The sequence below is a fragment of the Lampetra planeri genome, chromosome 43, assembly GCF_965212315.1.
Source record: "Lampetra planeri chromosome 43, kcLamPlan1.2.h2, whole genome shotgun sequence".
NCBI classification, from domain to species: domain Eukaryota; kingdom Metazoa; phylum Chordata; class Hyperoartia; order Petromyzontiformes; family Petromyzontidae; genus Lampetra; species Lampetra planeri.
The window spans coordinates 4328870-4400958 of record NC_136149.1 but is presented as its reverse complement, the minus strand read 5'-3'; the positions used below and the strand labels follow the sequence as shown (position 1 = coordinate 4400958).

The window sequence follows — 72089 nt, the reverse complement described above, 5'->3', positions numbered from 1 at the left end:
AATAATCTGGATAATACGGAGCTGCATTTTAGATTTCCCAACCTCAAAAGCCTTTTAGCACGACTACAGTGTGAGACTCGGGGCTCGTTTTAAATGATTTCGCCGACTTCCTGAATGTCATTGCCATCTGCAGTCTGCACTATATTGATTTACACGCAAATAAAAAAAATCGAGCCTTAAAGGCATTTGGTCATACATCCCAATAATGGGACCCTCCGAAAAACATAATGTGAACGCGGATTTTGTTTGTATCAGTGCATGTTTCAAAATTACGTCGCATTTGCCGGGATGCATGAATCAGTTATTTATCTTCTTGGTTCTTTCGGTAAAGTCACTTAGAATAGAAATAATAAAGTAATACAATTTAAACATAATAAAATAATTCTCACGACGTTTCGGCCACAACGCAAGCAGTCGTCCTCAGGTGAAGACCAGGTCTGTCGGGGAGACAGCGTCTTCAGACGCTTGCGTTGTGGCCGAAACGTCGTGATAATTATTTTATTATGTTTTATTTTTATTATTTTATTATTTCCATTCTACGTGACTTTACCGAAAGAACCAAGAAGATGAATCCCTGCAGTCACGAAAGCTTTAAATCGAAATTCGGTTATTTATGTTTACACATCCTCTGAATCGTGACTCCTGAATAAGTACGTTGAACCTCTTTGGCACCGTACGTAGCCGACCGTGCTAATCGCAGGTGCAAGGGAAGTAAGGACAATAAACTAAATACAAAGAGCAGTTCCAGAGAAATTAGTTTTCATTCTAGATGTAGAAGTGCTTAGCTCGAGTGCCTTCTTAATATCGGAGGGACGCGCGTTTCAGATGCCCGCAGAATCGCATCTGATACAGTGACCGTCTTTGTTCTATATAACAGGCAGACCCACCATAGCCACAGGGCACATCGACACAATATCAGAAAGCCGAGTAGATGGCGTCGCTACATACCTTCCACTGCGTTCGTCCACCTTGTCCGATGTGCGGGAGTTGGTCCGTAATGTGATCCGTCTCTGATTACGCCAACCCTCCACGCAGCTGGCTTCGAGTATATTCACGCAAAACTCCAGGGTGTCCGGGTCGGAGGGGGAGAGAGGGGAGGGGGGTTAAGAAGAATGCTCGCTTTGGGTGCTAAAAATGATCAAATCCCTTTTTTTTTTAAACATGTTTTTTTCGCCTCCTATTTAGAAGCACGGGCGTGACCAAAACGCGAAGGCGAGCAGCTGGCTGCATGAATTCTGCTCCGCAGCTTCCTATTTCGAGGGCACTGGTCAAAAGCTGAACTCGGGTGCGCAAATGTGACGGCCGGGGCGACGAAAAAAAAATTCCGGTTCATTACTCACTGCCCGCCGAATGACGTCCGCGTCAAGACGGGGAAGTTGGTCGCAAAGCGGTGCGTGCATCCAAATTCCTCCGCAAAAACCGTGGGAGCTCGCGTTTGAAGCCGAACATTTTTTAAACTCACTTCTTTAGAACTGCTTTTTGCGTTCAGTGTGTTGTCCTTCCCCCGTACCTCCGAAAAGCACGGTTGGCTATATACGGTGCGAAAGAAGTTCACCATACATGTGTACTGCATCGCGCGCTTTCAGATGCAATTCTGCGGAGGTCTGGAACGCTCTTCCGATGTTAGGAAGCCCCCCTGGAACAATGCACTTTAAAATCTAGATTGAAAACTCATTTCTTTAGAACTGCTTCTTGTGTTTCATTTGTTATCCTTCCTCCGCACCTCCGAGTAGCACGGTTGACTGCGTACGGCGTGAAAGAAGTTCAGCACACACGGTACAAACAAAACAAGCACGATTTTGCACGCAACAAGTGCACCGGACCGTGAATGCGAAACAGAAGCAGCCGCAAGCCGTTGCCATCAAATGGCTCACAAACTTTAACCTGGACGTACAGTCTACAGACGCACTGCCCCACAAGCTAGAAGAAGAAGATTGTGTTCAGAGACGATGATCAGGAATGCTTAGAAAATCCAGCATTCCATAAATGTACACAGCACGTGCCTATGAACTGGTCAAATCCCTTCCAATATAATGACTCACTGGTGGCTTAATACTTTTCACGAATGAATGCAACGTCAGCGCGAGGACGTTTGGGTCAAAGTCCTCTGTGCTTTCCTCAGGCAATGACTTCGATGTCCCTGCGTGGTTGGTGACGTGGGCCATCCCCTCTGCAAAGACGGCTGGCTCCCTTCTCTTTTGCTGACCGCTCTCTCTCTCTCTCTCTGTGGGTGAAATCGAGTTCGCTGCCCCCATCGCGGATGCTCCAATGCGGCTTGGGAGCCCGCAGCGGCGTCGTGCGTTGGCGTCGAAACTCGGCGGTGAAAAGTTGCAGGCCGCTGGTGTGGACGAGGAGCTTTCACGGTTAGAGTTACGACCGACGTCCACGTTGGCCACGCGTAATCATCACGTGGAAAGTTGCCCACTTTTAGCTCCCCACGCTCTGGGAAGCCTTGAACGCGCGGTGTCTGCGTTGTCTGCTGGACGCAGCCACCGCGGGTGCAGGGCTGCCCAGAGGTTGCCGAATGACGACATGAACAGGTCGCGCTTATGGCACGCAAAGTGCTTGTCACAAATGAACCACGATACCTTGGCGATCTCGTCAATGAGCAGGAACCATCACACGAACTCGGGGCACCCTAGCAGCAGCAGCAGCGGCTTCTGGCTGGGCCATCGAACGAAGACGGGCACCACACGTGCGCTTTCAGATGCGCTTCTGCGGCCGTGTGGAACGCTCTTCCTTCCCATATTAGGAAGCCGGTGGAGCCATGCACTTTTAATTCATCTAGATTAAAAGCTAATTTATTTGGAGATGTTTTTTTTGCGTGCATGTGTTTAGTTCGTTGTCCTTCCCCCGTCCCTCCGATTAGCGCGGTTGACTACGTACGGCGCGAAAGAAGTTCAACACACATACGTACAACGAAATACAGCGGCATTTTTTATGCCATGTCAGCATTTATATTTTTGGGCAGCTTTTACATGTGGCCGTTGCGGGTTTTTTAGCGTGAGCTTGACACTTCCTCCCCTGTTTCTGCAGCAGCAGCATGTTCTTTGCATGCACGCGATATCGTCTACAGTAAACCCGTGGTCAGTTATTCCCCCCCCCTTCCCCGAAAAATTAGGTAAGAGTACGTGCACCATTGATGAATTACGAGCAAAAATTATACAACGCAGAACGTACGTACACGTGCGCAGATCCGTCGAGATACGCCAGACTATTTTCTGGCTAAACGGTGGCTCAAAAGTGCACGAGGAAGCATGGCAGAGGTGCATGCTGGGACATCACTTTGAGAGGGAGAGAGAATGATCGTGTGGATGACAGAACGCACGCAACGTAGATACGTCACATCGACTGTTAGGGAACGCAATTGGGGATTTGGACGGCGGATGAGAGTGGTATAGAAACACGTTGTTTCAATGATTTCGAATAGTATACGTGTTCTTTGGTTCTTTCGGTAAAGTGACGTAGAAAGAGAAAATACATTAAATAATAGCATACGACGTTTCGATTGCAACACGAGCAATCATCATCATGAGGTACAAATGAAAGAGAAAACAAACATAGTAAACTTAGAAATATAATGCAATACAGTACAACACACCCTAACTGTCATGTTGTATTGCATTATATTCTAAGTTTACTAGGTATTTAAATCGAAATGTTGCAGGGAGTGGCTGGGTGGCTCAGAGGTCAGAGGTTAGAGTGTTGAACTTGCAGAACCATAATCATAATTTGTATTTATCCTGGCGAAATCGATGAGCTATGAAGCTTTTTTCAGAGATGCCCAGTGGGGACGGGTCAGAAGGTTACAACAACAAACAATACAGAAACACGATAGGAGTACAAAGTCTAGGAACGGTAATGAAATCACTAAATATAAGCAAATAGACTAAAATATATATTTTACCAGGTAAAGCCCACTGAGCTATTAGTTATTTTACAGAAGCGACCTGGCTACAAATGATAGCTCAACGAAGTTGTCTACTACGTGGAAATTTATAATGCCATGACTAAACCTTAGTTTTTAAAGGTAGACAGTTGTTGTTGGTTTCAACCCGGTCAATGATGACTGTTGAACTTTACTTTGCAATTTCCAACTCTGAAAATGAAACACATGGGTTCCACTGGCACGTGCTTACGATGTTGTCTGTGTGGTAGAGCGCTCGCGAAAGCAACGCACCTAACTGAGGTGCCGGTGACGATAGCCGAACGTTAGAGGAGGTTTGCAGTTCGAGCCCCGCGGCACAACCCTGATATATTACCCATAACAAAATGTGCCATCTGCTTCGTAGTGGATGTAAAAAAAACAGTGACATTAGAAAAAAAGTTTAGACCGCGCACGCTGGCGTTATCGTCCAAATTTGCCAAATAAAAAAAATAGCTGATAAAAAGTTTGATGTTTAATGTGTATTTTGTTTAACCAATTGAGAACTCAAAGAGATCAGGAAAGTCTAATTTGCAAGAGTGACCTGGCGCTTTAGTCTACCAGTAGGGGGCGTAGATTGTTATGCACAAGTTGTGTATACTCCCAGTTGAGTTAGGGGCCGTCCATAAATGACGTCACGCACCTAGGGGGGGGGGTTCAGGCATTTTTGACGATGTGTGACGAGGGGGGGGGGGTGAGAAATGTGACGTCACATCAAAATGCGCAACTTTAAATAAACATAGACAACACGTTCTACTTAATTAAATATACTTTTTAATACATATTTTCTCCTACAACATCAGAGTGCAGCGCCACATTAAATACGCGCTGCAATTACAATCGTTTAAAGCGATTTGAAGAATGGTTTTTTTTGGGTGGGGAGCAGAGCTTTGTGACGTCATTTTTTAGGAGAGGGGTCTGACTTTTGGTGATGCCGTGTGACGAAGGGGGGGGGAGGTAAAAAATCGTCCAAAATCGCGTGACGTCATTTATGGACGGCCCCTTATTTAAAACGCAGTTTAAGTTATTTTAATGACACTGCTTAATTTACGTTCCAACTTTTTTATTTATTTAATTCGAGCGGTCGCTGCATTTTGCGAATACGGAGCGCGCCACAACGGCGTGAAATGTTCGAAACCGTGAGCGTAACGACGACATGATTAGGCGCGATGAGCCGCGATATACAATAAGCCTGGGTGCGACCGTGCGAGACACATCAAATCATTGTTGGGCCCCCACGTGACCGATTACCGCACCCAAATAAGGCAGGGCGTCTGCTGGATACGAAACCCCGTGAATCAATTACAGAAGGACACAGAGATCGCTCTTCTGCCCGGCCGCATCACGGACCAGTGTAATTCATACGGCAACATCGCCCCCTACTGCAAAACTTCGACGGGCGGCTCGTGAAAAAAGAGTTACGATGGCCTAGACCAGGGGTCGGCAACCTGCGGCTCCGGAGCCGCATGCGGCTCTTTTGAACCTTGACCGCGGCTCCGGGGCGGATGCTAGCGAGGGGAGGAGGCGCACTGTGACACCTGCTCTGGCGTTGCCGCTGCTGACAGGTCGCCGCTCCGCTCCACACTGCCCGCCCGGTGACAGGCAATAACGTTGCCGTTGCTTTGTCACATGTTTGGAAGAAGTAAAAACCTTCCTGGGCAGCAAAGAGCTCACCTTTGCTGAGCTGGAACAGCCAGAGTGGCTGGAAAAATTACATTTTATGGTAGACATGACAGCACATCTAAACACGCTAAATACAACCCTTCAGGGGAAAGGAGGCACAGCCCTGCACATGCTGGAGGAGGTTTTGGCATTCGAGCGCAAGTTGACAGTGTTTGTCAAAGATTTACAGAGAGGTACACTGTCTCACTTTCCCTCTTTGAGAGAGTTCAAACAAAGTCATGATACGATAAATTTGGAATATTTTAAGTCTGCAATCACCACAATGCAAAGTTCGTTTGGGAAACGATTCTGTGAGTTCAGAGAGGAAAAAACGACATTATCCTTCCCTGTCACTCCCCTGGCGATCGATCCATCCCTATTGAATATGACTGCATTTGCAGGTGTAAGTCAACCTGATCTTGAGATGGAACTGGCCGATATAGCCGACAAAGATATATGGGTGTCCAAGTTCAAATGCTTGACCGCTACTCTTGAGGATGTTGCCCGTCAGAAGGCCATTCTGGCTCAGAATCATAAATGGAGTGATATTGAAAACCTTCCCAAACAGGACAAACTTGTATTCGAAACATGGAATGCCATCCCCAACACTTATATAAACATGAAAAAGTATGCATTTGGAGTCCTGTCGATCTTCGGCTCCACATATGTATGTGAGCAGGTCTTCTCCAACATGAACTATATTAAAAACAAACATCGATCACGCCTCACAGATGACAGCTTGCAAGCCTGTGTGAAAATGAAGGTGACGTCTTACAGCCCTGATGTGCAGACACTGTGCACTGAGGTTCAGGAGCAAAAATCCCATTAACCAGGTAATTTAGCTATTAATTTGCAAAAATATATTTTACATTGTTAAGTGAAAAAGTCCTTTTTTTATTCAGATTGACAGCTGACTGCACGATCCTGTATATAGCAATAAGGTAAGAAACAATATATGCAGTGTTCTATTTGTTTTAAATGTTGCAATGGTTTTGCGGCTCCCAGTTTATTTTTTCCTTCGGAAACGGGTCCAAGTGGCTCTTTATGTCTTAAAGGTTGCAGACCCCTGGCCTAGACTGTCCTTGGTAATTCTTAGGTTTTTTCGGTAAAGTCACGTAGGTAAAAAATTTAAATTAATAAAAGTAAAATAAAAATCACAACGTTTCGGAGATATTTTTATTTTTATTTTACTTTGATTAATTTTAATTTTTTACCTACGTGACTTTACCGAAAAAAACTAAGAATATGAATCCTTGCAGTCACGAAAGCTTCAAATCTAGAATGAATGTCCTTGGTAAGTTACCCAGTCAATATACCAACGGTGGGTCAACGTTGGTACGCGATTGCAACCGTTAGGGCCGTTGGCACCAACGTTGGAGAAACGTTTCATGGTTACTGGGTGAATCTATATATATAAAATCGCAAATCTGTCTGTCTGTGTGTGTGTCTGTCTGTGTGTCGCCGGACCATACGCAGTTTCATTGGACGAAATGTGAGGGATTTGCGAGACACGATTGGTCCGTTCTGCCCGGCCGCATCACGGGGGGGGGGGGGGGGGGTAACGGCCCCAGTACCCAGCCTCAGCTGGGTGGGCAATTTAGGCGAGGCCGGAGGCTCTGCACGGTACTAGGCCTCGACACCCCACCACACTATAGGCCGTACATATTACTGCACAGCGGCCGAGGAGATCGTGGCTGGGGGGGGGGGGGCAGGGGTAGCAGCCCATCTGTGTATATATGTGTAGTGGTGGTATTGACGTGCGCCGACTGTGACAGTGATGGATCACGGGGCGGCGCGGGGTGCGGGGTTGGGCACGCGTTGTGGGCGTGGTGTGGACGCGCGCGCCGGGAGTGACAGATGACGGGGCGGCGCGGCGTGAGTGGTGAGGCACGATGAGATGTGGGAAAAGAGGATCGTAGCCAGCGCCCGGCGATTGGTCGAATAAGTGGGTGCTCGCAGCGACGTCCGCAGGTGGGGTATAAAGGGGGACGCGCGAGAGCACTCGGGGAGAGTTACCCAGTTGAAGACCCGAAGACGGAGCTGAAGACCTAGTGCCACGAGACCCCTAGTCCCGCCGTCCTTGTGGGGACCGGGGCCCTGTGTGGCTCGGAGGCGAGGCTGTGGGACCCGGGGTCCGACGCCCCCGTGGGTCGGGCTGGGGACCCACAGTCGAGACGGATACCCCGGGCAGGGAGTGTCCCGAGTAGCTCAGGGGCGTTAGTCGCCGAGTAGCTAAGTGGATGTTGGTCATCCGAGTAGCTCAGTGGCGTTAGTCGCCGAGTAGCTAAGTGGGTGTTTGTCACCCGAGATACTAAGTGGATGTTGGTCATCCGAGTAGCTCAGTGGGCGTTAGTCGCCAAGTAGCTAAGTGGGTGTTTGTCACCCGAGATACTAAGTGGGTGTTTGTCACCCGAGATACTAAGTGGGTGTTTGTCACCCGAGATACTAAGTGGGTGTTTGTCACCCGAGATACTAAGTGGGTGTTTGTCACCCGAGATACAAAGTAGGTGTTAGTCACCTGTGAACGAGTTTGATAAAATAAAGAGTGTGTTACCCGTGAAGTCGTCTCCCGCCGAGTTACTACATTACAACTGGCGTCAGAAGTAAACCTGTCTTCAAGAAGTATGGACACAAGGAAGACTACCCGTACCCACGAGCGAGGTCGGGATGACGACGGCGTACCGGGGACACCGACCTCGGGAGTAGAGGACGAGGAGTTGCCGCCGATGCAGCACTTCGCGGTGATGGCCGACGCTCCGCTTGCCTCCGACACCAGCCTCCAGGACGCGCACTCCTGGTTGGCGGAGTTGCTACTCGCCGCCGCCGCTGTCTTGGCCGACATCTCCGTTCCGGCGAGCGGAAAAACGGCTGCGGGGGTCGTGGAGGAAGCGACGTTGGAGGATTCCCGCCAAAAGGCGCTTCGCGCCAAAAGTCTGGAAGTTGCCGCCGTTTTTGGGGGGCCGCCACCGATTGGCGGGAAAGACGGACGCCACGTGGCCGGACACCTCCGCGCAGCGCAGCGCACGTCATCAGCGCGCGCCGGAGCCCTCCATTTTGCGCCTGACAACCGAGCCGACATTTTACACAGCTCCAGCGGAGCGCGGGAAAATCTCTCCGACGTCGACGACGATCGGGTCCTCCAGCAAAGATTGCCCGCGCTGTCGGCGTTCAAGGCGGATGGGGGCGACTGGGGAGCCTTCCAACGAAGGTTCCTCGCTCATCAGGAGATGTCGGGGTGGTCCGACACCACTGCCCTGCGTGCGTTGCCAGCGATGCTTGACGACGACGCGCTTGCAGCCTTCACATCTGCTGCAAGGTCGTCCCGCTCTACGCTCCAGGCCGCACTACACCTGATGGCGAAGGTGTTCGGGCCGCCCTCCACGTGTCGCCACCAGTTCTACGATTGGCGGAAGGTGGCTGGGGAAACGACGCTAGCCTACCGCACGGCACTACTCGCCTTGGCGGACGCAGCTTTTCCCCGCATGGATAAGGAGGGGAAGGACGCCATGGTGACGGAGCAGCTGCTGGTGTTGGCCCACGAGTTGGGGGTCCCCATCAACGTGGCAGACGAGATGGATATCTGCTCCCTGGCGATCGCCACGAGCATTCACGCGTACGAGGTCCTCAAACGCAAGCCGGGGGTCGTCTGCAAATGGGCGGGGAACGCGGCACTGGCCGCCACGATCGCCGAACCTCAGCCAGCTGCGGTGCAGGAGCAGGCCTTCGCTGCATCGCGTCCGGGGGAGTGGAGAACGGGAGGTCGTTCGCCCACACGTTCGCCCCGCAAGCTGGAGCAACCGAAACCTACGACGTCCGTCGTCTGCTACAACTGCGGCCTTCGGGGTCACGTCGCAGCCGGGTGCCGGGCCCCGCGTCAGCGCGCCACAGGACCACGTCGGGACGACGACCAGGGCCACAAGTCATCCCAACAAAACCCGGTGCCTCGGGCTTGACGGCTGCTGACCGTCGAGAGCCTGAACCCCGGGGCACGCACGAGTCCTCGATGCCTGGCCGATGTCTTCCTGAACCGCCGGCACCACCGGACGTTCAACCGCGTCTGGTGCCGTACGACGGACCGGCAAGGCGGACTCGGGCTAGGTCTCAACAATTTTCATGAAGACGTTTTTTCTCTACACCGAGCTCGCCCGGTGTTCCCCTCTGCCGGGGTAATGTCCCGTTGTAGGGACGCTCGGAAGAAAAAGGGGACACTGCACGAGTCGAAAGAAAAAAAAAAATTTTCCATTTATTTTCCTTTTTGCATACACATTGCTATTGTCACTCGCCGGTTTGTATATATTCTTCTATTGTCGCGGTGGCATTGGTTGAGGGTTGCGGATGGTAGTGTTCGCGTCGTGTTGTGTTGTTAGGTTAGTTGTTGTTCTTGTTGTTGTGTTGTGTTACGGGGCACACAGGGCGGTTTGTATATTTTTATAGCAGCCGGGGCGGCTGCGAGCTATGTGGTAGGGGGTGATGTAGTGGTGGTATTGACGTGCGCCGACTGTGACAGTGATGGATCACGGGGCGGCGCGGGGTGCGGGGTTGGGCACGCGTTGTGGGCGTGGTGTGGACGCGCGCGCCGGGAGTGACAGATGACGGGGCGGCGCGGCGTGAGTGGTGAGGCACGATGAGATGTGGGAAAAGAGGATCGTAGCCAGCGCCCGGCGATTGGTCGAATAAGTGGGTGCTCGCAGCGACGTCCGCAGGTGGGGTATAAAGGGGGACGCGCGAGAGCACTCGGGGAGAGTTACCCAGTTGAAGACCCGAAGACGGAGCTGAAGACCTAGTGCCACGAGACCCCTAGTCCCGCCGTCCTTGTGGGGACCGGGGCCCTGTGTGGCTCGGAGGCGAGGCTGTGGGACCCGGGGTCCGACGCCCCCGTGGGTCGGGCTGGGGACCCACAGTCGAGACGGATACCCCGGGCAGGGAGTGTCCCGAGTAGCTCAGGGGCGTTAGTCGCCGAGTAGCTAAGTGGATGTTGGTCATCCGAGTAGCTCAGTGGCGTTAGTCGCCGAGTAGCTAAGTGGGTGTTTGTCACCCGAGATACTAAGTGGATGTTGGTCATCCGAGTAGCTCAGTGGGCGTTAGTCGCCAAGTAGCTAAGTGGGTGTTTGTCACCCGAGATACTAAGTGGGTGTTTGTCACCCGAGATACTAAGTGGGTGTTTGTCACCCGAGATACTAAGTGGGTGTTTGTCACCCGAGATACTAAGTGGGTGTTTGTCACCCGAGATACAAAGTAGGTGTTAGTCACCTGTGAACGAGTTTGATAAAATAAAGAGTGTGTTACCCGTGAAGTCGTCTCCCGCCGAGTTACTACATTACATATGTAAGGTTATTAAGAAATATATTTTTCACCCGGGCAACGCCGGGTACTTCTGCTAGTGTTTATTTAAAGCTTTCGTGACTGCAGGGATTCATCTTCTTGGTTATTTTGGTAAAGTCTACGTGACTTTACCGAAAGAACCAAGAAGATGGGTGAATGTTGTACAGTAATAGAAATGGTATTAATGTGGATGAGCGGCCACTGGAGATTTCCCCAGCAATTCTGTGATACCATTTCTGCATTTCTACCTGTGAGAGTTCCGACTGGATTCTTAGTCTCAAGATGCCGATTACACATCGAGGATAGAGTTGTGGAAATATGCAAAGAATGCTTTGGCTGCACAATTATACAAAGTTGATGCCAGAGGCATTGGATATTTATTGATTTATTTTGCCCTTGGTTAGTCTAATTTATCAGAAATATAATTTATGAAAACTGCAAGCCAATGGAAATTTAGTGCAGAACAGCCGACCCAATTGTTTACGTGATGTTATTCTATTTGGGTCCTGTGTGAGTCTAATTCTAATGGAAGATTATTGGAGCAAGCTTGATAGAAACAATCTCCATCGCCAACATTGGCCGAATACGTTGGTGAGTGGGACTGACAGAAGACATATGAGCCACCATCGTTTTACGGTGTGACCGTTTCAGCAAGGTAAACAACTGTAATGTCAACGTCAGGCTTTGGAAGGTACCCAGGTGTCTTAGCTGTTAGAGCAATGCAGAGGTACCATATCCATGATTGAAGAGGTACGGTACCCAGTGATCTCAGCAGTCAGAGTGCTGAGGAGGTTCCGTATCCAGGATTTAAGAGGTACGGTACCCAGGGGTCTCAGTGGTCAGAGCGTTGAGGAGGTACCGTATCCAGGATTTAAGAGGTACCTTACCCAGGTGTCTCAGCGGTCGGAGCGCTGAGGAGGTTCCGTATCCAGGATTTGAGAGGTACCTTACCCAGGGATCTCAGCGGTCAGAGCGCTGAGGAACCGTATCCAGGATTTAAGAGGTAAATTACCCAGGGGTCTCAGTGGTCAGAGCGTTGAGGAGGTTCCGTATTCAGGATTTGAGTCGTACCTTACCCAGGTGTCTCAGCAGTCAGAGTGCTGAGGAGGTACCGTATTCAGGATTTAAGAGGAACCTTACCCAGGGATCTCAGCGGTCAGAGCGCTGAGGAACCGTATCCAGGATTTAAGAGGTACCTTATCCAGGTGTCTCAGCGGTAGGAGCGCTGAGGAGGTTCCGTATCCAGGATTTGAGAGGTACCTTACCTAGGGGTCTCAGCGGTCAGAGCGCTGAGGAACCGTATCCAGGATTTAAGAGGTACCTTACCCAGGGGTCTCAGCGGTCAGAGCGTTGAGGAGGTTCCGTATTCAGGATTTGAGAGGAACCTTACCCAGGTGTCTCAGTGGTCAAAGCGCTGAGGAGGTACCGTATTCAGGATTTAAGAGGTACCTTACCCAGGAGTCTCAGTGGTCAGAACGTTGAGGAGGTACCGTATTCAGGATTTAAGAGGTACCTTACCCAGGGGTCTCAGTGGTCAGAGCGTTGAGGAGGTACCGTATTCAGGATTTGAGAGGTACCTTACCCAGGTGTATCAGTGATCAGAGCACTGAGCCGGAGCGGCTGACATCATAGGGTTGAATGGAGTCTTAAGAAACCAGTGATAAAACTGGGTTCTCAAGTTTGGTGAATTTATGGTCCCAGCCTGGCCATCAACGACTGCTTTATAAAACATTGCAGTTAAATTATTGTTTATTTCACCGACTATATTGAGTTTTTTTCCAGCTCTGTGATGGGTTTTTCATAATTGTCATGTGAAAAAATACATTTTGTGCAGGCTATTTAAAAAAGCGTGTCTCCAGAATTGATTTCTTAACTTATACGCATGATTTATTTAAATATTTCAACAGCAAAATGCCTTGAAATGGCGCACCCTGGGCATCGAAGGTGGAAAATGGCACACAAATAGCAAACACTTAATGACATGTATATATACACACCAATTTGAAATCTACTAATTATGGAGTATGTCTGTGATGCAGTCTTCCGTTCTCGAATACAGGATGAGACAACAAAGGCTACCTCGGAGTGTTTTGTCTCTGGTGACGTGTGCAGGTAAACTAATTCCGAAACATAATCTTTATTTATACTGGAGAAATCCGATGAGCTATAAAGCTCTTTTTCACAGATGTCTAGTAGGGGCGGGTAAGAATGTTACAACAACAAACAATACAATCACGTGATAGTAGTGCGAAGTACAAGAAAGATAAAAAAATCACCCAAACACATACAAATGAAACTAAACCATCCCCATCCTACCAGGCAAAGTCCACTGAGGGATTAACTTATTTTTCAGATGCAACCTGGCCACAAATGATAGCTCAACAAAGTGGCCCATTATTTGGACATTTATCGCACCAAAATAATCTAAATAATCTCAATGCATGTTTATAAATGTGGACTTGCCCGTATCAATCGGAACAGTTTTCCTGCTCAGCTGACCTATATGTAAGTCGATGGAAAACGAATTTCTTTAGAACTGTTTTTGTGTTTAGTTTGTTGTCCTTCCCCCGCACCTCCGATTGGCATGGTTAGCTACGTCCGGTGCGAAAGAAGTTCAGCATACGTGCGTAAGTGTACGTGTCCTATGTACAGTGAGGGAACAAAAATACTTATTTCCCTCATTAAAATGCAAATCAATTTATAACATTTTTGACATGCGTTTTTCTGGATTTTGTTGTTATTCTGTCTCTCACTGTTCAAATAAACCTACCATTACAATTATTGACTGATCATTTCTTCGTCAGTGGGCAAACGTACAAAATCAGCAGGGGATCAAATTCTTTTTTCCCTCACTGTAAGTCTACGTCATTATCTTGGTCCTATGTAAGTCTGTGTGCCGTATGTAAGTCTATAGGTGCCATGTACATCTTTATCTCTTAAATGTATATGGGTTATATGTAAGTCTATGTGATTATCTGGGTCCTATCTAAGTCCCCGTGCCCTATGCAAGTCTATGGGAGCCATGTAAATCTATAATTCTTATCTTTATATGGATTATATGTAAGTCTATGTAATTATCTGGGTCCTATGTAAGTCTGTCTTATGTAAGTCTATGGGTGCTATGTAAATCTATAATTCTTATATTCATATTGGTTCTATGTAAGTCTATGTAATTATCTGGGTCCTATGTAAGTCTGTGTGTCTTATGTAAGTCTATGGGTGCCATGTAAATGATAATTCTTTTATTTACATGGGTTATATGTTAGTCTATGTAATTATCTGGGTCCTATGTAAGTCTGTGTGTCTTATGATAGTCTATGGGTCCTATGTAAAAGTCTAAGGGGTTTCTTATCCTTGACAGCACAGTAATCGAAGAGGTTTTATTATTTTACTTTTATTAATTTTAATTTTTTACCTACGTGACTTTACCGAAAAAACCTAAGAATATATTCTTGCAGTCACGAAAGCTTCAAATCTAGAATCGAGGAGGTGTCAATCACGTTTCGCCTCACGCTGATTGGCTCTTCCCCCATCACCTGCAAAACCAAACCACGCCTCTGACCGCGCCCTATCCAGCTCAGGTGAAGGCGGGGTAGAGGGGGGATTATATTTGCCACTTCATTCGCGCGGCGGCGGCGACTGCACCAATAGGAGCGCTGCGTGCTGTCGTGTTGGACGCCCACTGACCAATTGCGAGCCGCCAAAGTGGCGAGCCGCGCTCATGCGAACTGCGGAATGTAATCGCCTCGGGGGTGGCTGACGTGGACCGCATAGGAAGTCCTGGCGGCGAGACTCGATCGCAACTTTAAATTCGTTTTATTTGTTTGTCATCCGTCGGTCTCGAGGGGAATGGGAAAGATGTCTGTCGCTTCTGTTCTCACTTTCGTCACCTTGAGCGGGTTTTCCGCCGGGTTCTACCTCCCTGGCCTGGCCCCCGTCAGCTTCTGCCCGGAGGAGAGCAAGAGCGACACTTGCCCGGTAAAGTGTGCTAGGAAAAGCGGGAAAAGCCTCGGCCTGGTTTGGCCCTTTCGTTAAAAAATGTATTATTTTATCAAAGAGAATTAAAAGTCGTGGTTAGGCGCTCCGCAATAGCTGCCTGGTCACGCCACTACTACAGTGTGTGCATACGGTCAATCCGCTGCCGGATTAGGGCCTCAACTACGCCGTAAAGGTCGTGTGAGCGGTTGTTTTGACCATACTTCACCACACTGGTCAGTGCGGTTTGGTGAAGTTGACGCCGCTTCTGATGTTATTGCGCACGGGTGGAAATTAAACTCTGATCCGCTGGCTGTTGTTTCGTAACGGGTAATACTCAGGCGACGTCCTTAGAACGGTAATAATGACGTCCCGCCGATTCGTAACTTTAAATTGCTGTACGTACTGTAGATATTTCCACATTGAGAGACATAGTTCAGTGTGCCTATGCGTATACTAACGCTGTATATTCAGTATTTCCTACATAAGCGGGATCCTACACTAGTGGACAGTTCGTAGTACTGTATATTATTAAGATACAGTGTATTAAGATATACGTATTTGCATCGCAGGGTGGCGAGTCATGGAAACGCCTTGTTGGGAGGCATTTATCAAGCAGTGGATTGACCATTGCTGCTGGTGATGACGACGATTACGATATAAGACACACGTGTTTATCAAGTATTACAACGTGATCATTATCTGACTAAATTACACACAAATGCTCGAACTCGTCAGATCTATAAAGCTAAGCAGGCTTGAGCCTGGGTAGAGGCTTGGATGGGCAAAGACCTTGCACTACAGGTGTTGTAGACCGCTGGGCAGCAGAGAGAAAGATCCATATTTCTGCGTTGTATGTACATCTATGCGCCCACGTGTATGCTCCCCGACTTCACAATCCAGCAGTTGATTGACAGGACTGCCCATGCTTTACAGGACCAATACTGCACCACGCTGGTCAATGCGGGTCGTTCACCGTGTCTCTAAGCCAGTGGTGCAAATTCCATTTTTTTTACGGCAGGGTTAACTCCACTGTAACAAACAATTTCGGCTTCTCAGAAAGCGATACTTATCTTTGCGACGTGGTTTCAAAGCTTCCCTGTTATTGCCGTAGTGTTCTAAGGTCGTTCGAGGCTTTTATCAACGTGAACAGGAAGTTAAAGTGCACATTGCGCCCTCGGTTGGCAGCATTCAACTAGGGCCGGGAAGATAAGTCGATGGAGTGGACTGATCGATAACAATTGTATTCGACTATATAGTACCGTATTCACTGGTCGATTACTCGGGCCCCTTTTAATAATGGTAGCTGCCCTGACGGCACGTTCAAGTTGATAGGCCGATGATGTCACTCGCCCCCGCGCGTCACCTCCCGGCCAGCGGCACACGTGGGAACAGAGGTTAAACTTTTTCCACCTGTGTTTTGTGTTATCCGATTGAAGAATTGAACCCATCACCATCGGTTACTGGAATAATAGGGTATCCCTGGTCTAATTAAACCCCTAAGTGGAACGATTTTCCTTTAACCTCTACTGCTACTACCATACAATGCTTGTACAGTATCTTGTTTTAGTTTTCGTGAACAGCCAATGATAAATGCGTGTTGTCTTGTTTACGTTTTAAAATGGTTGGAAATTAAAGTGGACACGTCACCTGACCTCGTATTCCCGACGAAAATCATGTGTGACAAGTGGGCAAATTATTTGTCTATTGTCTATGTGAATATTATGCTCCATATTGAAGAGGAAGGATGCAGTGCTTCACTTTCACTCTTAATGATGTAAAGCATTCACAAAGTTAGGTATACATTTGCATAATGTTAGCCAGAAGGTGAACACATTTTTTCTTAAAGCTTAATGCCTTGAAATGTCCTCGAGTTACTTGAAAGGTGAGTTTGTAAAGCAAACATGCTAAGACTTATTTAAAGGCACGTGTCTTTTTTGGTTTACAGTGGTTTGAGTGGCCAGGACGTTGAGTATATGCTCTACTCTGAAAAAAAAATTATTTAAAATACTTTTTTTTAAACACGCTTTAATTAAATGTACCGTACTCGTAATAGCAGAACTCCACGACTCCAGGAAGTGGCCCCGCAGCTTGACATAACGCAAGGGACCGTGGTGATTTACAGGCAACGTTAGTTGAGCGTGGACAATTAGACCCGTCAAAAAGATTGTTTAAAAATATGTTTTAAAATGATCATGATAGAATATAGTATTGTCATCAGTATGACATACCTATACCAAGTTTGCAGTCGATACGACATTGGGAAGACGGTTGAAATTGAGTTACAAGATTTGAGGATACGACAACAGAGTAAGTTAAATAAAAGCGTGTAAAATGTTTAAAAATATACATTTCAATTTATTTTAATGATAGAATATAGTCTTGCCATCAGTATGACATAGGTATACAAAGTTTGCAGTCGATAGTACATTGGGAAGTGGGTAAAAATTGAGTTACAAGATTTTTTAAGGATACGACAACAGACGGAGTGAGTTAAATAAAAGCGTGTAATAATTATAATGAAAACCTGCTTCGGCACGATTGTGGTTTGTCAAATTATTTCTGTAAAGGGCAGTATTGACATCGTATGGAGAGATAAGGTGGAGATAAAAAATGACAGACTATAACACATTTTAAAGCACATCAATGAGTCGGCTTGTGTTCGTGATCTTTTACAACTTGCAGAGTCATCTTCAGGATATCAATGTATTAATAATCACGTGTTGACTTACTCTTAAGGAAAAGTACACATTTTGAGGCATGGCCTTTCTATTTATAATCGGCAAGCCTTTATGCAACCCCCTTACTAAACCCTCATCTTTTTGTTTCCTTGCTCTTATTTCTAAAACCGTATTGTTCTCATGCCTCGGTGTATCCTGTTAGCTTTTGTATTTATCTTATTCCGTATCTTGTTAATCATTTCATTGTCAAGCACCCTGTTTGTATCACGGAAGCAGAGCCATACAGTTTGATAAGATTCTCAAAATATGTAACATTCGTTATACATGATAAAAGTATAAAACTGCAAATGTATTGATTGGTTGTTACAAATGTCAAACGTATGTATTCTCATCACTTGCTACAAAAAATACTTCTCTTCCCACACAGTCCGTCATTGAGCTGTTTGTGAACAGACTGGATTCAGTGGAATCTGTTCTTCCCTATGAATACAATGCGTGAGTATGATTTACCTTATTTTATACGGTATACTGCTAACCACAATTCAAGTCACCTGCTGCCATCATTGTGAATCGACTGGCTTTAAAGACCGTTGTGTCGATTAGAGGTTGAGAGAACCTGCTTTCCTCAATATGAAGTATCGTTTTGCACAATAATCAAACATTAATGAGGATAGTTTTTTATTATTGTTTTTATTTCTCCCTATGTTTATCCCGATTGTGTTGTCGGCGTCATGTTCATTCACATCTTTTGAGAGCAGTTCAACCGGAATCAGAATCAATCTTTATTTAGACTGGAGGAATCCAATGACTTATAATAAAGCTCTTTTTCACAGATGTCCAGTAGTATTGGAGAATGGACCCATCACTTCAGGTCCCTTCAAGTGACGCTTTGCAGTGAGAGTCATCTTTGCCACATGGCAGTCATCCCAATATTTAATTCTCGCAGCTGAATTTTTGCCAAACTAAGTGCGGTTCCAAATCGAATGTGATTGGATTTTTGGCAGTCATATTGACTGGGCGGAGAATTTAAACTCGCCACACTTGAGAACCCTGTTTGATCAGTCAGGCAGCTGCCTGGTTGGTTACTGTTTTTAAACGATCACATGGGCAACAGTGAGACCCTAGAAATGCCACGTGGACTACATTGTAATTATACAATAGGGCCTACAGGAACATGAGGCCCTACTTCTAAACGTCCCGCAAATAATATGTATTCATCATTGGAAGGATCTTAGCTGTCTTACTCCCAAACGTAAACCGGAAATAAACATGTTGGTAAGAAAAAAATGGGTGCAGGCATCACAATCCTTTATCAGTGAGCTCTAATTACGATAACGCAATGGTGTGTGTTAATGAGTGTCCAGCCAATTGCATTTTTTGTCTTGTTTAGTCCTCAGTTTGAAAAGGGTTTCCCACACAAGCTGTAGATTATGCTGTGTTGCTTGAGCTAGAAGCGCTTGTGTTACAAGGGTGAGGTGGCTAAAGTAAACCGTTAATTTAGTCGACACAGTGAAACACAACACTTTGCTTGTAAAGAATCAACTGTCACCTAATGGTTGACTTATCTGCCACGACTGTAGTTGTGAGAGTGAAGGCAAGCCAACAGCTCTCATCTGGTCACTGACACGTATTACTGTCATTGGAATGTTTCACTTAAGTAGAGTCCTGGCATGTATTTTTCGATAATTACATTAATATCTACAGAGAGCCAATGTTTGTCCATGGTGGCACTTGTAGAATAAGCAGCATTTGGCAAAATTCCAGCTCGTTTAAAAATATTTTGACTGTCATGTGATAAACATAACTGACAGTGGCATGGTGAGTAAGAAAGGGCTTTAAACCTTCTGTGCGGACCAGAGGTTACTTCAAAGGCACTCGGAGGTAGCTCTGTAATATCTGCTTTTGTGGGCCTTCCTCTAGCACAAACGGTTGCACTGGTCTGCTAGATATTTTAATGTATTCTTCATCTATGACATGACATTTTGGGGGAAAGGCCAATCAAATAATCTAAATTCAACAGCTACGAGACAAGTCTGTGTTTGACAAGAAACGAAATACTGTCTGTACATATTAGTTCAGTGCCTTTGCATGAGTGGTTGAATTTTTGATGGCGGTCTTCCACAGCTTCGACTTCTGCCAAGCAGAAGGAAAAAAGCGACCTTCAGAGAACTTGGGGCAGGTTCTTTTCGGAGAGCGGATTGAGCCGTCCCCATACTCGGTGAGTGAGATGTTAAATAGATTTTGAAACCGTAATTTAGGACAATGATAAGGTGGAACGCATCACATCTAGGATTTGCAAGCGTGACGGTATGTATTGTCTTGTACTTTTATGTTTGTTCGACCGTTGTAAACCACTGCACCATGTATATACTCAAGTCTGAGCATTGTTAGATATCGTATTATAGTGAGCAAGCACTGTGGTTTTCGCAATCTGAATCTGTTGTACTACAAATAACATCACGTAGAATGAAATAGCCTCCCAATAGAAATGTAACCGCACTTCAAATGTTCACGTTATTGTGTCAGCATTTGCAACTCCTATTACAAACATGACGCATAAACATGTTTTATTCATACGATTGACTGGTAAATGTATTCAACATTATTCATGAAAAAAACTTACATATAATATCTTTAATATCCAAACACATTCGGGCACAGACTTTGGTCATCCAGTTGTACTAGCATTTACTTTGCAATGCGGAAGCATTCGCATTCCTGGTGGTTAGTGCTCATTGTGTTCATTGGACCCACTGTTACAACATAACGTGTGTGGGTTTTACAAAGCGCCCAGTTGGACATGGCTGGGCATGGCGTATGTACCGTGAAGCCCCACCCCCACACAGCCCTAGTAACTGTCTGGGGCTTCACTCGTAGGCAATGTCAACAGAACTGTAAAACCTACTCGGAAATATTCTGGCAGGATTTGGCGGAATATGAATCGTAAAAGGCAACAAGAAAGAGAAACCCAATACTCTCCCATGGTGCTTTCTTGTGAACTCTTCAAAGGGGGATCATTTTAATCTCAGGTTGTGCTTTGTTCCAGCTTCTGTCCCAGAGGCACCACTCTCCCTTTAAACAGACTGTACCTCTTGATCACGTACATCTTAAAAGGAAGCAAATCAAAATATCCATCACTCGTAGGCTTTCCGTGTTATGTCTGTGAAAATAAAGCCAGCCTAGATTTTTCAAGTGGGTTTAAATCCATCGGTTACACAGACTACAGTACACACATGACATTGATATATTTTGTTCTGTGAACCGGTCAGTTGTGGCACTCTTCCGGATTTACGGTCCTACGTTTACATTGCAAGAAATAAGAAATATTTGGGTAATTGGTGAACATAGCATTAGTTTAGTACACTTTTGGATTGCTTGGGTTTTTGTAAAGATTCCACAAGTTGCATGAACTTGAAGTTATGAGATCTGTACTCGAGTATTTCTGAATGTGCCTTTGAAATGCTGTGACAACGTTAAGAATTTACAACATTCCCTGCTAGAGATTGTTCATCACGTGTATGCAGGAGCACACGGTGACAATGTTAGAAACATGCGTTTCGAGTATTTGGATACATTCCCACGTGATAAGCCACTTAGTTGAGCTATCATTTGTGGCCAGGTCGCTTCTGAAAAAGAGCAACATAGTTCTGTGGACCTTCCTGGGAAAATATTCGTATAATTATTATTTTAAATTGGAAACACTCAGGGCCTCGATCAGAGGTCGCAACCGGGTACCCGATACCCGTACCTTACCCGATACCCGGCTACCCGTACCCGGCCGGGTACGGGTACCCGTTTGCGACCCTGGTGCGGCCGGGTACGGGTAGACCGTGAGTCACTGGTAAGTAACCGTTTGTCACTCATTTCTCAACGTCTTGTCTCTTCTCACAATTCAAGTTCCTAGAATCAACCCACCCGCGCCTGCAACATGGCTTCATCCCAGAGGTCGCAATCAGGTACCCGATACTCGTACCCTACCCGTACCCGGCTGGGTACGGGTAGGGTACGGGTACGGCCGGGTACAGGTACCCGTTTGCGACCCTGGTGCGGCCGGGTACGGGTAAGGAATCAAAACTCGTTTGCGACCTCTGGCCTCGATACACTTGGGTCAGAGTTTAGAACAGAGTTGATGTTTAGTAATTGGAGTGCTTTAAACGCAATAAGCGACTTACACATTTCATTCCAAACTCCCAGTGGTAGCTGGCCTGACTCAGGACCTGGCTGACAGTTTGCCAGTAGGGGGCAATCATTGCTGTGTAATCAAAATTGAGTAATTTGCATAAAATATTTTGGTACTTGGCAAATTTATACCATGACGCCTGAACACGGTGGACAACAAGTTTCAAAACTAGTTTCCCCGTAAGTGGCATCATTGATCAGTCTATTTCAAAACAATTGGGCAACTAGTTTTATTTGTGACAGAAGATGGCGTGGCAACTATTGTAGGTAGCGATAGCTGATGATTGCCCTAAAATGTCGCGAGCGTCTCATGGCCTTCAGCAGCAGAGCGTCGAAAAGAAGACCACAGTGGCATTTTGTTACGTTATTTCATTTTACGACTGTGCGATCAGATCTCCTTCAAAGCTGAGAAAACGTGCGAGAAGGTGTGCGACACTAAGGTCTACAGCGTTAAAAACACAGAAGACCAAGCAAAGCTGGACTTTCTGAAGAGAGCCATGCAACTCAACTACCAGAACCACTGGTGAGCTCTCCGACCATTGGCTGAGCGAGAGGGCGTTGCATTCCTTTGTGACGTGCGTCGCTATGCATATCCCAACCGACGGTGCACCTGGGAGTTTGACCATTTTGCTAACAACACTGCTGTCTGAATTTTCCAGTTTTTTACAATTATCCATAGAATAATTCACCCCTCTCTCCACCCCGCCCTACAAGTGATTCAATGATTTGTCACAATTTGGGCTCCTGATTCAATGTGAGAGTTGATTATTTTTGTCTCATCTCTATTCATATTGTCCCATCTCTTTAACTAATTTGTACTGCCCGTCTCGTTTTTACTTTCTCGTATGCAGTAAATAAGGTATCCTATTGGAACTGACAAAACTGTACAAAGAGATGTTTTGTTTATACTCTGTAATTCAAATTGGACGATGATATATTTTAAACAAAACTAATTTATCAAATCCAAATAGCCAAGGGTGGCAGCTGGACCCAGAAGGTTCGCACGCTGTGGTATGAACTGGCCACCTGTGTTGGATTCCCGGTGACGGCTAATATCATTGGCAAGTGATATTTGAACCAGTCCCGACCCCTACCTTTACTGACTTACCACTGACAGCTCCCATGACTGAAAAGCATTTAAAGGCATTGTAATACTTAACTTGAACACGTGTATCACACATTTGTCATTCCACTGCTGTATGAAGGCCTTACCATTCTTTGGTGAGTCGCAAGGCTTTTTTTTTACCATACTTCGCCAACTTTGGTCAGTGTGGGTTCTTGTCGTCTTTGTGCATAGACCAGCATGGTGAAATATGGTCTCGCAATCTCCGTAGATTACGCAGTTTGGGGAAATCCCTAATCCAGCAGCAGATTGGCAAGAGCTGAAAGTAACTAATGATAATTCAGATATTTATTCGGTACTAAGTCCTCACAAGAACAAATATTACCACAGTGATCTGTGCCAGCGACATTGTAAACGTTTACTTTTCATACAAATGATTTTATTTTAGGAATACTTCTTTGAACATTTAAGTATTTGTCTCTGACCACAAAGGTATGGTTTGTTTAACTATGCATGTACCTTTTTAAAAGCTGGACATCAGAAATGTTTGTTTTAATGTAATTCTCATCTGGCCCCATGGTGTAAAGAAGTCTCCAACCCTTCTCGTCCACTCTATTTCTCTGGCCTCTGTGTGCTTTGAAGAAGTACCATTATCCTGACACGTTAATGACAGATCAATTTGTCCAGTACCAGCCCAACGCGCTGAAAATACGAACAAGTAAAACTCAGCATGGCTAAGCAAGGTGTTGAAAGATGCTTCACATTGGCTCTCTTTGCAGGATCATAGACAACATGCCAGTTACGTGGTGCTACGAAGTGGAGGGCGCAAAGAAGTTTTGCAATCCAGGTTTCCCCGTGGGCTGCCTCGTGTCGGCGGAAGGTGAACAAAGGGATGCCTGCGTCATCAACGTAAGTATGATGACCCAGTTCAGGGTCGGATAGATGAGTTTGCATAGGTGTGAGTTCCTGTTTCTGAATCCTGACCGCCACCTGTCATTGGGCCCCGGTCCCTTGAGGTGGCACCAATGATGCTAACCATCGAACATTTTGGGTAACAAATCCAACAAAGATGGTCACTGCATCGCGCGCTTTCAGGTGCGCTTCTGTGGCCGTCTAGAACGTTCTTCCGATATTAGGAAGCCACTGGAGCTATGCACTTTTAAATGTAGATTGAAAAACTCATTTCTTTCGAACTGATTTTTGTGTTTAGTTTGTTGTCCTTCCCCCGCACTTCCTATTAGAACGGTTGGCTACGTACGGTGCAAAATACTTTCGACATACATACATAGTGCGCGCACACACACAAAAATAAAATCATATATACATTTGGTTTTACACTTAATTTGGCTATATTCCAGTGATGAGATTTAAATATCAGTGTGACGCTTATCATGCGATGAACATTAAATTCAGTGGAAAGGTAGGAAGGTGCTCCTGTGTGGACCAGAGATCACTTGAGAAGGTTTCTCTGTAAGTAGATCTGTGATATACACTTTTGTGGGCCATTCTTATCACACGAAGGGTTCTGCTGCTGTTTTGCGAGAGATCTGAATGGGTTCTTCATCTTGTGACAATGCAAAGTTTAAATCTCACATCAGTCCAAAGCGAAGATCCTCAGTACTATTTCCTTGAATATATATTTTTCCATTTTTCTTTCGTGCAAGTTTCGTTCGAATAATTTGAATCGGGCGCTTAATTATATTTCTCCACGGCTTCTTTTTCCCGGTGTGACAGGAAGCTTTCAACAAGCCCAATACTTACTACATCTTCAATCACGTGGACATCACAATCCTCTACCACAGTGGCGATGCTGAGCATTCACAAGAGTCCAGGCTGGTTACTGCAAAGCTGGAGCCCAGAAGGTCAGATGTTTTTCATTTTAGTCTTGCACTGCCCGTGCGTTTGCGTGGGATATACAGCCCAGGGTGGAGGGGTGGGTGGTGTGGGTGGGAGGCGTTAGCGTGACGCACGAACCCAACTCAAAGCTGTGGGACCCTACTGAAAAACAGTCCTCGGATTGGGTGTGGCCCTATTATTATTATGTTTCCCGTGCCATTTTATATCGGCTCTACAGCACGTTTTACCACTTGAGTTGTGACTTAGCAAATACAGTGGCCTGTAGCATAGTATTTACAAGGCTGAATTATTGCAGCTCACTATGGGATGTCTGGCAAAAAACATTACCAAGCTGCAGTGTGTACAATATTTTCTGGCACGTGTCGTGATGGGTACCGCAAGATCTGACCGTATCTGTCCAGTGCTCGCCGAGCTACATTGGCTTCCGGTTGCCGAACGAATACATTATAAGGTCGCACTCATTACACATAATGTGCTTGCCACAAATTAACCAAATACCTTGACGATCTCGTCAAGGAGCATAAACCATCCCGCGAACTCCAGTCATCCTCGCAGCGCCTTTTGGCTGGCCATTGAACAAAGACTATCACCGCATTGTGTGCTTTCAAATGTGCTGCGGCCGTCTGGAATGCTGTTCCTTCTGATATTAGGAAGCCACTGGAGCTATGCACTTTCAGATCCAGATTGATAACTCATTTCTTTAGAACTGCTTTTTGTTTGTAGTTGTCCTCCCGTACTTCTGATTAGCACGGTTAGCTACGTACTGTCTGAAAGAATTCTCCTATGACGGCTGTACAATTGGTTCGTTGACGGTGTATATATTATTTATTAAATATTAAATTGTTTTTACAGTTTCAAGCATGCGACTGGGAAACCCGACTGCGCATCTTCAGATCCCATGGATATCCCTGTTGAATTTAAGGAAGATGTCAAGATTACCTACACATATTCCATCACCTTCCAGGTGACTGCTCCTTTTGTTTGTCACTTTGATTTGCGGTTGGGGATGATTAAAATTAATTTAAAACAAAACGAACAAATTGGCCAATGTACTCGGGCAGATTTGTGTAAAGGTGTTATGTTTGATTGCATGTCACTTGTGCAGAGATTGCAATAATGGGTGGGAATAGAAGTGCCCCATGTGTGTGGTTTTTATAGAATTCATTGTCAGTTTTAGATCAGCATCATTTTATCTTGGTTGCTTTCATTTAATTAAGGTTGTAACACTGACTGGGGAGTGGTAGTGTTGTGGTTAGCACACTGCACTACAAACCTGGCTATCTGCGTTCGATTCCCGCTCTTGGCCAGCATCGGCACAGCCTTCAATTAGAACCTGATATGGTGTGTAATCGTCAGCATTTTGGAGACAAAGGTAACTAAACACATGTGACAGGGCAGCCCGAGTGGCAGCTGTCCCTGTGGGCACAATGTGATCTGACTTGCAAATGTGCATGAGTCTATCCGTATGGAGGGATGATCGAGATGTTTTATCCCAATTGAGTGAATTGATGTGATACCCTTATGCAGCGAATACATAGCAGCTTGTTTTTTTTTTTGGTGAAACAACACGGAGCTAATGTAGTCAAAGCTAATTCTAGATTTGAAGCTTTCGTGACTGCAAGGATTCATATTATTAGGTTTTTTCGGTAAAGTCACGTAGGTAAAAAAATTTAAATTAATAAAAGTAAAATAAAATAATTTTAATTTTTTTACCTACGTGACTTTACCGAAAAAACCTAAGAATAGTCAAAGCTAGCCAAGAAGTAAATCAAAACTCTACTAATTGCCTTCATCAGGTCCATGATTGTTGATGTTTTGTGCATTTTGCTTGCAATTTAGAAACAGTGTTGATTAACGTAACATGCAAACATATACATCCCTTTGTCGATCCACTGCTGGATGATCGCTTGCCCACTCAATGCACGTTGTGGGGGGCTACTTCACCACGCTGGTAAATGCGGGTTGATGAAGCATGGAACAGACTTGGGAGCATAGACGTATGGCACAGCAATGGATTTTGCTGCACTAACTCCTGCTGCCCCGAATGTATTGTCCGTAGCTTTTAACACCTGGTTATGTGGTTGCCCATCCAAGCACCTTCCAGGCAAAACAAGTTCAACATACATGCAACTTCGCTTTGCTTCTGAGATCTCACCAGATTTGGTGCATTCCAGGTGATTCTTCATAAGCAACATTCTGAAATAAATGCATTTTTTTTGTTTTAGAAAAACGACAACATCCGTTGGGCATCACGATGGGACTACATCCTGGAGTCCATGCCGCATACAAATATTCAGTGGTTCAGGTGAGAGCCTTTTGCATAGAGCAGACATGGTGGGGGCGGGTGAGGGGGATGTGGGGAAGATGACACAGCATGCATGTAGGTCGTCCCCTCAAGTGTAAAACAAAACAAGCAATGGGACAGTCGCAAACCTATTGTCCCTGGCTGTACTGGGAAGTCTGGACTGGTTGGGTCGCGCAACAAGTGTGCTTACGCCATACTCTTTGGTTCTTTCGGTAAAGTCACGTAGGTAGAAATAAAATCAAATAAATCACGACGTTTCGATCGCAACACAAGCGACCGTCATCAGGCGTAACCGATACAGCAGGACAACTGCAGTTGTGCTGTATCGGTTCCGCCTGATGACGGTCGCTTGTGTTGCGATCGAAACGTCGTGATTTATTTTATTTCATTTCTACCTACGTGACTTTACCGAAAGCTTCAAATCAAGTTTGTGCTTATGCCCTCGCCCATTTTTTGTCCCGGCAGCATCATGAACTCGCTGGTGATCGTGCTCTTCCTCTCCGGTATGGTGGCCATGATCATGCTGCGAACACTGCATCGCGACATCGCCCGCTACAACCAGGCGGAGTCGGCTGTGAGTACTCTCATCGCCTTCCTCCTCCTCCTCCTCCTCTCTTCCGAACATCCCTTGGTTCTCTCACGCCTGCGCTTACCGTCTCACTCAATGCATCGCTGCCACCTCCCGAGTTGTGCCTCGTTTAATCTTCTACTAGTTCCTTCGTCTGTGTGAAAACGATCGGGTTCGATCAGACGCGGTCAGCCTCAGGAATTTTATATTTTTCGGTGTGCGAGCGAAACGCCAGTCCTGCCTTCCTAAATTGCAGCTCCGTACATTTTCGCGTCGCTGAGAGAGCAAAGTCACGTTGGTGTGCGTTATACAAAGCGTCCCTTAAGTGCACGGCAGGGGGCACTACATTTGGATGTGCACACTAGTTTCGGCTTCACAATGCAGGCTCTGGCGGATTGGGTGCAATAAATGTTGGCTTCTCAATAGAATTGTAAATGGGTCTCGGTGGGATTTCTTTGCCAAAGAGGTGGCGGCAAGTGGGAGCGAGATGTTCTTGGCATCTGAATTTCAACTCTAAGCTGTTTGTCACCTTTTCCGCAGTGTCACGGCAACCCAAAGGTGTTGTACATTGCTCTAAAATTAGCAGTGAATTTAAGCCTGCTCGTAAAAAAAACTTTCATTCAGCACAGTTCATTCTCAGGCAACACCCGTGCGTTTTGTCACTTGAAGCACGTTATTCGTAATATTTGCGTTTGCGTGCATCAAGTTTGTTTTTTGTACGATGTGGTGTGCTGTGGATATTCTTCTTGCATAGCTGTGTACGCTGGACATTTCACAGCAGAACCAATCGTTCATTCAATGTAACCATTTCCATAGCACTGATTACAGTGTGGGAGCCAGAAATCCCACTGGCATGCTTCAATTGCTCAATCTCTAGAGTGCCCTCCACTGGACTGCAAAATTAATCCATGTGTATTGTAATCAGTTGACTTTGACTAATGCACCAAACAGCACAATTACCTTTTTTCCCTTTCATTTATTTTACATTCATGGAGAAACCAGACCTCGATCATAAAAGCTGAGAGTGCAGCCTTGTACATCCTACGGTGGCTTCTCGGTGCTGCGTGCTCATTACTCTGGCACACGACGCCTTAGACACCTGTGTTGCCGAGCTACTTCCAGCTTCTTTGGATTTGTAATGCCGCTAATCAGATGAAGTGCCCCCTATTTGAAAGGCTTAGCAGATGGTGAGGATAAGTGCTGCTATTATGGTGCTTTCATCTCTTTTGCCCAGCTCACTGGGGCGGTTGGCCAATAACACATCCGTTCAGTTTTCGTAATTCCTCCTTCAGCTCACGTGCAACAGTGATGAGCCCCCCCCCCCTTCTCAACGTGTGCCTGTGAGAGAGACCTTGACCCAAGTTGAGTCACACCTGGCAGAGATGCTTTATTGGATGCAAGAGGCTGAGATGAGCATTTCGATGCAACACAAGCGCGCGGATATAAAAAATGATGACGGTGGTGACGACGGTGGTGACGACGGTGGTGACGACGGTGGTGACGACGGTGGTGACGACGGTGGTGACGACGGTGGTGACGACGGTGATGACGACGGTGGTGACGACGACGGTGATGACGACGGTGACGACGACGACGGTGGTGACGACGGTGGTGACGACGGTGGTGACGACGGTGGTGACGACGGTGGTGACGACGGTGGTGACGACGGTGGTGACGACGGTGGTGACGACGGTGATGACGACGGTGATGACGACGGTGATGACGACGACGGTGGTGACGACGACGGTGGTGACGACGACGGTGGTGACGACGACGGTGGTGACGACGACGGTGGCGACGACGGTGGTGACGACGACGGTGGTGACGACGACGGTGGTGACGACGACGGTGGTGACGACGGTGGTGATGACGACGGTGGTGACGACGACGGTGGTGACGACGGTGGTGACGACGGTGGTGATGACGACGGTGACGACGACGGTGACGACGAAGGTGGTGACGACGACGGTGGTGACGACGGTGGTGACGACGACGGTGGTGACGACGACGGTGATGACGACGGTGGTGACGACGACGGTGGTGACGACGGTGGTGACGACGGTGGTGACGACGGTGGTGACGACGGTGGTGATGACGACGGTGACGACGACGGTGATGACGACGGTGGTGACGACGACGGTGGTGACGACGACGGTGGTGACGACGGTGGTGACGACGGTGGTGATGACGACGGTGGTGATGACGACGGTGGTGACGACGACGGTGATGACGACGGTGATGACGACGACGGTGGTGACGACGGTGGTGACGACGGTGGTGACGACGGTGGTGACGACGACGGTGGTGACGACGGTGGTGACGACGACGGTGGTGACGACGACGGTGGTGACGACGACGGTGGTGACGACGACGGTGGTGACGACGACGGTGGTGACGACGACGGTGGTGACGACGACGGTGGTGACGACGACGGTGGTGACGACGACGGTGGTGACGACGACGGTGGTGACGACGACGGTGGTGACGACGGTGGTGACGACGGTGGTGACGACGGTGGTGATGACGACGGTGATGACGACGGTGGTGACGACGACGGTGGTGACGACGGTGATGACTACGGTGATGACTACGGCGGTGACGACGGCGGTGACGACGGCGGTGACGACGGCGGTGACGACGGCGGTGACGACGGCGGTGACGACGGCTGTGATGACGGCTGTGATGACGACGACGATGACAATGGGCTGGGTGTCGTGACTCACCTGTGATCCAGTGCTTTGGAAGCAAAAGGGTTGGTGAAATCAAGTGTGAAGGTGCTAAACTCCCAAACTCGCTGAGCAGCGAGGTAGCCAGGAAATGGCAGTGTGGCAAGTGGACCTTTTGAGTGTTATCCTCTTCCTTAAAAAGAGTTTGTATACAGTGGAGAGGCCTTTTCAGGGTAATGATTGACATTGCTACCGACCTTGCGTTTGTGAGCTGTGCAGCTTGCATTGTAGCTTGCATCGCACCTCCGATTCGCACGGTTGGCTGTGTACGATTGGATTCTGATTGGATTGATATTAGGCACTCGCCTAATATCAATCTGAAACTTGCAAGCGAAAAGCAGAACGCGACGTGATATTCATTGCATCCATTCGTGTGCAATTTGTAAGGCCGCGGTGACACAGACTTATTTCATTTAGAGGTTATAATCCCTTGTTCATCATGACGTCCTTTTTACTTCGATGTCTCAATAGCGTCACGGAGATCGCGTGACGTGAGGGTTCTGCCTTTGTAGTGAGGGTTGTAAGTTGACGCCGAGGAGGGGGGAGGAGGCGCCTCGCCCCCCCCCCCCATGTGGAGTGACGTCACCCACTAATTAATGTTAATGGCGGGGTGTCCATTTGGAAGACGTCACCTGCTCATGATTATTAATGAGGGGGGGGGTCCATGTGGAGGACGTCACCTGTTCATGATTATTAATGAGGGGGGCTGGCCGACGTGGAGTGACGTCACGCGCGGGACACAGACATTATTGGCTCATTATAGTAGTGAATAATATTGGCCTCGAAAGCCTACGTGTAAAACTGCCCTCTGCTGCCCACAAGATAGCCATGAAGCTTAAAAAACCTGTTTTTTTTTTAAGTGTTATTGCGTTAGACCTCGTAAATGTCAATATGTCGTTAAACCCGGCAACACCCGACAGGAAATTACTAAGGTTTGTCACGTAAAATAACGTGCCAATTAGTTGATACTTTAGCATACGCGGGTGTGTTGGGAGAGTAAACCCACAACATTTATAATTCAAGTACGATGTTTTTCTGGTGATTAAACTAGCTTCATCAGGCGATTAGTCAGAATTGTGAAAGACTTTTCCCTGTTTTGGTCTTAAATAGAGGAGAGGACGGTGCTGAACATACATTTGTATTTTGTACTATCCTACTTTGCTCCCATGCCAGTGCCTCTGGCCTTTACAAACCCCCACTGACCAGCGTATGGTCGCATAACCTCCACGACCCGCACAGCGTGTGGAGGCCGTCATCCAGCAGTGGATTGAAATGCACATGCTAGCTTCGTTGGAACGTTATGAAATTAACGTTTTACAAGGTGGGGAGCAAGGTGGCACAGCTGTAACACCTGTGCCTCGCAGCACGAATGGCCTGGGTTTGATTCTTGACTGGGCATCTTTTCTGTGTACAGCTTGAATGTTCTCCCTCTGTTACACATGGACTCTCTCTGAGTTCTCTGGTTACCTCTCAAAGTAAAACATCCATGCACTGTCCAGGCATTCCTCGCGTAATGCCCCCCCCCCCAGCCATTAGTGCAAATTTGCAGTTACGCGATTACTCTTTTCGGGACTTACGTCACACTTACGCTCCCTGTTTAACAGTTACACGAAAAAAAATTGGAAAGTTCATTTTTTTTTAAACGATAAATATTCTAAGTAAAAAAATATATATTCTGATGGCGTCACCGCGCCATGGCAGCAGGGCCCAGTGTCACGGGTTGGGCGTAGCCATCTTAGAGCTGCCGCCTTTGTTTGCACCGTGTGTGCTGCCGCTGCAATCAGCCCACGGAAGCTTTGAAATGGTGCCTGCAAATTTGCGCAGCATTGCCCCCTTCCTTTGAAACCTCGGCAGGACCCTCATGAAAAATTGTCTGTAGACACATTTGGGACTTTCCTGGGCAAACAAGCAAAGTAATAATAATCTCTTTTTTTTGTGTCATCTCCCAACAGATGGGCACACATTGAACTTAACGATTCATTTTTGTCACCCTCTTAATCCGCCTACTCTCAACAAAACCATTCTTTGTGGACAGTGAGATAGTGGGTTATTTTTTGCCAGGACACTCCCTCAATTCATCAGATTGATGGGGGGTGAGGTGTGGGTGGGTGTCGTTGGACAAAGGGTAAGGGTGAGGTGATTAGTGACAAGCTTAATTCAAATCTTCTTTTCGAGGAAGATAACGGTCGTTGTAGAGCAAAGCGGCACGAGATGGGGAGGTTGCGAATTCAAATTCTGGTTGTGGGGGCTGGTGGGGGGGGCGAGAGTTTGACTCGGCCCATCATATATAATTTTGTTGTTGATAAAATTAGTACTACTTCATGCGGTTCTCCTGTGGAAATATTGGTCACCACAATCTGAATGAGGAATTTTACACCACTGGCTCACCGTTGTAATTGGGGGAGACCAGCACCGCTTCGATTTTCACTGGAGTCGGAAATAACTTTTGATTAATTTTTTTTCTTTTTCTAGGAGGAGGTGCAAGAGGAGTACGGCTGGAAGCTGGTCCATGGCGATGTTTTTCGCCCTCCCAAAGGCAGCATGCTCCTGGCTGTCTTCCTGGGCTCCGGCACGCAGATCTTCATCATGACCTTCATCACTTTGTGTACGCGTGCCGCACTTCACTGGCCACTGCTGTCGAGGCAGAATGAAAATATCTCCTCCCTCCGACCGCCACCACGCCTCTCGTCATTGACACTGACTTATGACTGATGAAAAAAGAACAAAGTAATTTTACCGCAATTTTGTCCCAGTTGTGTCTGTCGGCATCATGTCGGTAAAGAGAGTATCTGTTTGGATCTCTCGCAGACCAGTGCTAAGAACAGCGCGCTGAAGCGGATATCACAGAGCTACTTCTGAGATCCTAATAAGTCACCTCTCAGCCTCACTTTGTGTGACTGAGAGGTGACTAGCCTCTGACCAAATGACCGACAATACGTTACATTTCCGAGGCTCCAAGCAGGTTTGAGCCTGGTACGTTGTGGGCTGTAGAGAGCGGTGCAGCAAAATCAATTGTTGTACTCTACATCTATGGATCCACATTTATGCTACCAGCCTTTACCAACCAGCATGGTAAATTGTGGTCAAATGAAACCTATGGACCCGCACGGTGTGTAAGGAAGCCCTTGTTCAGAATTTGATTGACATCTGCAAACATTTGGGCAATGGCCCTCCTGAACAGAGAGGCTCTCGTTCAGAGCTCTGAAGAATGACCATTGCATCATTCCCAATGCAGACATTTTCATTCAGCCAAATATGCAAACCCATGTGTGTGTGACCTTTAACTACTTTTGAGTCAACATGAAATGGTTAGACTGGCCGGTCTGGTTGCAAATGGAGCTGGTTAAACCTGTTTCCCAAGTTGGGCCAGCTTATAGATCCCCCCCTCCCTTCCTCGGGGAAGATTAAAGAGTTGGATTATGTGTTTGTTTATGGTGATTCACGGCCCTCTGTATTCCATGTCAGAGTTCGATTCTTGAATCGTTTTATTTAGCTTTGTACGGCATTGCAGCGTCTTAAGTGGCTGCAGGGGTAATGCGAACCAAATACAAAGGGCATACAAGAATAGAATTGCTCCTCACAATTGGATGCGCGTGTCACTAGTATAACAATCGATGAATTGATGCATCGTTACATGCAAAGTACGTTTTTCATCTGCGCTTATTTCCTGCAACTACACAGGGAGCTGCCGTGGTGGAACGGTTAACACATTAGACTGGCAATCCAGAGGTCGCTGGTTCGACTCTTATCTAATGGAGCGACAGTAGGAGCAATGGGCCAAATTTATTAAATTCCCCACGCAACCTCTGCCCACCCAGCAGCGTGCGAATGGGTTCATAGTGAATGGCAGGTCATGTGCGGTTGGGTAAAGTGTGGGTGTGCCCACCTTTTCAAACACGTCTGGACGACGTGGAAAAGTTGAAGAAATTCCTTCTGTGGCTCGCTCTAGTGGAGGCCTTTCTGCCAGCAGTGGCTCGAGCAAGCTATTGCAGGGCCGTGCCTTTACCTTTGCAGAAATCCCGAACGCAGTTGCGCTCGTGTCTCATCTCGCGCAAAAGATTCGGTACGAGTATTGTAACTGTTAAAATAAAAAATTGTCGACTAATCCGTCTCGTTGGATTGTAGAGGCATTCTCCGCTCGGCATTGTTGTCTTGCTGTGCTGTGGGTGTGTGCCGTGCAGTCTTCGCCTGCATGGGTTTCCTCTCCCCGGCCAACCGCGGTGCGCTCATGACCTGCGCGATGGTGCTGTGGGTCCTCCTGGGCCTGCCAGCGGGATACGTGGCGGCACGCATGTACAAGTGTGAGTACTCCACCACATTCTGGGCGGTTCCCCAAACACTTAGAACCCCCCCCCTCCCCCACCGCCCCCACCACCCTCCTACCTTTCCCATTACAGAGCTGTTAGCGAGCACCTAAGACGGTCGGTGCTGATACTGACGCACTGGGCAAGGTACTCGTTGAAAGTTGAGTCGACCTCCAGGAGGCCCACGATCGGTTTAGGAAAATTATTCCTCCCATTTTTAGACTAGATGTCTTCCAAGATTTTCGTGTAGGCTTCTCTTTGTGCATCTGTAGAGGAGTAGTATGGAGACAGGTCCACCTGTGAAAGATGAAGGCAAAATAACCCCACATTCTGAGCGTTTGCATTTCCGCCAGCATTGATAGTGTTCCTGAGATGAGCAGTCTGTTCTACACACAGGCGTTTTTTGATTGAGTTAAATGTCAAGAAGGCAATCACTCTCAATGTTGGCATACTCATCCAGAACATTGTGGTGAAAGTATTAGTGATGAATGTGTTTAGTTTTTATTGAAAAATGAGTTGCTGACAGCTGACTGGGGCTGAACTCCAAACTTTCTCTCAAGAATAATTTTTCGGTTGGAATGCTTCTTCTCCCTAATTAGGTCTCCCAACGACTAAAGTTAAAAAGTCATAGTTGCTACTTCAGCGCACTTGTACAATGAATAACAGATAAATTAAAAATAATAACAGGGAACTTTGAATGTCACTGACAGGAAATAACCCTCTTAATGTTTTGGCTGTCTGGTCTTAAGAAAATATTGAAGTTCATCGTGTGAACATTTTAAGTATACATTTGCTGCTGTCCCATTAGCATCGGCTCAGCCCACACTTTTCTTCCCGTGTATTTAAGACTCTTGCGATGAACCTCAATGTTACAAGTTAGTTGGTGACACTGCGTAGGCAGTGGTTCAAAAGCAAAAAAAACTCAACACATTTGTCAATAACACTGGGGCCTTAAAACAATGATAATGTATCACAGGACACCTTACGGCTAACGGCCCTTCTGTATAGCACCTAACTAGAGGGGCCAGAGAGATAGAGTAGCTATGGGTTGGGGCTGGCACTTTATTCCATGGTGCCCTGAAAAGTATTACGTTTTAAAAATGTTCCCGGATGAACAGTTTTAAATTGGCGTATTCATATTTACCTGTTGAGTAGATATCGATTAACCAACAAACCCTTCAATGATGAAATGTATTGTTACATAGACCCATTTGTATTAATTGTTAAAAATTATGAAATGTTGCTGACACATTAATCGCCAATGCAGGACCCTCCTGACAAAACTAGTCTTTACTGTCAGTGATAATTACCATTGCAATAAAATTGCATTATTATTAAATAGGGGGATTTACACTATTTAACCCAAGAAACCTATGAAGGAGAGCAGGTCAGTCACAGGCAGAGGAGAAGGGGAGGGTCTTGGACTTCATCAAGGGAAGAGTCCTGGCAGGGCGGATTTACCATAAGGGTAGTTCCAGACAATGTGGAGCAGCACAGGAGAAGGAGCGACCTCTCTTTGAGTGGAGGTTAACTCGAGGTTTTGACAAGAGGCCTTTGTTGCTGGATCGAGAGACGTTGTTGGTGGGAAACTGTAGAGTGTGACGGAAGGGAGAGGTCGCTGGGATCAGCTCCATAGAATTAAGAGAGTTGCTAGTTTTGCGTTTTAATACGGGAGCTTAATTCGTGAAGCCCTTTTTGTTTTGGGGATTTTTTTTTACTTTCTAAACCCGGCGAAAATGAATTGACACGGTGGGACATTGGTAAAGTTGTAGAGGGCGTTTACAACAAAAATGCACGCACTTCTTTTTCTTTGCAGCACTTGGAGGGGAACGTTGGAAGACCAGTGTGATCCTCACGGCTTTCCTCTGCCCAAGGTAAATCCCTACGAAACACCTGGCACCTCATATTGCTCTGCATGAAAACGCAAGTACATCAGAGTGGTTGAACATTCCGCCATCTTCAAGTGCCACGATTGACAACGGAGCCTAGAAGTAACGCGTTTGCCGTTTGTTGCAAATGTTGCAAGCGTTGGGTCCCACAGCCATTTCTGGTTTATACTGTAACGACAGCCGACTTTTTCCCGATGGCTCGGTTGGGTTTTGTTAATGTGCGAAAGCAAGAAAATGATGTAAATTTTAGGTGTTTATTTGTCACAAAGTAAGGAACAATTCGGCTTACCCAGACTAGCTTAGTCTCTCACCCGAGCGGGTGTGCGGCTCAGTCCGGACCTCGTGCGGGAGCGCGCACCCTCCAATTTCACAAACAGTAAAATCTTGGGTGATCCGCGAATGACTCGCGATGAACTTGACCCGACCGACCCGCAACCATTAACAGCTGTTAAGAGGGGCTGTGTTCCGACCCGAACGTGACCTGCTGTGCGGGTGGTGACCCATGGCGCACCGGTGGCTACCCGACCCAAAGCATATTCCGCTAACAGACGCCAATCATCGCCCCCTCCCGCGGAACTACTGCAGACATTGTCAAATGCACCGCCTTCCGCTCGTGATCCCCTTGCTGCCTTTATAATAAAGGTGCTTATGCCAAACGTACGCGTGATGCGACGGGTGGAACAATGGTGCTTTCTCATTTGCCACTTTGCGTTCGCTCGACACGATCAAAAAACGATATTTGCTGCAAACGGAATCGTAGCCCACGCTGTATCTAACGCCGGCCGCTGTGTGCCCGCAGCCTCGTGTTCGTCGACTTCTTCACCATGAACCTCATCCTGTGGGGCGAGGGCTCCTCCGCCGCCATCCCGTTCGGCACGCTCGTCGCCATCCTCGCGCTCTGGTTCTGCATCTCCGTGCCGCTCACCTTCCTCGGCGCTTTTGTCGGCTTCAAGAAGGAGGTAGGGCGATGGACGCGACTGCCGTCCGCAGCGGTGGTTCCCGACCCTTATTGGCCCTGTCGGTGACCTGTCGGTATGGAGCATCGCGCACCGATAACTTTTTTTTTTCATGTAAATCTTTACGACTCTAAATTGTAGGACCTGCGACCGTTCCGCGGACCACTTTCCATGGTGTCATGGACCACCAATGATTTGTTGGAACACAGGTTGGGGAACCACTGGTCTAGATGTTACTTTTTACTAAAATCTATAGCTCATGACCTCTGACAGGATCGCCTGCCATGCGTCCGACCAAGTCGGATCTCGTGAGCCAAGCACGGTTTAACTAAAGCAAAACCATTTTTATTTTACCAGGTTGAGTCGACCTTAAGGAGGCCCAGGACCGGTTTAGATATTTGCCAGGTGATGTCAGCTATGAATGGGAGTCTACTAAAAAATCTTCACCGAACTAAACTATTTGTATTTTACCAGCTAAGGCCCACTGAGCTATACAGCTCTTTTTCAGAAGTGACCTGGCCACAAATGATAGCTCGATCAAGTGGCTTGTCACGTGGAAATGTATAGCTGCCAAATTCTCTAGACGCATGTTTGTAAATGTGGAGGGAAAAACTGGAGCACCTGAGAAAAATCCATCGCTACTAGGAGAACGGGCAAACTCCAAATATACAGTTTAAAACGTCGGCTTTCGAGACCAGTATCATCCATAATACAGGTTTATTTTTTGGGTTAGATCGCGAAGATATATGAATGTGTCGTTAAACCCACCACCACCCAAAACATCCCAATTAGTAAGATTTGTCACGTAAACAGGCGTCAGGGTTGGGATTGAACCCACGACCTCCTGTATACCAGGCAACGTAATTTACATCTTTTCACCAAACCGCCTTCAGTGCTTGAGCCTGGAGAGTGCTTGAATGTGTGGCTGCTCCACACAGACATATTGTCATCGGAGTTGCAGGCCTACGCTGGGCAGTGCAGCAAAATCCAGTGTTGTACTCTACTGCAATGCTTTGACATCTATGCTCCCCACTCTCACCAAGCCGCGCTGACCAGGGCGAAGCAGAGTAAACAAAACCTCTCACGTGGGAGATGTCCTCATCCAGCAGTGGATTGATGAAAGAGCTTTAAATGTGGCACGTGTACGCGACCTGCTGGGATATCCCTTTCTCCTCTCGCTCCGCTCGCACGCACACAAGGGGCCCCGTATAGATTTTTATCCATCACGCCACCCCTCCCCTCCACCTTTTTTCTCCCCCCCCCACCACCACCTCTATTGATCGTGAAAAACGGTCGCCGAGTCTTGCAGGATACGGGGAAGGAAAAAAATCAATCGGCGTCTTTGTGACGCACGGCGGTAAAAAAAAAAAAAGCTTCGCGTTGCATCGGCCGGCACCGTTAAGCGCGGCTTCCGGAGCAATTTATGCGGACGCATGGCGCCCGCCCGTGCACGCGCGGGCAGTAACCTTTCCGGAAGATTGTCGGCACCGTCGCATCTCCCCCGCGCGTGTTATTTATTTCCTCGTCTGTTTATTTTATTGATAAACGGGAGAGGCAAACCGTTGCGCCGCCACGCTGAGCCGCGCAGGGGTGTAAATGGCGCCGCACCACGCTGTGCACTCATTGGGCCGCTGGCACTCTCGATATTGAGTAAAGCAGTTTTTAATTTGCCACTTTACGGCTGCCGGGTCCCAAGGTGCGAGATGTGTTGTTGTTTTTTTTTAGCATCGAGCACAAGTGGGCATCTGCAGTCTCGGAACATTTCGCCGAGAGATGTGCGGGGTGTTGTCGGGAGCAGGTGTCATTGCGGTCGCGTTTTAGTCTTCGCAATTGCTCGCAGGAGGTTATTTAAAAGTCAGCCGAGGGGCCACTGAGACTTGAGATTGTTTCCTAAAGGGAGAGCTATGTCGGTGAATGGGGCATTTTGCCATGAAGCTTCAGTTGATGCCCCATGAATACAATTTAGTGCAATATAAAATATACAGAAATTGCCCTCGGCACCGTACGTATTGGCTGATTTTTTTGTTTGTTTTTCGTTAATTTCCATTCTTTCCAGGCGTACAATAATGAATTACCACTGTTGAAGTGACAAGACATTGTTGCAATTTGGGGTCATTATTCGATTCAAGAATTTATTAATTTTCGCTGTCTTGTTTGTATTGTTAATTATTTGTGCGTCTCATTTACACAGTTTTTTGTTCCCAATTAACCTAAATGTAACATTGGCATATATGATTAGCACATAATTGGCATGAACTGTAATTAATAGATTTTTACATGTACAAATGAATGCATGGATCACAAGTGTCATAATCAATTTTAATTGATAATTGAATGCATCATTACATGCCTAATAATTACCTATCGCATTATATGGTCATTAAAGCTGGAGTGGTGGTGCAGTGGTATTAACCATTAACCCGAATTCAATTCTAGACCAATAGCTGATAGCAGACTTGAGTGATATCGGACCAGTCCTGGGAATTCCCCCTTCGCCAATCCACACTGACTAGCGTGGTGAAATCTGGTCAAACAATCTTCATAACAGACACCGCGAGGGGGAAGCCTTCATCCTGCATAGGATTTGGAAATGTGCTGTACATTTAATCATGTGATCAGTACATAAAGTGAACTTCAAAGTAAGCCTAACATAAGATGATTTTGACCACATGTGGGTTATTTTGGTTATCACACACCACAATGTGGTGGTGTTGAGTCGGCTTACATGAAACCTGAGATAAGGAAAGCTATATTCTTGGTTCTTTCGGGAAAGTCACGAAGAAGGGAAATAATAAAAATAAACAATAAAATTCTCACGACGTTTCGATTGCAACACAAGCAATCATCTTGCTGTGGTTTTCACACCTGATGATAATTGCTTGTGTTGCAATCGAAACGTCGTGATAATTTGATTGTTTAATTTATTTTATTTTATTATTTACTTTCTACGTGACTTTACCGAAAGAACCAAGAATATTAATTCCTGCAGTCACGAAAGCTTTAAATCGAAATTTAAGGAAAGCTTATTGAGATGTTCCTGCCCTGTCACTGTGTCCAATGCTCAACTGAGAGTAATGATACGCACGTAAGGCAAATTGCATAGACAGAAAAACGCATGATTCCATCATGTGTTGGGTGTCGCATCACGTCACAGTACTGGTGTATAATATAATATACAGGGTATCTCAAAAATATGGACCCGATTTGAAATCGCTATATCTCTGCAACCATGAACCGCCCATGAATGAAACTCTTACCACTTGAAAGGGCGGGGCATAGAGTTTCAAAGGATTACCGCTAGATGCCTCTCCCAGCGCACAAACAGCCCCTAGCCTCAGTCATTCGCAAGATGGTAACCCCACAACACAAGGGGCGTTTTGCGTTCTGCAGTTCAGCAAGACTAAATCCGTAATTGCGGTGCAGTGTGCGTTTCAACGGCGTCTTGGCATTGATCCGCCAATGTTAAAAAGCGTTCGTCGTTGGTACCGACAATTTGAGGAAACAGGCTGTTGATGTAAGGGGAAGAGCACAGGGCGAGCACGCACCTCAGAGGAAAACGTGAGAAGAGAGGCGTTTGGGACGAATTCAACTATCGTCTCGATGTTGTCCGTACAGCACGTGGAGGGCACATAGAGCATTTATAAAATGGTTGGTAAAACTTGATAACTCATTAAACCGTTTGTAACTTTTCGTGTAATTCTAACATGTTGCCATCGTGAAATATACTGCTTTGTAGTTGGGTCCATGATTTTTAAACACCCTGTACTATTGGGTGCTTGCATGGCCAAGCAGTAGCACAATCGTCGCTTGTTCCAGAGGTACATTTTTCGAATCCAGCATTCTGCCCTGGTTAATACTGCACGTGTATGATCTTAACGGATAATGCGCAGTTTGCTTCACAGTACAAGTTGAAGGCCTCCTGGCGTCATTCACAACAGTAGCCCATTGAGTGCCAGCGTCGTGGTCCAATTTTTGGCAAATTAAAAAAATTACCCGCAAATTACATTTTTCGGAATTGTAAGTAGCAACCATCGGTCCCTGCTGCCACAACTTGGCAAGGCCCTCGGTGAGGCTTTCCTGGGTAAACAAGCATAATAATCTTCCAACTCAAAGCTTCTCCTTGTTAGTGCATTTATTTATTAATGAAATCTTGTTTACACCCTGCTTGCACACTTCTTCGTGGAGTTTCTCATCACTTATAAAAAGTGTTGGAATTTGATTTGTTGTCACCCTTAGGCAGTGTGCCAGCGTTCAACTGCTAACGACGTCTGGATGCGGTGCGGATTCCTGTGTTTGTGCAGATCCGCCCTGGTGCAAGTAAACAATCACTGCTGCCTCTTGTACCCGCAGGTCATTGAGTGCCCAGTGAGGACCAACCAGATTCCGCGCGAGATCCCTGCTCAGTCCCTCTACACGCGGCCCTTGCCCGGCATCATCATGGGAGGAATTCTTCCCTTCGGATGCATCTTCATCCAGCTCTTCTTCATCCTCAACAGCATCTGGTGGGTGTGCCAACAAATGTCACTGGAAAATGTCTCTGCTGTTTGCGAGGCGCCATCAGCAACTCCGGTCGCCTCATTATCGCTCTTCTATCGCTACTAACATGGTTACTGTTCCTGTCAACTTCACTAAATGATTCCTCCACCCGTGTTGAGGATTTGGTCTACCTGAGTTGACTGTTGTCTCTTCCACATTGTGTTCAACCACCACCACACTGCAGGTCACAACGTGACTCTTTCTCCTTATCCTTCCTTCGCACTGCTGCCCTTTGGAATTCCCTGCTGTCTTCTCTTTTCCGAAGCTCTCGTTACCTTGTTTAAATCAAGAGGCGTGCGAACGCTTATCTATTTCAACTTTGGTAAATCTGTTGCTAGCGGCTTGACATTCTGGGCCTCTGCTGAGCGACTCTTAAATAAAAAACATGATTTATATTGGTCGGCAGCAATCGTGGACCTATCCACTCGAGCCATTGCCATGTCTCACGGTGCAAGAATGCACGGGGGGGGGGTTGCATCGCACTCCAGCTGATTACATCAGGTCTTCCTCTCGGCTGCACTGCGGAGCTCGGGATGAAGATGAGCGAAGCGAGAGCCGCCCACAACGAAATATAAATGTCGTTAAACCCGCCACCACCTGACACAGCCAAATACAGTGGTACCCCGGAGATCGAACTTTATTCGTTCCAGAAGGCCGTTTGAACACCGAATTCATTTTCCCCATAAAAATTGATGTAAATGACATTAATTGGTTCCAGACACAAGAAATCTCTTATTATAAAGCATTTTTACACGAAGTGTACAGTAATTACATGCATAAAATCATACAAAAAACAAGAAACACAATAAATAAATGGAATAAATGAATAAATATATGGAATAAATGAAATAAATGAACATTGAACTTCACTTTACCTGTAGTAAGGAGAGTTGTTGGCTTGAGTGGAAGGTGGTGAGGAGGAGGAGGTGGTGTTATTGTTTGGAAGGGGAGTCCCCTTTGTCTGGGCAAGCGTCGTGCACGCTCGCCATACGCGTCTCAGCCGTACAGGTTCTTTCAAGTCGCGATTGCCTGTTCGACCTCCGAATTTTGTTCGGTTTCCGGGGCAAAAAATGTTCGGAAATATCGTTCGAACACCGATTTGTTCGAGTTCTGGTGCGTTCGATCTCCGAGTTTCTACTGTAGTAAGGTTTGTCACGTAAATGTTGTGGGTTTACTCTCCAACACACCGGTGTGCTGAACTAGCAACGAATTGTCACGTTTTGTTTACGTGACAAACCAAACTCATTGGCTGTGTCGTCGGGTGTTGGCGGGTTTAACGACGCATTTATATTTGCGCGATCTAACCCAAAAACCTCTAATGGATAATATTGGTCGCAAAAGGTGTTAAACCGTCTACAACGAGATTGCTGAACAGTTGAAGACGTCTACTGGAGGGCCACAACTGTAAAGCACATTCGAATTGGCACACCCAGGACAGTTAGTGTTGCATTAGTAGGAGGGCTTAAAAAGCCTTTGGAACGTGCGTTATTTTTGATAATAACACTTAACCATCGAGTCGGTCGGGCACACGGGGTAATTTTAACACAATTTAAACACACCTCGTTTCAACGGAGGTGTTTATACGATGCTGGAAAGTGCTTATTTCAGTATCGCATTTGCCTATTATTTAAATTGCCTTCCCAATTCTGGAAAAAAAACCCATCAGAGTCTAGCGTTAAAAGCCCCGATGCAAAACGTCTTTGCAACGCCCGCGCTAATGCTCGGGTAGTTTTGTTGCCTCAGCACATTTTCAGGGACCAAAATATGGCACCATATTACGCAATCATGGCTTAATATGATCTTAATGGCTTTTCTCTCCGTGCGGCACCTTATGAGATTTGATGTAAATGTCCTCCTAATGATGCAGCGCTTACAGGAGAATTGTGCTTTGTCTGTGCAGGTCCCACCAGATGTACTACATGTTCGGATTCCTCTTCCTGGTGTTCATCATTCTGCTCATCACTTGCTCCGAGACCACGATTCTTCTCTGCTACTTCCACCTGTGTGCTGAGGTAAGAGTTCTTCTGATTCTTCTTCTATAAACCAAAAGCCCCATCTTTGCATGGTTATTTGGTGATGCTGCTGCTGCGTTGGCAGTGGTGCACAAGCACAATTATAATCTAAAAAATTAACCCGTAAAAACAAAGTTTTTTACTATAAATCCTTTATATGCGTGTTCAATGGGCCACAACCCAGCCCACATTGGTCTTTGAAACGGGCGGCTAGAGTCCTCTCGTCCTCTGGCTTGAGATGGCTGCCAACTATGGGTCAGATGATTGCCTGCCACCATTAAGCAATTGGTAATTAAATATAATAATTTTTTTCCCTAAAAAGTGTTAAATTTTGGAAAAAAAATGTTCACGAAAATACATTGTCACGCACAACGAGTCTGTGTGCAAAATGTCAGCTCGATTGGATCACGGGAAGTGGGTTAAAAAACGACCGAAAGATTTGCACGGTCGTAAGCGCGCAAGCAAGTGAACTTAATATAAAGGATTTAAAAAAAGACCAGATGGCTCATTGGGACACTGTCTACAGGAAAGCCACCCACACGGGTGCCTATCTAAAACCTGAATCTCACCATCATCAAGCCCAGAAGAATTCCCTCATCAAACTTTACACCACAGGTCTCGTTGCATTTCCGACCATCACCACCTAGCCCGTGAACTGGAGCACGTACACCAAGCCCTCAAGATGAATGGATATTCGGATTGCACAATCCGTAAAGCTGTCACCCCAAACGTTTGGAGAGATTTCGATTTAAAGCTTTCGTGACTGCAGGGATTCGTATTATTGGTTCTTTCGGTAAAGTCACGTAGAAGGGAAATAAGCGAGCAATCCTCATCAGGTGTGAAAACCACAGCAAGAAAATTGGAAAAAAGTGGTGTTCACACCTGATGATGATTGCTTCTGTTACAATCGAAACGTCGTGATAATTTTAAAGTTTTAGTTTTATTATTTTATTTTTTCCCTTCTACGTGACTTTACCGAAAGAACCAAGAATACGTTGGGAGAAACCACCTGAGGACCCAATCAAAACCATCACCTTGCCATACAAAGCAGGGGTCACGAAAAATATTTCCAAAATCATGAGCAAACACAAGATCCAGGTTCTATTCAACACAGTACATAAAATTCGTCATCTGATCCCATCTGTGAAGGATGTGATCCCTGACGTGCAATACCCCGGTGTCTACAAACTATGTTGTTACATTGGAGAAACCAAGCGACATGTCTCAGACCGTGTTCGCGAACATAAGACGGATCTGAAACACGGTAGGACTAATACCTCTGCCGCGGCTGATCATTGTTTTAACGCTATGGGCACACATGAAATTGAATTCTCCAAGACGAAGGTACTATGAAAACCCACTGGCTATCAACAAAGATTTGTTCATGAAGCCATCCAGATATATAAACAGGACACAATTTCAACCTAGAAGATGGGTACAAACTGAGCAATCATTGGAAGGATGTTATTAATGAGGTAAAGTAATAACTGGCTGTGATGCTTCCATCCTACCTGCCAATGTTAACAGTTATTTCCGACTCTCTGAGTTACATTACCTTGTTAAATGTCTTTACATTAACAGGCTAAATGTCTCGCTAACATAGCCGCTGCTTCCCTTTTCCAACACATTTATGAATAATGCTGCGGCCTTAAAAAAAATGGACAATCGGCGACGTTTTGGGTAATTGCCTGTCTTCGGAACACCTAAATGGCAATGCCTGCAACGTTGTGTGTTGTATATTTTCTCTGTTAAGGCCACGGGGTTATTGATGGATGTGAGTTTTCATTTCATTATTTATATGCGTTCAACAACAATACAGTGAAGGCACAAAGAACCGGGTCGACGCACCGAGGTGCTCCGCAACTGTGACCCAGGGAACGGCGGAAAAAAACACGTGAATGAGAAAGAGAGGCGGGAGTAGGACAGGGGAGGGCAGAAATAAAGGAATAAAAATTACTGTGGGACTAGAGCCCCCCCCCCTTTCCTCCCCCGCGCACAGCATCACATCAGGAATACCTGAACTAATTTACCGCCAACCTCTCGCGGTCCTGCGACACAACGATCCGTGTCGGTGTGTCTCCCCCTTCGCCGCGCAGTGGAATGAAAGGGGGCCCAAGCTTTTTGTCCATCTTTTCGAGCGAAAAAAAACTTTTTTAAACCCCCCCAAAAAAAGTTTGGACGTTAACACGCAGTTATCTTCACCTCCTCGCGAAGTGCATCGGCATCATCATCAGACTTGAACATAATAGGAATGTTTAACCATAACTTCACCACGCTGGTCCGTGCGGGTTGGTGAAGTTGTATGGCGGGGGGAGTACAGAAGAACCATGGCTATTGCTGCACTGCGCTCTATTGCCCACGATGCCTGTTACAGCTGTTTTATTGGCATGGCGGTCACCCAACAAAGCTCCATCCAGGCTCGACCTCTGCTTATCTTCTGAGATCTGATAAGATGGGGTGCATTCCTGGTGATTTTGTCACACATTCTTAACACTACGCTCTACAATTGCCTGTTATCTGCAATGCCGTGGGAGGAGGTCCGTGCAATGCCGCAGTTAGATACTTACCAACTACTTTATAGACCCGCAACAATTGTTTTTGTCGTCTGCGGGTCCCGAAAGGTTTCGAACCACCGCTAGGCATTGAATCGTACGGTGAGCGAACGAACGCGCATGCATTGCGTTTTGTGACGCGTTGAGAAAATCGCAGTCCCTTCGCACGGCCGCTGACGCGCGCGATGTTGCAGGACTACCGATGGTGGTGGCGTTCATTCCTCACAAGCGGCTTCACGTCCGTCTACCTCTTCATCTACGCCGTGCACTACTTTGTGTCCAAGCTGCAGATAGAGGGGATCGCCAGCACCATCCTCTACTTCGGTTACACCCTCATCATGGTGCTCCTCTTCTTCCTCTTCACCGGTGAGCTCCACTGGCGTAGCCGTCGGAAGTGCGCAGGCGGTGCGACTGTGCCGAGGCCCATCACGGGGGGGCCCCGAGGGAGCCCAGAACGCCAGGCTACAAAGGCGGGGGGGGATGGGATCCGTTTCAATCTTTGCACCGGGGCTTGTGCCCAACCACACGATGCCACTGGGTCATGACACTGGGTGAAGCGTGACGTTTGTCAACCCTGATTTTATCATCCTCGAAGCGGTTCTTGGCTAGCCACCGAACAAAGACGGTCACCCGCATTGCGCGCTTTCAGATGCGCTCCTGGGGCCATCCGGAACGCTCTTCCTCCCGATGTTAGGAAGCCACCGGAGCTATGCACTTTACAATCTAAATTTACTTACAAACTGCTTTTTGTTTTTAGTTTGTTGTCCTTCCCCAGCATATCCGACTAACATGGTTGGCTACGTACGCTGCAAAAGACGCTCAACATACATCCATATATACATACTGAACCTGAACCATTGTGGATACGCTTTGTCCTAACTCGTTGCAAGTTAAACAGCTCAGTTCACCTGCTATGATGGAGGACCATTGCTTAAATTGTTGAAATAGTTTCGTAATATAATTTGGTAGTAATGATAGAGGTTGATGTAATAATTTTCAATCCTTTGTAAGTCCGCTGTTGGATGAAGACTTTCCAACACTGTGATGTCAATTGGGGGAGTTGATTGACCATACTTCACCACCTTTGTCAGTGTAGGTTTGGAGTTGGGTGGACACACATCAACTAGTTCAGTTGCGGTCTGGATGTGAACCCAGGTTTCCGGGAAAGTGGCACAGCTCAACGTATTTGCTCATCGTATATTCAGCGCGTGTCCCGCTTCTAAGGCGTTGTGGGTTGATGGCGATGATTGGAAATATTTTTAGCCTGGTATTTAATATAATGAGGATTGACATTTCTTCTCACACAGAGATCAATTCCATTGGTGTGTGCCTGTAAGGGATGTGAGATTGAAAACTGCAGGGAATAAGTTTAACAGATTATTCACTGTAATTATTTGTAGATGTGTTTTAGTAATTAGAGTAAATACATTTTTTTATCTACTTTAAATTCGTTGTGGGCTTGTAGCAATTCGCAGCCCTCATCGCCGTTGAATGAAATGTCACGATTTAATTGGCCGGTGACGCGGCCCAGCGGTTAGGAGCTCGCCGCTCGTTGCAGAGATTCACGGTTGGATTCCAGCGGCCGCCCTGGTTAATGCTGCGAGTGTAATAACCATAACACTGCTACGCACCCTCTGCTTCACAGTGGACAGCAAAGTTCCCCTGCGTCATTTGCAAGTGTAGGCCGCCACTGTGTGCTGGCATCAGGGTCCAAATTTTCTAAATTAGAAAAGAAATACGCTGATATTACTCGATTGGGAAACACACAGCAAGCATCACCACCCAACTGCAAAAACCTTGACAGGACCCTCCCGAGAAGAGGTTTTTTTTATGCGCGGCGAAACCCCTGGGCAAAAACAAGTGTAACCTGAATGTCTCATCTGTACAATGACAGGTTACTCTGATTCTCTTTTGCAGGTACCATCGGATTTTTCGCTTGCTTTTGGTTCGTGCGCAAGATTTACAGCGTGGTGAAGGTGGACTGAACATTCCACATCGAATGAGTGAGGAGTGGGGTGGGTGGGTGGGGTGGGTGGTGGGTGGTTTAATGTAAGGAAGTGTTGGAGCGTGTTTGCGCAAAAAGCATTTTTTGGACGTGGTGTAAATGCTGTGCACGTACTTTTGAGCGCGACCGCAATTTTTCCGAATCGAGAAGTCGGGGGAGGTCACAAAAACAAAGGAAAAAAAAACCGATGTATTACCGCTTTTTTTTCCCGTTTACGTTTTTGCATCAACTAAATTTTTCTGAGCAAAAGCACACATTAGTGGGACGTTGGGATCAGGATTATTGTTATTTTCAGGGCGCTGGTGCGTTCATTTTTTTTCCCTGTAAAATGATGTCGGGATGCCTTTTTTGGCACTGGTTAGAGAAAGAAGCGTAGTGTGTCCGAGGATGGTGTGTCTGTTGCGTAAAAGTTGCAAATTCCAAACGAGGCCAACGTAATTACGCTTGGGGCTGTGCACAGTTGTGGCTCCCTCCCCCCGTTTGGCCTGATGGCCCCAGCTCTTATCTAACACCGGAGTTCGAGCCACAAAGATCGGTAAAGCTTCCAGTTCTCATACCGAAATAGTGCTTCATTGCACTTCCATGTTGTTTTCGATTTGTGCAGCACGTTGTCCGGCGTGATAGCCACTTAAGGACATTTTGGTATTCATGCCATTCTTATATGCGGGGGGGCCAGGTGTCTTGGCAGCAGAGCGAGAGGCTCGCGATCGGACGGTAGCGCGTTGAAATTCTAGGTGTGGGGTGGGCACGGACAGGGGTTGACTCAACCCTTCATCCCTCCAGAGTCGATAAAACGATTACCACTTTTTGGGTAAGTAAGCAGTGGATGGCCTACGCATAAATTCACCCCCTCGATGGCAATGAGGAGTTTACGCCACTCGCTAAGGGCTGCTGTAAACAGGAGTTGAACACAGCCTCAGTGTCACATTTGAGCAGGAAATCCACTTTTGGTTTCTACTACATCGGCTGTCACGACACATTTATATATTTACGTAATCTCACCCAATAAAACCTGCATTATGGAAGGCCATATGGCCTATGATCTCCGACCGATTTGCTCGTCGGGAATCCTTCCAAACAACGCACGCTGCAACCCGAAGAAACATCCGAGAGCTACAGGGCACAACTGTGAAAACCCACAAAATAGTAGTTTTAGTCGTTAAACAAAACACACATGGGCTTGGTCCTTACATGGTTTTATATTCGTTTAAGTGTAAATAAAATCGACTGCACACTAAAATCCGTCTCATCCCCATCATGGGTGGCACCGACTGTTGAAAAATGTGACTTTGTGCGCCAGGAGACGGAGCCCTAGACGTTTCTGCGCGTGTCTCAGCAACGAGCTCCACAAACAAGCAGTGTCTACTGCATGGATGGAGGAGCTGTAGCCGAGGCTGCTGGGCTGTTGTGTTACCTTGGAAAGGATTTTGATTCGATGCCACGGTGCAGGTTTCACAGTGCCCTTTTCACTCGGCTGCAGCGTCTCGCCAATAATTTGCACAACATTCAACCTAATTTTTTACTCTTCACTGTTTAATCCGCATTTTAATAATTTTTCCTACTGTAGATTACGAAACAGAGTGTTACAACATTACATGGTTGCGTTCACCATCGGGTTCATAGTGAATGCTTTACACTACAAACATTTAGTTTTGTTGGCCGCTACTCTGTGTCAGTTTGAACGTGGGGTGGGCTTGGGGGGCCCTCTGCTGTAGTGCCACATCTATAACTTGCATGCCTACTGCACAACGTTGTACTGGACATTCTGAAGGGTTTATAGGAGAATTCCTGGCACGTTTGCGAAATGGGCACGCGCAATCTTCCTCGCATTTTAAATTGGGCACAGCTGCCCGGTTCGGGGGAGGGGGGGGTTTAGACTGCAGTGATTACACTTTTTAAACGACTCAATTAACACGTACAACTCTCTGGAAATATGGAGCTAATAAATAGCTTTGCCCATCCCCCCCTTCAAAAAAAAAGTGATCCATTTTGGAGGGTCGCTGTATGAAATGCCCCATGCACCTCGTAACAGCTTGAGAGAGAGAGACATTAACACCGATTAAACCGATGCGTACAATAGCTCGGTCACTATAGGAGGGCCTTGCACCGTTATTGATGTTTGGAAGCCCGTCTTGTGTGAAGTCGCAAGAAGCGTCGACCGCGTGCTTCGTAATGAAGCGACTGTCTTCGTATTGAAATGCGTGCGCCGTGCCTATTAGCGAGCGCAGTTGGAAGACGTGGCGCTAACCGCCTGTCCTCCTCGCACAGCTGTCCGATGTCGTGTTCCCAACTCAGAATTCAACAATTAGAAAGCAAGAATCGCCCACTTTTGTTTCAGTACAAGTGCTACATTCGTGCTCTACTGTGATGTGCAGTAAACGCTTTGTTATACACGTGTGGATTATTGCGATTGCGCATTAACCGTGTGAATATCCTAAACACGCGATGCTGCTTTAATAATACTGGTCAACACACTTTTTCTGGCATAAGGTATTCCAACGGTTTTAAGGTAATTTTGGGGTGCTGATTCAAAATTTGGCATCAGTTTTTGTCTATCACATCAGGTTTTTGAGATATAAAATATTGCATTTTCAATAAAAACTGCGGAAAAAAATATTAAATAAATGTGGATATCTACATAAAATGATATTATAAACACACTATCCTAAAAATACAGCACCATATTTTAACACTAAAGCAGTCACTGACTCGCAACAACTTCATAAGTGACAGAGTTAATTTCGGGTAAAATCAATGAAAATGGGGTATGCCGATAGCATAAAAATGAGATGTGATAGAGCAAATCTGAGATCAGATTTGGAATCAGCACCCTGAAATTAGTCTAAAACAGCTGCAAAAGTCCAGGCCAGAAAAAAATGTTTGTTTTTTGTTGACCAGTGTAATTGGTATACGCTCCTTGGAGGGCCAACGAGGTGTGTGCCCACATGACCACACACGTGTCGGCGAGTAAGCCCGAGCACTTTAATAAGTGATAAACAGAGACTTGACGTTCCACGCCTTCACTCGCTTGCCACGTAGGTTGGAAACAACCCGTTGTTCACTCCTGATTAGGGGTCGGCACGGTTTGGCTCAAACCACCAAACCGCGGTTTGAACCGAACCAAATCGGTTTGGTTTGGCTCTGTTTGAACTTGTTCGGTTTGGTTTGGGGCTACGAAAACCGACTCGGTTTGGCTCGGACAGGGTGGAACCGGCTCAAACTAGTTTGGTTCAAGCCAACTTAAGAGGTTTGGTTTAGCTTAGTTTGGTTTGGTTTTGGTTTGGTTTGGTTCAGTCGTCGCTGGTTTGGTTTGGATTGCTCAATTTGAAACCAGTTTGAGTCGGTTCAAACCGTGCCGACCCCTACTCCTGATTGACGCGTATTTCGCGTTATTGTTTTATCCGGGGCACCCCCCCCCCGCCCCCCCCCCGTATTGCCCTGGTGATCGAGGATTGAAGGCATTGATGCACATAACCCACGAACCTTGCGGCCAACTCTTTGACACACATTTATCAGTAGGGGTGCTGAAGATTCACTCCGATCCAGGGTGATCAAAACTTAATTACTTAGCTAATACGAAATCGTGGTGAATCTTAGCAGCCTCTCGTGGCTGCCAGAGTCACGTGAACTAATTCTGTAAACACTTGTTTAACAACCCTTCTGTCAATCCGCTGTTGGGTGAAAGCTTGCCAGTGCTGTGTGTCCGCTATTGGGGTCGTTTGAGCGGACTGCACCGCGCTGGCTGGGCAGTGCGGGTTGGGGTAGGGTGGTGGGTTCAGGGCCAGCTTAGACATCACCGGCCACTAAGAGTCACCGTGGCCGGGGATTCACAGCATAGTGCGCCAACCACTGTCCCACCGTTCCCACCACCGTCCAACTTATACAGATGGAAAATCGTGGACTCTTACACGCGAATCGATGACTCGCCATGAGTCTGTAGAGACTTGATTAATCGATGCTTTGTTATCATCTCCGTTATCATAATTTCTCAACAGTGTTGTGAAGAGTGGGACTCATGCTGTTTTTTGGCTGGATAAAACATCTGTCTGTCCATTTTCCATGTATGCACCGCCCAGTTTCAAATGGAGGGATACTACTACTCGAAAACATAATCGTAAGTTAGTTCCCCAAGGTTATTTCATAAAAGGTTGATAATTGTATATTACAATTGCCGTACACACTTATGCACATAAAATTATATATGCTTTTGTATCATAATTGGCAAGTAGATTTTCATGTCACCATTGAAAATAAGTTTTAATTTGTATAATGTAGCTTTTCCCCATTATATTAATCCCAAGTTTTAAATGGTATAATATATATCCTGTTTTAATTTGCAGTTACGGATTTATAAAAAGAAAACACACTGAAGGGGTGGTGAAATGTGCAGTTTGTGTGATGTCTTTGTTTCAGAAATGATTTCAAAGGTGTAAATCTTGGAATATTTTACTGTAATATTGGTGGCTTGATTTATTTGTTGCAACTTTAGCCATTTTACTTGGGGGATAACTGTTTATCCGGCGTTGACTAATGAAAGGCTACCAGTTTAATATGTCCAGTCCAAACAGGGGAGTACAAAAAACTAAAAAAACAATGTCCATGAAAAGCAGAAGAGATTTATCTGTTATGTAAAATGATCACAAAAATTATCATAAATACGACACGCTTTATTTATTTGAATAATATGTCCTATACTAATATATGCTAAAGATGGGATAAACACACTGCTGGGGTAGAGTATGACGATTCCAACCCGAAACAAGTTTGGAAATACACGTATGCATGTTGGATAAGTAACATTTTCCCGACATGCCATTGTCTTTGAAAATTACTAGCAGTTCTGAACCGACCATTAGCTCGCTGGCAGGGCATATTTGCAAATGGTACTTTTCTTCGTTCTGGTTTGTGTCTTCCAAGTTTCAGGCACGCCTTAAATGCATTTCTCCCAATTTTTTCTCTGTCCAAAATCTCAAATTTGTCAATAATAACAACACTGACCTTAAAAGGAAATCCTGTCATGGGTGACCTTTTGGACAATGACCCTTCTTTATAGCACATCATTGAAGGGACATTGCCCAAAACGTCGCCTATCGTATACTTTTCCTTTTTGAAGCAGTGTTATTGACCAATGTGAGTTTTAATATTTGTGCTTTTAACACCCGCTGCCGACGCAACAGTGTACTCCCTCTCCAAATAATGAGTTGAGTTTTCAATCGCGCGAGTCCCGAATAGCCGCGCCACTTTTACCACAACAGATTCCTTCAGATCGGATCATCTTCATGAGAGCTATAGTTTGCCCCCTCCCACCCCCACACCGCCCCCCGTTACGGACGGACAGATGGAGCCGACGCATAAACCCTTTCAACCTTGGCTGGAAAGCGTTTGCAAAACAAATACAAATCCGCTCGCCATGAAACGCGGGCGACTGACACGAGTGCAGCGCGCAACTGGACACCATCTTGCCGCCACGTTGACCGCTTTCGCGTCCGCCGACCCGGCTGCGCCGCGTCTTCAAAGACCTTGGAATTGTTTATTTGTTCGATTCATTATGTAGAGGGTTGTTTTTTTATTTATTTAAGGGAGGAGGGGGGGGAGAGAAGGATGGTCCTCGTCATCGTTTCTTTGATCTCGCGAACGCCCGCAGCGTTGCGCCGATGCGGTGAGAATGCGGCGAACTGTAACCACCGGCCTATGGACAAACGGTAACATTCATTCATTGACGAAACAGATTTTTTTTCGTTACCCCTCTCCCTTTTGCTGCACGTTGAAACCAGATGATGATGTGCTCGCTGTAGCAGGGCAACGCTCCATTCCCTCTGCGACGGGGGCGTGCGTAAACAAAAAAAACTCGTGTTCGTTCGGCTTGTTTTCCCAGTTGCTGGTAGACTGGATGGAGTAGGTGTGTGGCCAGCAGTAGCCACAGCCATAGCGGAAGGCAATACTGGACGTGGTGTGCTGCCGGGCGTGGAAATGTTTCGCAGCTCACTCATGTGGACAGGCCCGGCTGAAGTTAAGGTCTTGTCTCTGGCCCTGAATATGCCTTACACTTTAAAGCTGTCTCAATAATTCACGCTTTTGTTCAATGGATTTCTGGGATACCTTATATGCACGGTTTTGGGCCTCTCTAAGATTTGAACATTTATTGTAACCGTATATTTAACCTGAACTGCGGTAATACCATGGGTTACGCTTGCATACGTTGCCCGGCAGCTTCATCTATTTACAAACTGTATTCGACAATGGCGTCAATGTCACGGAAATCCCTGCAAAGTAAAAAATAGCGGCTAAATTGGCATTCGAACATTTGTGCTTTAAAACGTAATCTACACATTCGGTGAATTCAAACTGATCTTCTCAAATGGGTATTGAGGTGGTGCTCAGCAATAGAAATTCCTATCTCACCGGTGGTCGTCCATAAACGGTGGTATCTATTTTACCGACCCGACATGGATGATGGGCTGGCCGAGTCAACCCCCCCCCCCCGCTCCCCAAAACATAACTTGAACTCGCGACCTTCCGACTCAGAAGCTGTTCACTCAGCCGCCAAGCCTCCTGGCCCGGTGCTCCCCGCCCGGCTTTGCTGTGTCGACGCGAGCAAAGGGGCGATTGAACTTTTCGGAAATTCGTGTTTGCACAGATGGAAGAGCTGCTCTGGCTTTGGGCCCTGCTGTAACCTGCCATTGTGGGGGCAACGGCAGGAAATAGTTCGTTGTGCCCCAACAACTCTCGTGTGGCTGGTGACTACACTCGCCCAGCTCTTATCCACACGCTCTATTCAAACACAGCCGGGCAGAGGCAAGGCCCCCCCCCCCCCTCGGGTGTTTCGGAGGTCAGAGTGCTGAGCTGGGCACTGCTGACATCCTGGGTTCCAAATCCGGGTTTCGGCCACCTGCAATGAAAGTGGGTCCTCAAGCGTCGCATGAGTTCACGGACACTGCCCTGTCACACCCACGACGACTGCAGGAAACAAACTTAAGTGAAATGAAATGTGCTCTTGCCCTTAATGTGGCCAAGCGGGAGGGAGCTCTGCGAATTGCAAATATACCGGTTTGACTGTCACGCGACCAACGTGTCATCTCTTTAACGGCAGAGCGAGTGGGGAAAGTGCCGACCCTCGCCCGCACTCACAGCTGAGTTGACCAGAGGTCAAGGGAAGGAACCTCATGGCTAGCTCTGCGATATCCGCTTCTGCGGGCCGTTCGCCAACAACGCGGATGGTCGCGATGCTCTGCGGGATTTCAGATTGGATTCTTCGTCTCGCGTCGTTACGCCGAAGGCCGAGGTCGTGATATAACATTTGGGGGCAAAGAGCAAAGTGCTGCAGCTGGTGTACTGCTGTTTTCACGACCGCTCTTCATACACAAAAACATTTTATGTGCTTCTATTGGTCCGCCTGGGTGAGTTTAAAGTTAAGGCGGCTGGCCACCGTCTCTCTGAATTTACCTCGGTTGTATCAGTGGTGCACGGTACTGTACTGAGACATTCAAATCTGCGTTAGGTCATTCGTTCCACCCCGAGATTGAGCCATGCACTTGGTCACGATCGTTCCCGAACAAGAGGAGGGACAAACGGAACTGAATTCTGGTTTATTCGATTATAAGTTGGCACAACTCCGGCTCTTTGCGGCCCACCACGGTAACCATCGCCATGTTTACCAGTCTCCCCTTGTTACACGCTGCAAGTTGTTGATGATCGCTCAACACGTCCCACTTGAGAGAACCGATTCAAATTAAGGATGCGGTACTGCATCGTGCGAGACAACCACGTGGGGGCACCGCAGGAGACACACTCTTGTCACCTGGTACTGTGTACACGCATGCATGATTTCTATTTGACGAACCTTAACGCATTCGTAAAATAACGGTGGGCCTTAAACGGAATAATATCGATGGGTGACGTTTCAGGCAATGGCTCTGCTTCGCGAAATTACCAATTTATTTATTTTTTACTTTGATTTGAAACGCCACTGCGTTACTTAATGTGACGCGCACACACACACACACACGTACGCGCACATCCATACATAGACGTTCAAGATGTCTTGCATTTAAATCGGAAGTGTACGTCTCGCGTGACGCACACGTGTACACCCACACAGCCTCGACCGCTATCTCATTTCACACCGGGAATTCTCCCACGTCACATGGGGGGGGGGGGGGGTGTGCACGTGTTGAGCAAACCATCCGGCGCATTCCGCATGTAGCAACGGCAGTGGCTTGCGGCCGGAGAACATTGGTTATCAGATCGCGGTGGGCTGCGAGGACTGGAGCTGACGGAAGCCTGGCTTGGAGACGAGATGAATTGCTAACTCGTTTGCCACGGTCCCAGCTGTCTGCCGCAGATGACACCTTGACACATACGCACCCTCCCCACCGCCGCCGCCTATTGCAGTGCTCATTGTCGCGTTGAGCATCTTTTGACCCTGCTGTTGAAGCCCGTATCCAGTCAAGCACATTCCCTTTGTCTAATGAAGCATCCGCCATAGTCAGAACTAGCACAAGCAACAATTTTGTGGCTGTATGTACATTAATGGCAGGTTACTGCGGTGAAGTTTCGGTAATAAGTAAGCAGAGCGCAGCCTCCCGCTGGTATAAATTTTACGGGGGGGAGGCAGAGTGCCAGTGAAAAGGACAGCTTATCAAGGTCACAAAAAAACGGAGGCTTTTTTTAAGTTCTTGCATTTTTTTTTATTATTTTAATGTTTTAATATTGTTCTTCGATGCGTTGCATATACGAATGTAAGAGAGGCACGCTTTGTAAAACGACGTTTTCGCTGGTCAGAGCTCAGCGATTACTCGCAATTCATCACGCCGGGCTCCTAGACGAAACAACAAGAGTGGCAGCCGAAGGCCTGTCACGCACGTGGCAGGTAAAGGGAAGACCCACCACGTGGCATTCGTTATTCCGCAGTCTTAACGATGGGAGGACAGCAGATGACGTGCGCACGAGTACAACCTTTCATCTGGCCAAAACCCAACCTTGGAATTACCTTAATTTTAAATAAAAAGACCCCACCCCACTATATCCCTAACGGACTACTTGGGCAAGTGCTGTTAGCGAGTAGCACCTATGGACGCCGAGGGTTGTGGTACACTACGAGGGGGTGGGTGGCCGGCCAACGCTGACATAGGGGATGACGACACGGCAATCGTCTCAATCTCGAACAAAAAAAAAACCTTGCCGGTGCGTCTGGAAGAGTTCGGTGGGTGGCCGAACAAGACCCCCACAACTGGTTTAACATGCACGTTACATATGCGTGAACAGACATCCACTCAGGCGCGCTCTGACATGACACCTGGCTCGCGCCTAATTGATGTTTGTCGAGAGCAGGCAAAGTGGTGCCGGGGGGGCGGGGGTTGAGGGTTGGATGGGATGCCGCAGCACAAGCGATTAGTGTCCCGCGGCTATACTGGGGGGGTTGATGCTGCTGCTGCTTCCGCTGCTGCTGCTGCTGCCGTGTCCACCTGATGAACCAGGTAGACGGGAGTTTCTCCTACCTGAGCTTCGGGGTACGATAAACTCGCGCGATGTCCTGGGCCCGTACTGCAAAGATTGCCGGGTTTGATCGTCCCGCCCTCCCTCCTCCCCCTCTTTGTTGTAGCGAGATGTTCGGAGACAGGTGAGAAAGGCTTCATTCGTCAAGGGATATGTTGTGTCCACGAGTTGTGATCTGGAATGTTATATTTTATTATTCTTTATCGCCGCGGGGTGTTTTTCCGTGAATGGGTTAAACAGTGTACACACACACAGGTACACAAATAATGAAGGTATTTCTCTTTGGCGTTTGTAAATTTTCATCGGATTTGTTCAGATTATTGGTGTATTGTTTGAAATCACAGATTGTCTTTTCGGGGGAAATGATTTAATTATTTATGATCTTTTTTTTTACTGGCTTAGTTTCTGTAATTGTTTACTTTCCTACTTTGTCTTTCTGTAAAGAACTCATCCGATAATAAATATTTCTTAAAGTCTTTGTCGCTAGCACGTGTCGCTTGCATTGTGGAGATGGCAAAGTTTGTCATCATCATCGGCCACGGTCAATCCGCTGTTGGCCAAAGCCGCGTCCCATCTCTCACGGCCTTGCGATGCAACAATGCACTTGGCACCTGTCACGTGCAGCGAATCGCACCGCCCCATGTCAGCGGTGGACGTCCTCTCCGACACGTTTCCCTCTTTTGGCCGCCACTTCGTGTACCATTAAACATGCCGACAGCATCATCGTCGTCATCATGCCACGAAACAATACAAGGAGTGTGTTAAAACACGGTACCTATATCTTTCTCCGGCGGCTACCCGTCTGCGTCTTCACACGTCAACCAAATTAAAGCCTCCGAAGAGCCGTGCCGGTGTTTGGCAATCGTCACACCCTTCGTCCCTGCCAATCTCGTGAATGTTGGTGGCGTGGCCGGCGCAAGACGGTGCATTTGCGAGCACGGCTAGCGAGGGGGCAGCAGTACACAGTGGCAGCAATGCGCCTCGGCGTGCGGTGGACATGTGGTTAGTTGACGTGTGACTATCCCACCGTGAAATTGCTCCACCGCCCACGAGCCCTCCTCCCCACGTGTTCCCCGTGTCTGGTGGTTGGCGCCGAGGTGCCTGTAATCAGGCGCGATGCCACCTTGCTCTGTTTCCCAGATACCACGCTTTGTCACACACTCACTCCCAGCCAGTCGATATCCCCCCCCCGCCACCTACTACACCACCACCCCCGCTGGTATGCCAGTTGCTACTACTAATGCCTCGCCAGAAATGTTTCATCACATCTCTTTCTACGTCGTGAATTTTTTATTTTCAAAAAGCCACGAATCTGCCATAAAATATCACAAATGCAAACCCCCGGTTATTTTCCCTCGCGTGCCTTGTTTCAAGCCCCCCCCCACCCCCATTTTTTCAACGTTGTTTCGGCTATTTCTCTTTCAATATCCATACTGTACACATTTGGCCGTGCCTCATTAAGTCAACGGGAATAAAGACCGTGCCTCATTTCAGCCAGACAAGTCCCCTACGCTGGTTCTGGAATTATGTTGGCAGTCAGCTCCGTCCATCTCGACCTCGATGTTATCCTCATGATCTCACGGCAGTGTTTACGAATACAGGGCACACTAATATAGGATTTACCATGGATAGATGTACCTTTGTGCTCTAGTGGTAGTACCTTATGAGCGATAATTCCTACTCAAAGCAATGCAGAATATCAGGGTTCTAGGAAATAAAAAAACATCGGAAAGTCAGCTCTGGGTGAGTGTGGTTTTCGTCTACCAGACCTCTGGCCAGCATGGGAGATTAGGCCAAATACTTCCTTGAGGGGGCTCGAAGCTCCCTGTTGTGGAGGCCCTTCAGCCAGCAGCGGTGCGAGTTAGCAAATGCAAAACTGCGCCTTTGCCTCCCTGTTATCAGCAGCCCAGTCGCAGATGAAATCATCAGTTGATTCAGACCAAAAAAAACAACGATGTTAATATGCGCACAGGATGGCTGGAAGCGTTGCATATGTAACAACTATGTGGATCCACTGCTTGATAGCTGTATATGTACAGCTCCTATGTTGATGCACTGCTGGATAGTTGCATATGTAACAACTATGTCGATCCACTGCTTGATAGCTGTATATGTACAGCTCCTATGTTGATGCACTGCTGGATTTAAGAGCCGCTCTGTGCTGTGCGGGTCGCGATAATTATTTCACCATACTTCACCACGCTGGTCCGTGCGGAGTTTTGAAGGTGGACGGCGTACCACAGTACAACAATGGACTGCTTCGCTCCCTTCTGCTGAAAACGTAGCCCCGGGACAGTCTTAATATTGTTATTATCGGACATTGTTATGCATCATCGTGGTGGTGGTGGTCCATCAAAGCGCTTTCCAGGCGCAACTACTGCTTAACTTCCTCATCATTGGACCTCCTTTGCCAGTACCAAAATAAATAATAGGGGGTTTCCCCTTTCTTCTGGCAACAAAACTAAAACCTTTTTACGAGGATTCATGTCTGCATTAACCACAATACTTGCAGACAAATGCAAACAAAAAACACACTGATAATATATGCGTTGTCCTTGAAACTGATTGGTCCACACCAAGGGACGGCTTTCTTTTGAGCGCCCTCTGGTCGCGCACCAAATGGGTCGAGGCTCAAGGCTCAAGAGAAAGCCGTCCCTTGGAGTGGACCAATCGGTTTCAAGGACAATGCATATATTATCATAGTGTGTGTTGTGCTTGCATTTGACTGCAAGTGTTGTGGTTAATGCAGACATGAATCCTTGTAAAAAGGTTTCAGTTTTGTTGCCAGAAAAAAGGGGAAACTCCCTATTATTATACTGCTTAACTTTGACGAGATCAGTTGGGGACGGCTGAATCCCGGCTGATTGTGTCCCAGGCTCAAGTGGCAAAGTGGTGGCACTGCTGTAATCGCATCGTGATTTAGTGTTTTTTGGCCCAGAGGTAGTGTGTTGAAAGTGAATGTGGTCACGTGCTTATAATTACCAGCGGGGAATTCTTCCCATAGTTTGCTTTGCGACTGATCGATGCGAGTCGAGAGGTGAAGTGTCGTCGTCGTTTTAATGCGAGCGATAATTTTGGGGTTTTTTTTACCGCACAGGAAAGTGTCGGTGAGCCTCAGGGGTCTCTTTCTGGACAGCCCTGCCAAGTTTTCACAGTAGGGGGCGATGTTGCTACGTGTAATCGCAGTTGAGTAAATTGCAGGTGCATGTTTTTCTTTCACTCTTGGGGGTTCCACGCTTTTATTTAACTCACTCTGTTGTTGTTGTTGTCGTATCTTCAAATCTTGTAACTCAATTTTAACCCACTTCCCAATGTGGTATCGACTGCAAACTTGGTATAGTTATGTCTTACTGATGACAACACTATATTCTATCATAATAAATGCATTAAAAAAATCAATTTTACATGTTATGTTTCGGCTTGTGTCTAATTGTCCACGCTCAACTGACGTTGGCTGTAAATCACCACCGTCCCTTACGTTATGGCAAGCCTCGGTGCCACTTCCTGGAGTCGTGGAGTTCTGCCATTACCGGTACGGTACATTTCTTTAAAGCGTGTTTTTTTTGTTGTTAAGTATTTTTAATAATTTATTCTTTTAGTTGTATCTATGGGAGGAAACCGTAGAACCCGGAGGGAAGCGATGATCAACAGGAGGAGAACGCACACACTTCACACAGACAGGCGCGCCCGTGTTGGGAATCGAACCCAGTGCAAAAGTTTCCACTGCGCCACCCCTTCCCGTCCAGGTGCTGGCAGCTTGCCACGTGTGGATCACCACACCCACAGAGGGACCTGAGAAGACTCGGCAGCAGGCCATCATCCAGCGGTGGATTGAACGTGTCTCGATGATGATGATCGCCTCTCGCAAACCTCGCAGCGTGCCGACATCGGCAAGCAAAGCCCGTCGGCGCGCGCATGCATTCGGGTTTTTTTTTAACCAATGCGTCCGTCCGATTGATGTTGTCGGTGTTTAATTAATGGGCTACCGAGCGAACCTTTACGCGGCGCGATGCGCCCGCTCGCCGGCCTCCGAGCAAAAACCTCACTGAGCGTAGCTCCAATCACGGGGAGCGTCGTGGATCTGTTGCGCAGCAGCGGAGGTGGTTTCACGATTACGCGCGGAGCAAGGAGGAGAGCCCCAAGCAACATCAGGAGGAGGAGGTGGAATCTTGAAGTTTTCGTGGCTGCAGGAATTCATACTCTTTGGGTCTTTCGGTAAAGTTACGAAAGACCAGAAGAGTAAGAGGAGGAGGTGGTGGTGGTGGTTCTCAAAGGTTTGGTATGGTGGGGGGCTGACCCCCACCCCCCCCGTGCGCCCCCCCCCCCTCACCCACCACCACCACCACAATAAAGACCATTGGTCTCTGCCCCCCCCCCACCACCACTTCTCCCCCCCCCCACCACCACTTCTCCCCCCCCCACCACCACTTCTCCCCAAGTTCGTAAGGCCACAAAACAGAATGGCGCACGTGTCCACGCGACGAGTCATTGCGGTGGTAGTAAGGCACGTGTGTGTACGTGTGTGTACGTGTACGTGTGTGTGTACGTGTGTGTGTGTACGTGTGTGTGTGTACGTGTGTGTGTACGTGTGTGTGTGTACGTGTGTGTGTGTACGTGTGTGTGTGTACGTGTGTGTGTGTACGTGTGTGTGTACGTGAGTGTCTGTGTGTGTACGTGAGTGTGTACGTGAGTGTGTGTACGTGTGTGTACGTGTGTGTGTGTACGTGTGTGTGTGTGTGTACGTGTGTGTACGTGTGTGTGTGTGTACGTGTGTGTACGTGTGTGTGTGTACGTGTGTGTGTGTGTATATGTGTACGTGTGTGTGTACGTGTGTGTGTGTACGTGTGTGTGTACGTGTGTGTGTACGTGTGTGTGTGTGTACGTGTGTGTGTATGTGTGTGTATGTGTGTACATGTGTGTGTACGTGAGTGTGTGTGTACGTGTATGTGTGTACGTGTGTGTGTACGTGTGTGTGTGTGTACGTGTGTGTGTACGTGTGTGTGTGTACGTGTGTGTGTGTGTACGTGTGTGTGTACGTGTGTGTGTACGTGTCCGGCAAAACAACCTCCTACCTCCTCGCGGTGCCGGACGGGCAACACTGTCGTGGGCAGTGCTGTGGGGGGAGGGCCAATGCCCATTGGCCTCTCCCCTCATGGCGTCTGTGACCACCACAGTGGCTAAACGGGGGCTCTGGACGGGTGCGAGGGGCTGGTAACCCCTCCACCTTCAATTAACCACCACTAAACTACGAATTAAACATAAACCTGTAATTAATAAGCTTGTGCCGGAGGCCCCGGGGGGTCAGGCTTTTATGACGTCTCCTGGCCAAACCCCATTTGGCGGAGCCAGGAGATTGAATTTTAACCCTCGGGGCTCCTCCAGAAACAACGAAAAACCATTGCGGATGGCCACGTGGAATGTTCGAACGCTCACTGCGGAGGAGAGGCTGCCACTCCTCTGTCGGGAGCTGGACCGGTACCGCCTGGATCTCTGTGGCATTCAGGAGGTCCGGTGGACCGGTTCTGGCTCCTGCCACCATGAGGGGTGGACAGTCCTCTACTCGGGGCAGGAGACTGCCAAACAACAGGGTGTGGCTCTTCTTCTGAACAAAAGAATGAAGGGGGCGTGGGAGCGTGGCGGTGAGGTGTGGGAAGCTGTAAGCCCCAGGATACTTTGGGCTCGCCTTCCCATCAACCAGAGGCGAGGAGTGGTGGTCGTGGTTACTTATGCCCCCACCGAAGACGAACATCCGTGGAGGGATGCAGGCAAAGCCGATGAGTCGGACGCTTTCTATGACCTCCTGTCACAGGTGCTGGCTAAAGTGGCCACTCGGGACAGAGTCATCTTGTTGGGTGACTTCAATGCCCGAGTTGGTCATGATGCTGGCACCTGGTCTGGAGTGATTGGAAGGCATGGGCCAGATCAGCTCAATAATAACGGTAGGAGGCTGCTAGATTTTTGTGCAGCCCATGGGCTTGTAATTACCAACACGCTCTTCCGGCATCGGCGCATCCACACAACATCATGGATGCATGCCGGGTCCAAGCAAGAACATCTGCTGGACTACGTAGTGACGGACCAGCGGATGCAAGCCCATGTCCTTGACACCAGGACCTACCGTGGAGCTGATCTGCCCTCTGACCATCGACTAGTCATCTGTAAGATGCGCCTGCCATTCTTCCACTCCGGTGGTGGGTGTACACCCAGGATCCCATTCCAACCAAAAGTGGCCTGGTCTAAGTTAGCTGATGAAAGTTGCAAGCGAGAATTTCATCATCGCTTGCAGCTGGGGTTGGCATCGTCCCCCACTCCACCTGATGTCGAGGGTAAATGGGCGAGGTTTAAGACTGTGACTCATGCAGCTGCAATGGCTGCTCATCGCCTACAGCATCCCACGTCAGAGAATGAGGAGGTTTACCGCAGTCTTCGCTCGGAGGTTCGGAGAGCCGTGAGGCGCTGTAAGGATGGGTGGTGGTCGCGGGTTGCTGAGGAGATGGAGTCTGCCTCAGTAGCCCGCGATCACAAATCACTATTTAACTCCATCAAAAAAGTAACCTGTAGCGCCACACCTATTACCATCATTAGAGGAAAAAACGGTGATCCAATCTCCGACCCCCAGGAACAGGTTTGCAGATTTGCTGAGCATTTCTGTGAGGTCCTGGGGGAGGGAAAATCTCTCAGCCAGGAAAACATCATGGCACAAAGTGGGGATAACCCTGCTGAGGCTGCGGTGCCTCAAATATTGGAAGAGGTCACCCCCTGTGAGTGGCTGGCTGAGGTACCGGCTGTTGAGGAAGTACTGAGGGCGATCCGGAATCTGAGACCAGGGAAGGCACCGGGCAGAGATGATCTCCCAAGCGAAATGCTGAGGGAGGGTGGCGTTTGTGCACAGACTGCCCTATATGACATCATAACAACAGTCTGGACCACTGGACGGGTTCCGCAGGACTGGAAGGATGCCCTGGTGGTCCCCCTCTTTAAGAAGGGGGACCGTACCAACTGTAACAACTACAGGGGCATCTCACTCCTCAGTGTGCCGGGTAAGGTCCTTGCAAGGATTATTCCACATCGCCTTGCTAGGCACGCTGAGGAGAGGCTTGCGGAGCCCCAATGCGGTTTCAGGAAAGGGCGGTCCTGCACAGATGCCATATTTTCTGTCCGTCTGCTACAGCAGAGGTGTAGGGAATTCCAAAAAGACCTACATCTCTGCTTTATTGACCTGGTCAAGGCCTATGATACCATCAGTAGGACTGGGCTCTGGGTTGTTCTTCGTGCTTTCGGAGTCCCTGACCCTCTGCTCACGATCATTAAGGACCTTCATGATGGTGAGCGGGCCCGGGTAAAACTACGTGGCCGGGAGTCCGAGCCTTTCCCTGTACACCTTGGGGTGCGACAAGGATGTCCTCTGGCTCCCACATTATTTAACATCTATTTCGACTGCGTAGTTCGTGAAGCCTTCAATAGCTGTACCGGGGGAATTTCCATTTGGTACAGATATAATGGGAGGCTGATCGACTCCCGGGTGCGATCAAGGGATGGCTCCCTATTGGTCAACCACGTTATGTATGCCGATGATTTGGTAATAGCTGCTCATTCAGAAGAGGAGTTGGAGACGCTGCTGCTGAGACTGGAGCGTGCCACTAAGAGGTGGGGCCTTACCATCAGCCCCACCAAAACTAAGCACCTGCCTGGGTATTTTGTACCATCGGACACTCCACCCCCACAACTCCCAATTGGTGATGGGGCAGTTGTGGAGAGAGTGGAGAGTTTCCCATACCTGGGCAGTGTGCTTATGACCGGCTCCAGTTTATCAGCAGAGGTCTCACTCCGAATCAGTCGAGCGGCAATATCTTTTCATCGGTTGCGTAACGCTGTGTGGAAGCTACCTGGTCTGTCGCTCCGCACGAAGCTTCAGGTCTTCTCGGCCACGGTCATTCCCTCCCTTCTCTACGCTTGCGAAACGTGGACCCCCCTAGTGGAGCAACTTCGCCGGTTGGAAACATTTAGGCTGGCCTGCCTACGATCCATCCTGGGTTTAACCAGGCGGGATTGTGTGAGGAGCTCACAAGTCCTTGAAAGATCTGGGCAAAGTCCCATCAGTGAGCTCCTCCGGCAGGCAAGGCTGCGTTGGCTGGGTCATGTAGCCCGCATGCCCAGCCACCGCATACCTAAACAGCTTTTGTTCGGCCGGATCGAGGGGGCTAAACGGGCGCGGCACGGGCTAGAGAAGAGATGGAGTGATGTGGTACAGGAGGACGTGGAGCTGAGTGGACTTGCCGATGACTGGTACCAGCGGTGTCAAAATCGGCCTCAGTGGAGGAGGCTCGTGAAGGACGCTACTGGGCAGTTGGAGGCAGTCGCCCTCCAACAACAACGGAGGGCGGAGGAGCGACGCTCACAACAACGAGCGGAGCGCCGGGTGGCTAAAGCACAGCAAGTTGGTACAGTAGGGGGCACAGGTGGTGCATCAGCCAGTCATCTCGGTCATCTCGGTCAGTCGACCCGTGGCACCTGGGTCTGCCCCGTGACCTCCTGCCAGCGGGCGTTCGACACTTCACGTGGCCTCAAGGTGCACATGGCCTGGCACAAGCGTCGTGGTGACGTCACCGCCACTTAGTGGCGAATGGCGGTTGTTGTTGTTGTTGTTGTGTGTGTGTGTGTGTACGTGTGTGTGTGTACGTGTGTGTGTACGTGTGTGTGTGGGGAGCGGTGGCGTAGCGGTTAGTGCGCTGCGCTACGAACCCGGGGGACCCGAGTTCGATTCCCGCTCACGGCCAACACCAGTGCCGATTATCTGAGCCTCCTTTAGGTCCACTCAGCCTCAAATGAGTGCCTGGTGCGGTGTGTAAACATCGCCACTGGGGAGACAGGCGGCCGGGCGTGGTGCTGGCCACCCACCCCCTCGTGTGCCTTCAAAAGGTGCTCGCTAACAGCACTTGCCCCAACAGCTTGTTAATGCTATACGGGGGGATCTTTGTCTCTGTGTTCGTGTGAATTGTACTAGCAAGGCATTTGTATCACGCCGTCTTAATTTGTTTTGTGCTGGTTCGAAATTGTCTTCCTGCACGGTATCCATGCCGCGGCTTGCGCCTGCCACTCCGTTCCCACCAACCCAACTCTCCACCACCCCCTTCCCCCCTAAAAGGATTTAAAGCCCCCTCCGCCACAATGTGTTAAGAACCTGCTTGCCATGAGGCTCTTTAAATAATGCAATAGGTGATGTCACTGTACCCAGAGCCCCCCCGCTCCACCCCGCCACCAATCCCCCTTTAGCTAAACTCAAAACATAACAGTAGTTACAAAAAAAAGCTGCGTTGGGGGGGATTTGCATTTTTATATATATATAAATCCGGCTCTCTCGTTTCGAATTGCGAACATGCGCCTCTGTATGTGTGTGTATTTTAAGCGGTGGTGTAGCCGTTAGTGCGCTGCGCTGCGAACCCGGCGACCCGGGTTCGATTCCCGCTCAAGGCCCAACACCGGTGACGATTATCTCAGCCGGTCCTGGGCCCCTCCCCTAGGTCGTCTCAGCCTCAAACGAGTACCCTGGAGCTGTGTTGTAAATATCGCCACGAGCGAGACAAAGACGGCCGGGGCGTGATGCTGGCCAACCAAACCTTCTCGTGTTGCCGTGCCGGCCTTCATAGGTGCTCGCTAACAGCACTTGCCCCAACAGTACGCTAAGGCTACACGGGGAGTGGGCCATTCTTTGTCTTTCTCTCTTTCTATTGTTTTGATTCTCAGCGCTCGTGCGCGCGGGTGGCCGTGGGAGATGCGTGCGAGGGGAGACTGGCAGTGGACACGACTTTTTAACGACGAAAGAATGGTCGAGATGAGATTGAATTAAAAGCGATGATTTTCGTTGCTGCTGCACGCTGCGTTCGCCATGGCGCGCTTGGCTTGATCACAGCCGCTCTCTTTTCCAAGTTACCGAACGTCTGCGAGAAAATGAAAAATTGAAAGGGGTTGGTGGTGGTGGGGGGGGGAAACGAGAGAAGAAATTCAAACATCTGAGGATGGAGCCCGACATCAAGGTACGATTCGGCTTACATTTGACGATGTATTATGTTTTATTAAATACGACGTATAAGAGTGTTTACGTCTCTCTTATTTGGAGGCGTTGCGGTGGGGAGCTCGGGGGGGGGTTAACTTCACACGCGTCGTGGAGTTTCCCCGTGCGCTGTCCGTTCGAGTCTGTCGCGCGCCTGAGATGTAATTGGAACAATGCATGCATTATTCATTCATTATTCATTCGGGCGCTTCGTTACAATTGCACAGCACGCGCTGACAATAGAACGAGCAAGGGATGCAGGAGGGTTGGCTGCTGTTGCTGAGACCTCGCTTGACTTGCAACCCAGAGGTCGCCGCCGGTTCGGTCTCCCGGCGTGGAAGCTGAAACAATCGCGCAAGATTATTTAATTGCCTCCCTCCCCCTCCTCCTCCCCACCACATTCCATCTCCCTCCCCTCCCCCTCTTTCCCCGTGCACCTCTCACCACCCAGCAGTACACGTGGTTGCATCCACAGCAGGTCGAATTTGATGGTGGGGTGTGTGTGGGGGGGGAGATGTGGGCAACTCCCACCTCTTCCAAGACGCACTGGCCAGAGTTGGAAGAGTAGGCCAAACACCCTCGACAGAGAAGGGGCTCTGTAGAGCTCCTCTCTAGCGGAGGCCATGCTGACAGCAGTGACGGTAGCGGGCAGTTGCAGGGCTGGGCCTTTGCCACCCTAGCGGTTGGCAAGACCACATAGTGCACGCGCGCGTGTGTTGAAGCTAGGCCTCGGCAAGGTAAGGTAAAAGTGTAAAAACAATACAATCACTCTACCCTACCTTTTACCCTTTAGCAGGTAAGGTAAAATGTAAAAAGCAACGAGCCTACCTTTTACCCTACCCTTTACCCTTACCCCTTGGCATGTCGACACTTTTACTCTTTACCTTTACCCTTTTACCCGGTAAAAAGGGTATAATTACCTTACCTTGCCGAGGCTTAAACTTGAAGCTGCGCGTGGCATTCACAAATTGTTTTTTTTGAAGCGGGGCATTAAAGAACCCCGATAAGGTGTTGCTCCCAGTTCCCCCCCCACCCCCCAGACGGCAGCGTGCGTGTTGATTGCAGTAACGTCGGACTTGTCGCGCGGTTCAAATAAGTCGTCATTGGCTCGGGGATGAGCGATGCAGAAGATCGGAAGGGAACGTCGGAGGGCCGCTGAGAGTTGTCGATTGCGAACAGGCTGGGTGGGCACGGGGGCCCAATTCCGAGCCGGCTACTGGAGCCGTCTACACGGGTCAACGGCGCGGAGAAGACCTAAAAGGTCAAATTGTCGGATAACGATATCTGTGGGTCTCGGTGTGAGTCTATGGGTCTTGGTGTAAGTCTATGGGTCTCGGTGGTTGCTTCGAAACTTAGGGAATACTGCGTCTTGTGAGGCAGATGCGGGGGACTCACCGGGTATAGGGGGAGAGAAGACTGCGGTTGGGTGAGCGAGCGAGCGTGGTGGTGCCGATCCTTCGCATCAACACCGGGGAGACACAGGCGGCCGGGCGTGCTGCTGATGACCCACCGCATTCGTCTGCTGTGGCGGCCTTAATATGTGCTCGCTAACAGAATTTGTCCCAACAGTTTGTGAAGAGCTATTTTGTCTTCGTCCTTAATAAATATTTTAAAAAAAGTGTGCGGATACTGGGTGGGTGATTACATCTTAGGGATCGTGAGAGGTGGATGGCCTTCGTCCAGCAGTGGATCGATCACGACTGATGACGTGGAAGCTGAGTAGGACAGAGTTGTGAGAGAACCCGGGGGTGTTGGGTGTTGGGAAAGTTGCGTTCAGTGCTACTCGGGACATCTGGACGGTGGAAACATTTGCGAAGGTGTGCAAAAGGTGCTGTGAAGAAGGATCATTGCCCGAAACGTCGCCTATTGTATAGTTTTCATTTTTAAGGCTGCAGGGTTATTGATGAATGTGTTATATTTTTTGCGAATGGTACCGATTGTTTGCGGCAACGTTTAAATCAAGGCCGGTGATGTTGATGAATTGCAGTCGATTGGAGTCTCGAAATCATGTTACCACGGCCGTTTCACTCACTCACTCTCTCACTCACTCTCTCACTCATTCTCTCACTCATTCACTCTCTCTCATTCACTCTCTCACTCACTCTCTTACTCATTCCGTCACCCATTTCCTCACTCTCTGGACCACTCACTTATACTGTCAATCATTTACGAATGTATGTTGAATTTATTTCACTCTCTCTCTCTCACGCACTCTCTCTCTGACTCTCATTTTTTCACTCACTCATTCACACTCACTCACTCTCTCACGCCGTCTCTCTCTGACTCTCTCTCATTACTTCACTCACTCATTCACAATCACTCATTCACACTCACTCATTCACTCTCTCACGCCCTCTCTCTCTGACTCTCTCTCTCAATCTTTCACTCACTCATTCACACTCACTCATTCACTCTCACTCATTCACTCTCTCACGCCCTCTCTCTCTGACTCTCTCTCATTTTTTCACTCACTCATTCACACTCATTCATTAACACTCACTAATCACTCTCTCACGCCCTCTCTCTCTCTCTGACTCTCTCATTCTTTCACTCACTCATTCACACTCACTAATTCACTCTCTCACGCCCTCTCTGACTCTCTCATTCTTTCACTCATTCACACTCACTCTCTCACGCCCTCTCTCTCTGACTCTCTCTCATTCTTTCACTCACTCATTCACACTCATTCATTAACACTCATTCATCACTCTCTCACGCCCTCTCTCTCTCTCTCTCTGACTCTCATTCTTTCACTCACTCATTCACTCTTTCACGCCCTCTCTGACTCTCTCATTCTTTCACTCATTCACACTCACTCTCTCACGCCCTCTCTCTCTGACTCTCATTCTTTCACTCACTCATTCACACTCATTCACTCTCTCACGCCCTCTCTGACTCTCTCATTCTTTCACTCATTCACACTCACTCTCTCACGCCCTCTCTCTCTGACTCTCTCTCATTCTTTCACTCACTCATTCACACTCATTCACTCTCTCACGCCCTCTCTGACTCTCTCATTCGTTCACTCATTCACACTCACTCTCTCACGCCCTCTCTCTCTGACTCTCTCTCATTCTTTCACTCACTCATTCACACTCATTCACTCTCTCACGCACTCCGCGGCCGCCACCGCCACGGGCGAGGAGATCGAGCGAGCGAGCGAGTGAGCGAACGAGCTTGGCAGGAAAGTTGATCTCGCTGTTTGTAAACTTCTTCTGTTGAATCAATTAGGCGCCGCGCAGAGATTGCGGGCCTTTGGCACCCCGCGATGACGGCACTTCAAACGAGGTGTTTGAAGTGGCCCTCAGAGCACATCCACTGCTCTTGTCCGTCAACCGCCACGTGTTTCCTCACCCCCCCCCCCCACCGCTTTCTTCACTTTGACTCGGCTCGTTGATCTTGCCAGAGACTCAACAGATTCGTCAATGGCATCGCCTATAAAGGAGACGCGTGTATTTACAATAGCCGACGTTTCGGGCAACGGCCCTTTCTCGGAGCAGAGGAAGGGCTGAAGCATTGCCTGCCCCGCTTTTGCTGCGGTGTTGATTCATCAGTGATTTTTTTTTTTGTCAGATCAAGAATTGTGAAAATGTGTGTCGTAAACCCTCCTCCACCCGACACAGCACATTGATTGTATTGTGTCACGTGAATCAAACGTAGTCATATGTTAACTACCTCGCCTGGTATACAGGAGGTCGTGGGTTCCATCCCGACCCTGACGCCTGCTGCTGTATATTTGGAGCTTACATGTCTCCCCCGTTCTCCCTTTCTCTGCGGGCACGTGGATTTTTCTCCGGGTCCTCCGGGTTTTCCCTCCACATTTAGAACCAGCGTGCGTTCAGAGCATTTGGCTGCTATACATTTCCACACGGCGAAAAGCCACTTGGGTGAGCACTCGTTTGTGATCGCCAGGTCGCTTCTGGTAACACGCTATACAGCTGAGTGGGCCTCTGACCTGGTGAAGTAGAAACAAGTTTCATTGTAAAATAGTTTAAAGTTACGAACATCGCCACTTTTCATTCGAGT

General features: G+C 47.8%; 2 protein-coding genes across 2 annotated transcripts in view; one reads left to right on the top strand and one right to left on the bottom strand.

Annotated features, from left to right (window-relative positions):
- Positions 1 to 1534, bottom strand: part of GPR18 (G protein-coupled receptor 18) — a 6997-nt gene extending 5463 nt beyond the window's left edge. The window contains exon 1 of the mRNA XM_078614109.1: positions 949 to 1534. The gene's annotated coding sequence lies outside the window, so the exon portion shown is untranslated. The remainder of the gene's footprint in view (positions 1 to 948) is intronic.
- Positions 1535 to 14641: 13107 nt separating this feature from the next.
- On the top strand, positions 14642 to 49757 carry TM9SF2 (transmembrane 9 superfamily member 2). Its single transcript, XM_078614108.1, has 17 exons — positions 14642 to 14887; positions 17993 to 18060; positions 19690 to 19783; positions 22137 to 22267; positions 23587 to 23716; positions 24542 to 24669; positions 25517 to 25628; positions 26890 to 26969; positions 27435 to 27543; positions 32736 to 32868; positions 34445 to 34564; positions 36384 to 36441; positions 37256 to 37415; positions 41763 to 41914; positions 43849 to 43960; positions 46707 to 46878; positions 48430 to 49757. The coding sequence occupies exons 1-17, from the start codon at positions 14759 to 14761 to the stop codon at positions 48495 to 48497; spliced, it is 1956 nt and encodes a 651-aa protein (XP_078470234.1). The 5' UTR covers positions 14642 to 14758; the 3' UTR covers positions 48498 to 49757.
- The last annotated feature ends 22332 nt before the right edge of the window (positions 49758 to 72089 follow it).

Bases quoted from the DNA above. Each gene is read 5' to 3' on its own strand.
- TM9SF2 (XM_078614108.1), top strand. From the start codon at position 14,759: ATGGGAAAGATGTCTGTCGCTTCTGTTCTCACTTTCGTCACCTTGAGC. The intron at 25,629-26,889 runs GTGACTGCTCCT...TTTTTGTTTTAG, and splicing joins CATATTCCATCACCTTCCAG to AAAAACGACAACATCCGTTG. The intron at 41,915-43,848 runs GTGGGTGTGCCA...TTGTCTGTGCAG, and splicing joins TTCATCCTCAACAGCATCTG to GTCCCACCAGATGTACTACA.